The sequence below is a fragment of the Salmo salar genome, chromosome ssa01 (assembly GCF_905237065.1).
Source record: "Salmo salar chromosome ssa01, Ssal_v3.1, whole genome shotgun sequence".
NCBI lineage: Eukaryota > Metazoa > Chordata > Actinopteri > Salmoniformes > Salmonidae > Salmo > Salmo salar.
The window spans coordinates 135244403-135316491 of record NC_059442.1 but is presented as its reverse complement, the minus strand read 5'-3'; the positions used below and the strand labels follow the sequence as shown (position 1 = coordinate 135316491).

The 72089-nt window shown below is 41.9% G+C and overlaps 3 protein-coding genes and 1 pseudogene across 7 annotated transcripts in view; 2 read left to right on the top strand and 2 right to left on the bottom strand.

Annotated features, from left to right (window-relative positions):
- Window positions 1–529: 529 nt before the first annotated feature.
- LOC106565060 (SWI/SNF-related matrix-associated actin-dependent regulator of chromatin subfamily A containing DEAD/H box 1B-like) lies at window positions 530–11225 on the bottom strand (annotated as a pseudogene).
- A 2729-nt stretch (window positions 11226–13954) lies between these two features.
- Window positions 13955–45071, top strand: kcnn2 (potassium calcium-activated channel subfamily N member 2). 3 transcript variants are annotated; one of them, XM_014131534.2, is made up of 9 exons: window positions 13959–15067; window positions 16358–16453; window positions 26818–27236; window positions 27623–27764; window positions 30461–30571; window positions 30769–30896; window positions 34084–34092; window positions 37409–37478; window positions 42807–45071. In XM_014131534.2, exons 1-9 carry the CDS (start codon window positions 14306–14308, stop codon window positions 43080–43082), a joined length of 2013 nt encoding a protein of 670 aa, XP_013987009.1. In that variant the 5' UTR covers window positions 13959–14305; the 3' UTR covers window positions 43083–45071. The 3 variants fall into 3 exon arrangements, with proteins under 3 accessions (XP_013987013.1, XP_013987020.1, XP_013987009.1); XM_014131538.2 differs by lacking the exon at window positions 37409–37478 and having other exon boundaries at window positions 13955–15067; XM_014131545.2 differs by lacking the exons at window positions 34084–34092; window positions 37409–37478 and having other exon boundaries at window positions 13956–15067.
- A 791-nt stretch (window positions 45072–45862) lies between these two features.
- Window positions 45863–49499, top strand: drg1 (developmentally regulated GTP binding protein 1). The gene is made up of 9 exons (XM_014131454.2): window positions 45863–46131; window positions 46657–46780; window positions 46908–47083; window positions 47473–47542; window positions 47638–47807; window positions 47961–48091; window positions 48285–48452; window positions 48601–48723; window positions 49155–49499. Exons 1-9 carry the CDS (start codon window positions 46093–46095, stop codon window positions 49252–49254), a joined length of 1101 nt encoding a protein of 366 aa, XP_013986929.1. The 5' UTR covers window positions 45863–46092; the 3' UTR covers window positions 49255–49499.
- An 8684-nt stretch (window positions 49500–58183) lies between these two features.
- The window catches only part of LOC100380539 (StAR-related lipid transfer (START) domain containing 7), an 18841-nt gene continuing 4935 nt past the window's right edge, over window positions 58184–72089 (bottom strand). Inside the window, exons 3-9 of one of the 3 annotated variants that reach the window (XR_006757492.1) lie at window positions 68458–68507; window positions 67977–68087; window positions 62875–62957; window positions 62624–62723; window positions 62424–62508; window positions 59751–61604; window positions 58184–59676 (exon numbers count right to left, since the gene is read on the bottom strand). Coding sequence is in view for 1 of the 3 variants with exons in the window: in NM_001173824.1 (NP_001167295.1) it covers window positions 61438–61604; window positions 62424–62508; window positions 62624–62723; window positions 62875–62957; window positions 67977–68087; window positions 68458–68507 (596 nt within the window). In the remaining 2 variants the exon portion in view is untranslated. 3 annotated transcript variants of the gene reach the window in all.

Below are 72089 nucleotides of genomic sequence, written 5' to 3'. Positions count from 1 at the left end.
GGGTATGGCGGGTAACATTAGCAAAATGCTTGTGTGTAAACAGTTTCCCTCTCCTCACTGACCTTATGACAGCGGTCCTCTCCCTGCATATCATTAAAGGGGTTGCATTCGATGTCGTGCAACATGACCACATAGGCTGAGGTCATGTTGATGGCCAGGCCTCCAGCCTTCGTAGACATTAAGAACACAAAGATGTCCAGCTCTGTCTTGCACTGGCCAATCAAAATGATTCTACAAGAGGATGGGAGAATCATCCTCTTGATCCCCCCCCCACCACTGACATAAAGAGATTTCTATTAATAAGAAAAATATTACCGTTTTTGTCAATTGCTAACAGGCGTCAGACAATGCTGAAGCCACTTTTTCAAAAAACTTCAGTCTGCATTACCAACATTCATCTTGGCCAAACAGTTAATCTCAACTCCAAAACTAAGCTTGTTTGACCATAACACCGCAACAATTCTCACTCAGAAAGCATACATTGTCACTCATAACACACTGACCTAAAAAACACTAACGGAGCATTAAATAAATTAACTTTTCTCTTAAGTTTTAATGATTTTTCACATAAATCAGTATTTCATTATAGAACAAGAATAACACCTTTTCACTTTATTGACTGTACTAAAGTATATGTAACAAGTATGAATCAGAAATGCAGCAATTTGCTTCAAGATACTTTTTTTCTATATATCTTTACATATAGTCATTTACTTGTGAAAAATAAAAAGTTGAAACAAAAACAAATTCCTGAAATTCCAAGGCTGCAATAATAATGACAAAAAACAACAACATGTATAATACTGTACAGTACTGTGAGGGTTCTAGTTCTTCCTCTCTCCTGTATTTGGCCACAAGTTCTCATCAACATCACATCTTATCTGGCGAGGCATCTTGGAAAGCATCTTCTGGAATGTCTAATCCAACCCTGGCAGTCTTCAGGAGAAGTGTCTCCACACCCCGCATTCATGGCATCCAGTAAGGACATCTGGTCATGTGGATGGTGGTCATAAACCTTCCACCTTCACGCAGAGAAAAACTCCTATGGGGTTTAGGAAGGGAGAGTATGGAGGCAGGAATAGTACTGACATCCTGGGATGTGCAGCTAACCAGTCTGTGACTGCAGCAGAGTAGTGGAATGCCACATTATCCCACACAACAATGAAGGTAGGGGAGTTTCTTGCCCCTCTCTCCTCCGCTGGCACAAGTCGATTATGCAGGTCATCCAGAAAATAAATGAGCCTCTCTGTATTGTAGGGGCCAATGAGTGGTTTGTGTAACAGCACACCATCATTGGACAGTGCTGCACACATTGTGATGTTAGCTCCTTGTTGGCCTGGGACATCCACGGTTGCTCTCTGTCCAATCACATTTGTTCCCCTGGGGATTGTTTTTGCCAGGTTGAATCCAGCTCCATCCACAAAGATGAATGTATGTGCAGTTTGCCCGGCTTCCATCTCCATTACTCTCTAAAATACAGTAAATCCACAGTTTTACAGTACTTTACATTATGAATAGCTGTGTATGTACCCTGTTTGGTTATTGAACAGACATCTTACCTGGACATATTGATAACGGAGTTCTTTCACACGTTCACTGTTTCATCCTTATTTTATGTTTCTCTAGGACTCTGGCAATTGTCGTTGTGCTGACCGTATTCACATTCCCAAAAGTGATATTTTCTGCCAGCACTCTGTCCCACATTTCTAGCAGTTTTATTGTCAACAATGGCAATTTCCTGAGCATCTGATAATATTCTGCCTCTCCCTCCTGTGGGAGGCAACCCTTGGATCCTACTGAAAAACACAAAACAATCAATATATTTCAAAATGTCAGTACATGTAAAATTGTGAAAATACTGTATTGTAATATGTAGTTCAATTATCATTGAAGGATGCACATTTCACCTGTTGTTTTGCCAGAAAATTCGTACTATTGATGCAACTGTTGAACGCTGCAGATTTGGTTCCACCTTAAACCAGCCTCTCTCAGAGAGACCATGGTTTACAACATGGTCAATAATTGTGGCCCTTATCTCATCGGAGACTACTGCTCTTGGTCTTCCTCTCCTTTGTCCTCCACGCATTCTCCCTCTCCCTGCCACTCTTCTTTCCCCACCAACCTGTCTTCCTTGATCCATGTTTCCAAACTACATCATTCCGAAGCCGTTCTCTTTTGTCTGTTTGGTAATGAGACTAAAAACAGGACACGTGGGTAGGCTCTCAGCTGAAATTGCCATCAACTGTGTTTAGAATTATTAAATATTCTGCTGAGATTTTCTATGTGTTTCAATCTGGTTACTGCAGAAATGCACATTTTCCATCATTCTGTTTTGAATGTGTTTTTAACAGTTTTGGAAACACTGTGTTAGCATTTGAAAATGTGCTGCAAATATAGTTTTGCAGGTGGTGGGGTATGAATGAGAAAAGAGTTCATGGATTTCAGAGAATGTGGTCATTGAATGCATTTTGTGTGAAAACAATGAAAAATGATTCACAGATTGGTCCACATACACTTGTTTCACTGACTTTGTGAAGAGTTTTGACAATGTAACTTCAGTTGTGACCAATGCATGTTAGCAAATTTAAAAAAAATACGAATTTTTCTAAAATTGTGATTAACAGTTAATGTCCAGATTAATGTCCAGAGTCCCTGCCTGTGACCATTTTCAGTCCAAACTACTTATCAATCCATTCTTAAATGGCAAAAGCCTTTCATATTCTATTAGGGGGAAAAGTTAACAGCTCAATGAAACATAACTAATTTGATAGATTGTTTCTAAACATGTACAGCCTCTGCTATATGCACTCAATGAAAAGTATAGTAAGGTAAGTCTGGTAAAAAATGATTTGCCTTGCGAGATGTAGGGACAGAGTACAACGCCCTGATTCATCAGACAATTCTTACCTGTCAGACATGGGTGTTGACCCATCCAAACGAATGTAGCGATGCTTCACGTGCTTCAGGAACATCTCCTAGAATGTCCAGCATCATGGTGAACTGGCTGAAAAGCACCACTCTATCCCCCTGACAGAGGAACACAGTCAGTGATTAATGACTACAGGACTGGAGGGATCAGAGAGAAATGTGGTTGACTGCATGTTAGAAGAGGAAAAGCCAAGAGTGATTGTAATTGAAAGCAGGGAAGAGATGGAGTGTCTGACAAAGGTAGAGGAACGGGGAAGAAAAGGGTGACTGGTTTTATGGGGGGGGGGGAGAAGAAACCCCCAGGGAGGGAGATGGAGAAGGCTATAGCTGGTTCATTACGGGTGAGGCATACTAGTGTATAATAAAGAAGCTGTCTCCATTTGTTCAACTTCCACTTTCACTGTAGCTTTCTTACCTTGTTTTTGAGAGAGGACAGAAGCTGTGTGAGCAGGTTGCGTTTTCCTGAGTCCAGGAGCATGTCTGTGTTCAGCTGATAGCCTTGTACGGACGGGTACTGCAGACAGAGCCGGTGCAGCTCAAAGTCTGTCATGACGTCCATATCCTCCTTGATCAGCGCTGGGTCTGCGTGACGGTGGGTCGGGTCAAGGGTCAAAGCAATTAGACTGACCAAAACACACTGTAATCCCCTTAGCTTCCAGAAGCCCCATCAACAGCAGCTGCTGCAGTGGTAACAGTAGACGAAACAGCAGTAACTTTCATATTAGTGGTAGTGGAGGTAGAACTGCCAATAGCAGTTACAAACTCATTCAATAACTGTAATTCTCTTAAAACAGGTAAGTGTTCAGGTCTGACCTTGAGCATGAGTCGACTCAGCAGTCAGTTTAGTAGTGGTATAATGCTACCGGTGCAGCAGTGGATGATTGACCATCTTTTTAACTGTTTTTATTTATTTCACCTTTATTTAACCAGGTAGGCTAGTTGAGAACAAGTTCTCATTTACAACTGCGACCTGGCCAAGATAAAGCAAAGCAGTGCGACACATACAACAACACAGAGTTACACATGGAATAAACAAACATACAGTCAATAACACAATAGAAAAAGTCTATATACAGTGTGTGCAAATGAGGTAGGATAAGGGAGGTAAGGCAATGAATAGGCCATAGTGGCTAAATAATTACAATATAGCAATTAAACACTGCAGTGATAAATGTGCAGAAGATGAGTGTATTGGGCATTGGTCAGTTCTCTCTCTGAGGACACATGGGCACATGCTATGGTCTTAAATCAGTTAATCTGTGCATCTTAAAATTAAATTTGTTTTTCTTTTTAGTATTCCCTTAAGCATATTATCACTTTTCAAATGACCAAGATACCTTTATCTCATTATTCCTCTCCCTAACATACTCTCTCCATTGGTGGATCCCTACAGATTCTGCATCAAGGTGTTGTAGAGCTGCTGCTTCTTGTCACTCATGGCACAGAATGTTGGTCATACACTGCACAACTTCTAAAATCTTAACAACTTGGACGTGCTCACATTTCCTGATTTCCTTGTCCCAAATGTTTCATTCCATCCATCCTCAACCCCAGGACGTGGGTGCTCACAATACACAACGATTCCCTAGTTGATCCTGCCATGCTTTTCTCGGTTGTCACAGGGTGAAAAATGCTGATGTAAACAGTGAGCTGCTTTATTAGTGTGCAAATTCTCAGGTACAGAAACATCAAAAAGAGACAGAGGTGCAGAATATGGACTTAATAATGATAATATGAAATTATCATTTTGTTTTCTCTCATGGTAGGACACAGATCTTATATTGGTGGAGTTTGTTTTGCATGGACTGGTGGCCCAGGTGGGTGGAGATTTCACTTAAGGACCATGGTCTAAAATGCGCAAATTCAACCCATCTGGGGCACCGCGGGACATGTAAAACAAACTCACCCATTGAAAAGGAAGCAGCGTTCTCTCCACAGCTCCACTAATCTGTCTTCCGTTACCTCGGTCCACATGGTGCGTGTTGTTGTTGATTTCCTCTTCGCCATCATTGTTTTGCTCTCACATGCTGAGTGCTCATTGGCAGCAGTCCTTGCCCAAACGCGTCATAGCAGTGCTCATTCCACAAGCTGCACAACCCAAATTTCTGACATGTGAGAAAATTATCAGGACATCCAACAGGGGTCTGGAGAACGGAACAGCCATCATCATGGCGTCCTTGACCCGCTCGAACTATGCGAGTCCAGACATACTGATCCTAGCCCAAGTTCATAGGATTTCACACTGAACATGAACATTCATATAGTGTGCATCATATGATATCACAGTCCCAAATCATGCCATAACCATATCAGGTAATGAGTTTAGACCAAGCCATTCACTACCTCACTCTTGACACGTCTGAGGATGAAGGGTTTCATGATAAGTTTGGCATAAGCGATCCTCTCCATCTCAAAGCTGCTCTGCTCCTCTGAAGATTTCCGACGGGAAATAAAGATTGTTGGATGAGTCAAACTTGCTGCGTATTAAGCTGAATATTTTGGAGTGATCCCATAGCATGTGTTCTAGCCTCACCATGACAAACATGTTGGCAAGCTGTGCAGTGCTGCTGGAGAACATATTGGGCATTATGAAGTTGAGCAGTGACATGAGCTCCAGGAGGTTGTTTTGCACTGGGGTCCACGTCAGCAGCAGATGCTACTTGCCTTGAGATCAAATCAAAATCAAATCTGATTAGACTTATATAGTGCATACCATACAGCATTTTACAAAAGGTGTCAGAATACACTGCAGTGAAAATGAAGACAGTGGGGTGACTCACAGGAGATAAACAAGACATTGTTCAGGCAGGAAGAGGAACATTTTAGAGGCCAAGGTAAACACCATTAAATGATGGGCCTCCCGAGTGGTGCAGCGGTCTAAGTGACTGCAACGCAGTGCTAAAGGCATCACTACAGACCCGGGTTTGATCCCAGGCTGTGTCGCGGATATGGAAGGCAGATGGGAGGAGATAAGATCAGGTGGGAGTCGGACCATTCTAGACAATGAGAAGGCAGATACGCATGTGAACAAGAGGCCATACAAGTAGATAGATATATGACTCATCTTTGTATCTGTGCCATTATAGCATCTGTGACAGCATGGGCACACTAATAAAGCAGCTCACTGTTTACGTCAGCATTTCCCCCCCTACGACAACCGAGAAAGGCATGGCAGGATCAACTAGGGAATCATTGTGTATTGTGAGCACCCACGTCCTGGGGTTGAGGATGGATGGAATGAAACATTTGGCACAAGGAAATCAGGAAATGTGAGCACGTCCAAGTTGTTAAGATTTTAGAAGTTGAGGCTATCTCCATTTTAAAATAGTACATTTCCTTCTTCTTCATTGGCTGATTGCTCCCATACACATATTATATCTCTCTCATCAGTGCATTCGTAACAACCTAACCATTATGAAACTTCTATTCAATCAAATAAGCCTCACGTAGCAAATTAGCAATTCAATGTTTTGTTGACCAATTTCGACACTCTCCCATTGACCCCCATAAAAAATTCCTCACTTTGTGGGTTTATTTTCGTGGACAGATTTTGGGCAGAGTAAAACCTATCATTTCGCCTCTTCCTCTCTGCTGTTTCAACCAAGGTGACCAATGAAAGCCCTCCCTCCCCCGGTGCCCCCAGCAATGTACTGATGTTGATGGCCAAGAGGTGGCGGTAGAGCAGCGAAGCTCATGTTCTTCAGCTCATGTTCTTCAGCTCATGCTCGGCGTACTGAGCTTTCGGGACAGGCTGCGGTCATTGCCGATAGTCAGAGCGTAGCTGGCAGCAGACACACAGCAGCTCAAGGAGCCACACAAGGTTCCCACAAGTAGTCTGTAAGGCATGGCAACCACTTGACTACCATGAATAATGAATGAGTCACAGGTTCAGCTTACAAAGACCTTTTCAGGTTCAGTCAAACGCTGAATATATTATCATTATTGGAGTGTTAGCAAAAGCCTGGCTGGGGTGACTTACACGGCTGATGGTTTTACAAGATCTCCACTAATTCCCCTGGATATTTCCAGAGGCACTTAGGCTAAGTGTCTCGCTCAGAAGACACACAGCAGTTAGCTAACATAGTAGGATGTGAACCTGTAGTCTACTAGACTCAAGTGTACTTCTGTGTATAGTCATTCTTGCATAACCGTCATTCTTCGATTTTGGACTTACGGGAAATTATTATGTTGTAGTCGACCCGTTTGTTGAGAATATCATATCGAAGGAACCTGTGACCCTCCACAGACCCTAAACACACACAATATAAATAGGACAATCTAAACAATCTATATTTGGTAATCCTTTCACTTCTGGTGACTTAAACCAACAAGTTGAAATCTGTATAATCAAATCAATGTTAAGCCTTAACCATGATGGCTACAGTATGATGTGTCCCACCATTCAGAATGAACAGATGAGTCACTCACCACAGTCCACCAGAGAAGCAGTCTGTTAAAAACGAGGACTGGCACAATTACCGTATAACCGACGATTATGGATGAAGACCGAACTAACAGCTGACTGAAGACGGGACAGCCGGGCATTCGTGCAGTTGACTCTGTTTCCATGGTAACGTGGAATCTTTACAATGTGATGGAACTTTGTTGTTCCTTGCTTTAACAAGGAAACAGGAAAGAGATGGCCTGGATGGTCTTCCCCCAAACCCTGCCAACAGAAGACAGGAGGTGGTTCATTACAAACACTGATTTACAGAGACTGAATTGGCACAACAAAAAGAGAGCCCTGCTTCCCAATCACAATAACACAGGATTTCATCTGTTGTCATGCCATGTGTGCCGAGTCTCAGAGGAGCTGAAATAAACTGTTGGAGACTGGTCAGGAATAACAAGTCACCATTTCATCAGCAAGGATTCCACTTGGGTTGTTCTGGTGTAGCAGAGTCAGCCTATTTTGACCAATTAGGTGATAAGGCTTCAACTGGAACCTGGAGAGGTCAAAGTAACAGAAGGATGTGTGTGTGCGTTCAAAACTGCCTATGTACATCAAATCAAATCATATTTTATTGGTCACATACACGTATTTAGCAGATGTTATTGTGGGTGTAGCGAAATGCTTGTGTTTCTAGCTCCAACAGTGCAGTAATATCTAACAATTTCACAACATATACCCAATACACACAAATCTAAGTAAAGGAAGTAAGAATAGTTCTTTCCGGCTGTATGTAATAACACAAAAAATGTTCTGGGCTAACAATGTAAGGAATAATACATAAAAAAACAAAATACTGCATAGTTTACCAAGAGCTAAAAGCGAGGCAGTCCTCTCTGTCGGCGCTATTATCAATTATTTACATGTATTAGATTGTGTTTGTCTACGAAAATCATTCTACACAAATATCTGAATGTGTATGTTAGTGAGATGAGTATAAAAACAGCAGCTAAACCCACTTGCTGTTGAGGATCTCAGGCTGTTTCTAGAAGCCCTTAGCCCTCTCTACCACTTGAGTCACGTCCTGCATCATCTTGTTGGTGATGTTCTCACACTTGGTCAAGAGGCTGTGCTCCACGTCCTGTTCCCTCAGGACCGCACAACAGCCCTGCACCAGGTCAGTGGAGAGGCCGTTCCCTCCGCCGAGAACAGCCACCTGAGGGTACACACACACTTTAGACCAATTAGCAAGTAAGGCTTCAACTGAAACTTGGAGAGGTCATAGTAACATAGGGAATTCAGTAAGGAATCACGATGAAAAGAAAACTGTGTGTGGGTTCATACAGGTTTTTTGTGCCACTCACCAGATTCTCCCACTCGTTAAATAGGCGCAGCTCGACAATCCTCTGGGCCTTCTTCACAGAGCAGCCAGAGATGAGAGACAGCTCAACCGGTGATGCCTCATAGAAAAACCAGAGGATCTGGCCCTTCACATTAGACCCTGTTCCAACCTCCTGATCTTAGCCTGAGGCATCCAAGTTCATCTCCATGCCCTCAGCAGACACATCAAAGTCATCACTGGCCTCGTCCTCAGAGCTGGTGCCTGGATCTGGAATCACCTTCCTCCTTTAGTCTGCTCCTTCGATCAGCCTATTGAAGGTTTTAATTATGGTCCCATTGGTAGGCTTGTGAGGTAGTGATGGGGGATGTCCAGGGGGTTTGGCTGCCTGGCATGCTGAGGTTTAGGGGGGGAAACTAGCTGATGATGATGCCTGGGTGTCCTCTTGACTAGACCTCTCTAAGGAAGGAAAAATAATCAGTCTACAGGACCTGGGAGGGAATTTGGGCTACCTATTGCCTCAAATACTTTTTCTCAAATAAATCAAATTGATGCTATTCTTTTAACACAGGAAACTATAGGGCTACAAGACAGCAAAGGATTTAACTAGCTACCTCAAATAATGTCAATGTTTTTGTTTTGTATAAACAGGCACACATAACAGACACACACACATGCACCATGAAACACAAAACTCTCACCCATTTACATTTTAGTCATTTAGCAGACGCTCTTATCCAGAGCGACTTACAGTAGTGAATGCATACATTTTTCCCCCGTACTGGTCCCCCGTGGGAATCGAACCCACAACCCTGGCGTTGCAAACACCATGCTCTACCAAATGAGCCACACGGGACCACCCTCCTCTGAAAACTTGCACAGTGCTTATATGATTTCCTCAAAATGTCAACCATGCTCCAGAAGTGGTTCTCTAAGCTCTTGTGTGCATGCAAGAAAAGACAAATAGATACAGTTGTAAACCGAAACCACACATTTTTGTCAAAGGGATTATTAATAATTAATATGTAACTCCCACATTTCAAACAATTTTGGTTCACATTTGCCAACATTTAGGGCATTGATGAATGTGTTGTGGAACTGCAGTGACAGAGAACACAGGCACTGTAGAGAGGGATTCTACAGCCTTAGTCTGTAGAACGGGGATCTTAGTCTGCAGCTCTTCCAGCTGGGCTCTGGACCCTCGTCCTCAGAAACATCTGTTTGGTTGGACAAAAACACACTGGCGCGTGAAGTCCTAAGGCAGACAGGCCAATTAGAGTGTGAGCTCCTCCCCACGCAAGCCTACCCCTCTGTACTGGAGATGACAAATAACAAATGAACAAGCAAGGTGGCAGTATATCATCTTGGTCAGGGAAATAAACTGCTAACCTCAAGGTCAAAACTCCAGGTGGGGCACACGGCTCTTGTGCCCTTGAGTGCGGCACTTTAGCCAAATTACTTCAGTAAATCTCTAGCTCAACACAAATAACTCACACGTCAGGTGTAAACTGAATATGCACCCCCACCCTGGTTTGGGGGTGTCATGGAGGCTGGAGGAGGTATTGGACTGCAGTCAGGTGGACTCGAGGACCGGGACGATACCAATATTGCAATATTGTTTCCAACGCACAAATGTGGCACTGGATGACAACATGATGTGTGTTTCCAGCATTAGGGCTGTTTTCCTAAAGAAGTTAAATCTGCTTTGTGTTTTGTTTCCTTGCCTCGATACTAACGAGTATCGCGATACTGGTATTGTCCCGGCCCTAGTGGACTCACCACTAAATCTTCCTGGAGGGCTGGTTTCTTGCTGGAGTTGGATGCCCCACTCTCCTGGGAGCTGTTACACACCTCTAGTCTCCTCTTACGGGCTGGGTCTAAAAAAAGACATTAAGGGGGGCATATTAACACATCATGAACATCACCACACTGTCTCTAGTTTGTGTTGCTGGGAATAGAAACCCCAGAGATGAATTGTACTTAATTGCGCTTATCTCAGTTAAACTTATCTTTCATGTTCACGTTTCACTAACTCATTGAATTCCATGTCACAGAGCAGGCCACAGAACATGACACAGCAGATCCCATCCCATTCCATAGTATTGGTAGAGCATGGTGTTTGCAACGCCAGCATGGTGTGTACAACGCCAGGGTTGTGGGTTCGATTCCTAAGGGGGGCCAGTACAAAAAAACGAACAAAAAAAAAAATGCATGAAATGTATGCATTCACTACTGTAAGTCGCTCTGGATAAGAGTGTCTGCTAAATGACTAAAATGTAAATGAAAACATGAGAGCTTTGGTAAAATTGTCCTCAAAATCTTGAATAGTGTGTGTACAGTATGTGTAATGTATTTGGCATCAGATCCCCCTAATCACTTGTACATGCTTTGTGTTGAAGGTATGCTGCAGATAAGAGGGCAGATTTCCTCGGCCCTGTGTAAACCTAGAGTGGTCTACAGAATTTAGATGAGTTTGGTGACTAACTTACCTCCCAACAACATAATGGATGACCCAGATATCTCCTCATCTGATTCAGAGTCCAGTACCACACTGTTCATGCCTCTCATTGAGCCAGGCCTTGGGGGACGTTTGGCCGCTGAGGTCTCCAGGACAACAGTCTCTGCAAGTGAAAAATGTCAAAGCAAAAGACTCAACACACAAGTGCCTACTGTGAGAGCATGTTGACTGTTTTGGGAGATGCCTTATTTTGCTATATATTTGGTGTGGTCAGGGTTTATGTAAGGGTTACATTTTTCCAAACGTGTCTTGGATTACATCCCAGTAAGTGTCAATACTGGGTCTGGTATCAGGAAATACAGGGACCACCCTTGCCAACCCCAACCCCAAAATATAACTTTCTTCGATAAATGTTACGTCTATGTCAGGGTTCCCCAAATGCGGTCCTGGAGCCTCCACTGGGTGCAAGTTTAGTTTTTTGCCCTAGTACTACACAGCTGACTTAAATAACCAACTCATCATCAAGCTTCGATTATTTGAATCATCTGTGTGGTGTTAGGGCAAATACACAACCGTGTTCGCGCTAAACAAGCAATATTGTGAAATCAAACAAGCCGGCAAACATGACCGTTCGCTGTCAGCAAGAATCACAACCTACATAGCTAATGGATCTTTCACCAGACAGGATTTCAAACGTTGTTATTTTGTTTTCGATTGATGCTGATTAACTAACGTTAGCTACCTAGCTTGCATTCCGTTCATTGAGATAGAGATTACCCTGCTAATGTCGACACTAACTACTGTACGTGAATTAGTCTACCTCTGACCTACACCAGTAAGATAGCTAGCTACATGCTTGCCATCAGGCGTCCTCTTTACTGATTACATATGTAGAACATTTGCAGATAGCTAGCTACATGCTTGCCATCAGGCGTCCTCTTTACTGATTACATATGTAGAACATTTGCAGATAGCTAGCTACAACTTTGTTTCCGCTGAATTCCAAAAACAGCACGTGGTCAGACAGACCAGCCAATCAGAGACAAGTGCGCATTGCGATCTCGTGCAAAAGAAAATCCCATTTTAAAGGGATAACGCTCAGTAGGTGACACATGAATTACATGTTCTTGAGCACACTGGACAGCTCCAATAATTTCAAAGATTGAGTCACTGGTGCATAGGGGCTTTTTCTAAACTGGAGATGCCTTCTCTGACATAATTCAAAGGGGTTTGGAGTTTTATTAACCAAGTAGTGTAAAATGATCCATATAATAGTCTATTTTAACCACATCGCCTAAACAGGCTGTCAGGATTCAGATCATTCGGGATTCAGAAAATACAAGATTCAGTTTGAGAGAACAATGATGTTGGATGTTTCAAAAATACACATACAGATTCTATAATAATGTGTGGTTGCAGCAGTACCCGATACGTGTGGGTGATTGGGTTCAGGCTTTGCTTTATGGCTCCCCAGATGCTCAATCTCGAGCAGTTGCCTATATTTCCTCCAGGTGACATAACTCCTCCACTCCATTAATAACACCGCTACCAGCGAACACATCAATCTGAAGATGGAGACGGCTGCCCCCAGTCTGGCTGGAATGCAAGTCACATGGCCTGTGAATGTAACCAAGATTAACAGGCACAGACCATGTGAATGAAATTGCTATCTCCAACATCTTGAGTGGCTCAATCAGCACATCAGCTACGCATCGGCTACTATCGATTGATAAAATAATTTTAAAAAATGGTTTTGAGCGATACAAGGAAGAGTAACTGCTGCTGTAATTGTAACTCATCTGGACTAAGCAACTAGTCAACCTATCACTTTCAATGTTCAAGAGTAGGCTACAGTATTAGCCCGAGTAGCCTACACTTGATCAATTGAGAGGCTTGGTTGATGAAACAACCCACTGGGCAAAAAAAATGGTTGAATCAACATTGGTAACACGTCATTTCAACAAAACAAATATATGCGATGACTTGAAACAAGTGAAAAACTGATTGGATTTGCAAAAAGTCATCAATGTAAGGGAATTTCGTATTTTTTTTCACTCAACTTTTAACCTAAATCTAATAACATGGTGAAATGTTTGGTGATTTCACGTTGAACTCACGTTAGTCGACAACTCAACCAAATGTAAATCAAAACGAGGCTTGTGCTTATCCTATCCAAGGGGTGGGGCTACATTTCTGGGCTCCCAAACGTGTCCAAGTGCAAGTCTTGGCAGCAGTTAATTTTTCGTAGATCATGAGAGAGATAACAACACAACGTAGGCTTTAATTCGCTAAAAACACATACTGATGTTTTTCCAATGGTGCTGACGGTGCACATTTACCATCACCATTTTTTTTTATCTATAACGCGCTTTCGACGGCGGTAGCCAGTGCGGCAGCCAGTGAGCCCATTCAAACCTACCACCGCCAAAATTATTTGGTGGCCTATCAGTAGCCTAAACTACATCAAATGGACAAAACATGTTTTCATTATTATTATCTCTTACATTCGATACCAGCCTAATGTAGTGCATGCTGATAAAAGGCATAGCAGATTTTTGATCAGAAGAATATTGGATGATGGGAAAACTCCTGAACAAGATATGCTATCTTTTAGGCCATGTGTTTGTATTGCTTTACATTACGTTAGTTGTTATTTAATGACTGTAATGGATATAAGAGTGCATGTTGAATGTAATCCACGTTTTTATTGACATAGACATTGTGTACACTCTTATAAATGGATAAGTCAAAACATCACACAATATGAGTTGATTTTGTGTAAATGGTAGGCTACCCCACTGGCATTTTACAGTGAACATCAGAGTGAACATCATTGAGAGGTCCCTTGTATAGCAGTACGCCTAGGTTATGAGCATATGTAATATGCCCTCAATGATTTTTTTCCCTTATCTTGATGTTCATACTTGAACAGTCTCACTTGTAAGACATTGTTTTTCTCTACTGACATGCTACTTTCCTTGAATGAATGTTCGAAAAAATGTTGCAACCTTTTCAATGACGTCAAGACGGTTGTTTTGGTCCTGTCTATCCAATTGGAGCCATCACTTACATTCTACAGGAGCCGAAATGGGTCTAATCTTGCTCCGTAGCTGTCCTCCAGGACATACCACAACGCCCTTCAGCGGGTGTATGGTGGTACCCGACTGCTGCTTTAAACAGCAGCACTGACATGGAAACCCCTTTGCAGTTGCAGAACGATTTCCTTCAAGAGCAGCAGTTCCAGCATCACTGTAAGTACCAGCACTACTGCGGACGAGAGGAACGGCTCACTAAGGAGCGTAACCAATGCTGCACCTGCAATAACTGTACATGTGATGCAAGAAAAAGCCTAGTTTTTCGCGGGACGTCGCCGACCACTCAAGGAACTTTAAGGACGCCATCCGTAACGTATTCGAGGCAAGGTTCCCAGTTTAGCGTCTGTGAGTTCACGCCCTCCAGTCATGGTAGTTCATCCAGACATCATTACCATCAGCAGTGCCACAATCGGCAGTGGGGCAGCCCGAGCAGCAGCCACAGAGACAGTAACTCGTATAACGAAATAGCCATGAGTAGCTGCAGATACAACGGCGGCGTAATGCGACCGCTGAGCAACTTGAGCTCGTCCCGCAGAAACCTACACGAGTTTGATTCCGAATCCCAGCCTTTACAACCAATCTCAACCGCAGATGCGTCGGACACCCTAGCCTCTAAACCGGAGAACAATTCCACCACCCTAATGCCTTACGCATCGGGAGACGGAGGGGGTGGATGTAACAACAGTGGCAGTAAATCGGGTAAAAAGAAGAACCAGAACATTGGGCAAAAGCTTGGACATAGAAGGGCCTTGTTTGAGAAAAGGAAGCGTCTCAGCGACTATGCTTTGATCTTTGGGATGTTTGGGATCGTAGTTATGGTTATAGAGACTGAACTCTCATGGGGAGCCTATGGAAAGGTGCGTAACTCAAACCCGGTAGGCTGCAGGTCCATCTTGGTCAGAAGGATTCATTGGCTGGCATGTCGAGTTTACCAGGAAAAACCGCAAGTTTAATTTTAAAGAGATTTAAACCAGTAGTAGCATAGTCGACTTGTTTTCTTTACACATCAAATATTTAGACAGTGAAGACTTAACCCATAAACCATCTGATCAGCCATAACTTGCATGGCTGGTCTCTCTCTTGCAGCCTGGTCTCATAGACTAGACACAAAAATTGGTATGATATGTTACGTTTGGTGTGTTTACATAAGACAGACGGTTACATAGGGTGATCAGTCAGGGTGAATGGGTGGGCATATAAAGCGAACCTCAAGCAACCGAAAGGTTGAGCGTTTGAATCTCATCACGGACAACTTTAGCTAATTAGCAACTTTTCAACTACTTACAGCTTTTTAGCTACTTTGCAACTACTTAGCTTGTTAGCTAGCCCTAACCTTAACTCTATTAGCTAACTCCTAAACTTAACCCTCAACCATAGCCTAGCTAACGTTAGTCAACTAGCTAACCACCTAGCCAGCTAACTAGAATTCGTAACGTAACATACATTTTTCAAATTCGTAATATATTGTACATTTACAAGTTAGAAACATTGTCATATTGCAAATATGTAACATATTATGCATTTGGAAAATGTGTAACATAATGTACGTTTAGCAAATTCGTAACATATAATACGAATTGTAATTCTTAACATATCATATGAAATGAGTGATGGACATCCACAAATGAATAAATACCATACGAAACGTAACATATCATACTAAATGGACTGTCTCAGGTTTACATACCGAATAATACAAAATGCTTTGAGACCAGGTTACTCTTTGAGCCTAAGTGGGTTTACAAACTCCATTGACATAGTGACACATGATCTCTCAAGCATTAAAGGAATAGCCTTAAAGGAAAACTCCACTCAAAAACAATCTTTTGGTATTTTTTTCATTAGTCCACTGTTGATACAGTTCCAAAATGTTTTCCATGTCAGCATTCAAGTTTTCAAGATCTAGATCTTTCAAAATAAAGTGTTACAGTATGAAGTGCTTTGCTAGGTTTTACTAATATAGTGTAGCCTTGTACTATATTGAACTAGCTATGTGCAAATCCAATATGTAGGCCTACCTTACAGGAGTTTCCTGAAATGTTAATGATTCAATATATAATAGTATATTTCTATTTTGTAAGATTAGTACTGTTTGTTGCATGAATACATGTGTTGTTGCATTACTATTGTTATTTTTCTCTTTACAGGAGTCATTGTATTCATTAGCTCTAAAATGCCTGATAAGCCTTTCTACAATCATTCTTCTTGGTCTGATTATCATATACCACGCAAGGGAGATTCAGGTAACATGGTTATTTTTCATGTCATTGTCGTTCACATCCCTTGACAGGTTAGCTGTGGTTATAATAGTGTCATAATAGTGTTATTACGCATTTGCTATCCAAGTGTACCATGCTGTCAAAGTGCACAGTGAGAAAAAGTATAAAAATCTATGCACTCACTACTGTCATTCCTTGCTCTGGATAAGGGCATTTGCTAAATGACTAAAACATTTCTTATCAATATGAGTGTGAGTTTGCAGAACAATTGTATCCAAGACATCAAAACCAAATCAAATTTTATTGGTCATGTACACATATTTTGCAGATGTTATCGCAGGTTCAGCTAAATGCTTATGTTTCTAGCTCCAACATTGATGCGATAAATCAATTTAACTGACTTTACTGAGTGCAATTACTCTGAAATGAAGTGAATTATTTCCAAATTAAGTACATTTCTTCTTTAGCGGGTGACATAATCTAATTATGTGTCATTGAAAACTTAAACTGACTTATAAATATCTTAATGAGATGAGTTGCTTTATCATAACCAAAACACTATTGCTCCATTGTTTGCTCCACAAACAATGATATATCTCTCTACCTATTGCTCCAGGTTTTTCTTATCATTGGAGACTTTGTAAACAAATATCTTCAAAAAATGAATTTCTATGTTGCTCTAATGGAATGTCATTCCTTGCCCACTCTGATGGTTTATGCTTATCTAATCTGGAGAGTCTAGCTTTAAGAAGTTGTTATTCCAATGTCTACTTCAGTCTGTTATAATTTCTATTTCATTTGTAGTCTTTTAGGTATTTGTGATTCCAACAATAATTGATAACATATTAAAACACCCTAACCAGAAAGGTATTAAAACATATGAACATATGTTTTAACATATTAAAACACCCAATGAGAAAGATCATCTTATTTATTGGAGAATACTTATTCTAATTTGTTTGAGAATCAGTGGGTAGAATAGGAGCAGTAGCCAAATCAATATTTTACTATGATAGTGGCTGGCACTTGCATCTCAAGATTGGCTCCTGCATCTTCCAAACCTTCAGGGGTTAACTGGTCTGGATTGTCAGCTTCCTTGAACGGTTGAAGCACTTGGACAAACTAAATTTTATGACCTTGCGTCAGAGCATTGTTGCATTACTTAACGTTTTTTTCTTCCTGCAATTCAGCACTTATGTCTCTCTCGGTTGTAGAACCACTTAATTAAAATAATGAATGGTGCTCCCTCAGTTGTGTGGCTTGTCGAGAGGTGGACATATATTACAGTATTGTCAGGGACCTATTACGTTGCTCCACCTGAGTAGAATTGACCAGAGAAGAAATACATTTGTCTATGCCAAGCATTTTTTTTACCATGCTGAGGCTGCATTAAAAACACTCTTCTTATGCAGTCTCCTTTCTTTGAAACGGCGAGAAAACATGAAGGCTATTTACATTATTTTCAAACACCATTGTAAAACAAAGTAGATTAACCTCATGTAGCGATAAAGATTATGTGCAAGGAAAATCCTGCCATTATCAAATAAATATTACTTGTGTCAAGTCCATGAAATAATCATACTTTCTCCTTTCTCTCATGACTATATTCGGGTTCAATTTTGGACTAGAATTCATATGGTTTAGCTTGAGGGATACAGTGTATGAATAGGCCACTAGTTCATTATCTTTTGTATTGTTGAATTACAATGGCCTGTATTCTTTAGCCTCTTTGTTATATTTAGGGCTTACAAGCCCCAGAGGGATATCAATCATTGAAACAGCTCAACAGTACAATGTGCCTCCTTTTCAAATGGCCTACTGTAAACTTAGAAAATGGCCTACTGTAAACTTAGAAAATGGCCTACTGTAAAGTTTTAAAATTGACTGCGGTAAAGTTTTCAAATGGCCTTACTGTAAAATTTTCAAATTGCATACTGTAAAGTTTTCAAATGGCCTACTGTAAAGTTTTCTTTGTGAGGGATGATAGAAACGCATACTGATCAATACCATATTTTGATACATAACAAAACCATTTACATTTCCTTGGCAAAGGTTCTCTATTGCTGTCTACATAATAGAATGCAGTGTAAGCTTCCAAGAGGGTATCATTTCCAGGGTTCTCACTTAGGTTTCTGCCCTTTGGTTTCAGCCCTATGGTTTCAGCCCTTTGTGTTTGTGTTATTTAATAAACACGCTGTACATGTCATAAACTAGACTTCCTTGAGTCAACCAATTTGCTGACAACATCAAAGGGAATGGAGTATTTTGAATGACTATTACAACGATAGAAAAGCACAAATACGCTGCGGGGTTGTTATTAGAAATATCAGATTGATACGTTTTATGGCTTACATTCAGTTATTCGATTTTCATATCCTCCACAGTCTTATTCAGACAGGTATATGACTCAATATAGCAATTCTCACCTTGATTAGTGACACTCACTTAAATTCCATATCTGCTGTTATTGCTGTTTGCAGCTATATTATTACACAATACTCTCCTTAGTCAGTTGATTGTGACCCCACTCAATCGCACTTTTATTGCTACTTGCAGCTGTATCAGTAGTGGTGGTATTGGTATATATCTCTACCTAGGGAATCCTCTAACCAGGATTTCTGGAAAACCAAGGAATTTATTGAAAGTTCCCAGAATTTTCCAACCCTATCTCTACCACAGAGCGTGCACCCTATCCTGTCCTCTCAATATTGGCTGTTTTCCATCCTCATTGAGATAGATTATGCATGCACATCCATCTGTACTCACAGACGCCTGTCAAATATAGATGCATAGTTCAGACTGAAGAGAGGTGCCCACACGCTGCTCCAGCTCCTTTGAAGTGATTTACTTATCCAAACTGTACAAACAGGGAAGATTTGACTTCCACACTTTTTTGGCTGCTTAGACAATATAGGGACACACCTCTTGGTTTTAGTTTCTGTCCTCATAGTGCCGGAAATGTCCCTAGGTCAGTCTGAGGACAGCTCTTGGACATGGGGAGGCTTCAGGGACGTGTCTTCTAGATTAAAGGGATTCTTCAGGATTTTGGCAATGAAGCCCTTTATCTACTTCCCCAGAGTCAAATGCACTAATAGATACTATTTTTATGTCTCTGCATCCAGTGTGCTATGAAGGAAATTAGAGGTAGTTTTGCGAACCAATGCTAAATAGGGTAGCGCAAAGAATGGAAGTCTATGGTATCTACTAGCGTGCTAGCAGTTATCATAGACTTCCAGTCATTGCGTTGAGTTCATCTGACTCTGGGGAAGCAGATAAAGGGCTTCATTGCCAAAATCCTGACGTATCCCTTTAAGATGGCAGTGATCGGTGACATGGTGCATTAGTAGGATTTCTCTCCATCTTCCTTGTGTGATGTCTCAAAGTTCAGAGACCCTCAAGACTCCTCTATCCAATTAGAAGCCATATAATGTTTTTATATACACTCATATTCTGTATGTAAACGCCAGCAATCGGCTAACAAATGTTGTAGGGCATGCTATTTCATGTTGAAGGTATGATACCGACGTCATACTTCTTTTGGTGACAGCTAGCGATCTATAATAATTGTGTCGTTTGTTTGCTCTGCTGTCTGATCCGGTGGCGGTCGGTGACGTTTAAGATGAGGGAGGATGATTATTTTTCTTATGAGCATGGCCTTATTTCTATAACAGCATATTGGATGACTGTCATTCAAATTCTATTTACCCAGCTCAATGTAACATCAATAGGTTTAGGCTAATTCATGATATTCAAAGTTTTCCTATACCCATCATGAGGTTGCTACAACCTAGCCTATGAATGAAAGTTAACAACGTACATTACTACTGTCCAGTGTCTGTGTTTTTTTGCCCATCTTAATATTTTATTTTTATTGGCCAGTCAGAGATATGGCTTTTTCTTTGCAACTCTGCCTAGAAGGCCAGCATCCCGGAGCCGCCTCTTCACTGTTGACATTGAGACTGGTGTTTTGCGGGTACTATTTAATGAAGCTGCCAGTTGAGGACTTGTGAGGCGTCTGTTTCTCAAACTAGACACTAATGTACTTGTCCTCTTGCTCAATTGTGCACCGGGTCCTCCCACTCCTCTTTCTATTCTGGTTAGAGCCAGTTTGCACTGTTCTGTGAAGGGATTAGTACACAGCGTTGTACGAGATCTTCAGTTACTTGGCAATTTCTCGCATGGAATAGCCAAAATTTCTTAGAACAAGAATAGACTGACGAGTTTCAGAAGAAAGTGCTTTGTTTCTAGCCATTTTGAGCCTGTAATCGAACCCACAAATGCTGATGCTCCAGATACTCAACTAGTCTAAGTAAGGCCAGTTTTATTGCTTCTTTAATGAGCACAACAGTTTTCAGCTGTGCTAACATAATTGCAAAAGGGTTTTCTAATGATCAATTAGCCTTTTAAAATGATAAACTTGAATTAGCTAACACAACGTGCCATTGGAACACAGGAGTGATGGTTGCTGATAATGGGCCTCTGTACACCTATGTATTCCATTAAAAATCAGCCATTTCCAGCTACAATAGTCATTTACAACATTAACTATGTCTGCACTGTATTTCTGATCAATTTGATGTTATTTTAATGGACAAAAAATTTGCTTTTCTTTTAAAAACAAGGACATTTCTAAGTGACCCCAAACTTTTGAACGGTAGTGTAGATGCAATGGTCGAGAGAAATTTGAGTGATCAATTTCATTGACAGACATTGACACATTCAATACCTTGCACACTCTTGCCTGCATCTAGCTAAGTGTAATCATTAGTCCAATAGTTGCAAACGGGAGTTTCTATTGGACAAATTCAGATATGTTTATTCCAGCTTTGTTCCGTTTGCTTCCGTTTAAGATTTTTTTTTAAACAAAATCGGCAGAATGAATACACCCCTGATCATACGTAAACGCAGTTCACTTTCATAGCAGTCACATACAAACAGTATGATCCCTTTTATCGTTGTATAATTCCTTCTTGCATTTACGAGCTCTCCTCCTCTCACTTTTTCCCTTCGCTTGTGGACTTCATATCATAAGCGCTAACCGCTACACACAGCCTACATCGTTGTCACCATATTAGCTAACATCATAGTCAACATAGCTACTAACGTTAGAACTAGCACGTTAGTCAACCTGCTACAATCATGCAGTACAGTGTAGAGTCTGCAAGCAGTTACACCGGCGGGCTCTGGTGGCAATAAGTTAATAAAACCAAAAGCTTACCTTGACTTGGAAGAGTTCCATTGTTGGATAGCCATAGCCAGCTAGCTAACATAGCATCCCTCTCTGTTTGAGCCGGGTGTTTGAGTACGCTAAACTAGCAAGCTGCATTCGCTAGGAAAGTAAGTGAAAGTGAAAAGAAATATTACCAACGAAATATAGCTATCTCTCTCGCTCGCACTCTCTCTCGCTCTCTCGCTCTCTCACGGTCTCTTGCTTCTCCTATATTTCTGAAGAAATTAATTTGTTCAAAACTGTTCAACTATTGTCTTTCTCTCTCTTTGAGTCAACTACTCATCACATTTTATGCACTGCAGTGCTTGCTCGCTGTAGCTTATGTTTTCAGTACTAGATTCATTCTCTGATCCTTTGATTGGGTGGACAACTTATCAATTCATGCTGCAAGAGCTCTGATAGGTTGGAGGACGTCCTCTGGAAGTTATCATAATTACTGTGTAAGTCTATGGAAGGGGGTGAGAACCACAAGCCTCCTAGGTTTTGTATTGAAGTCAATGTACCCAGCCCTGTCTAGCTTAGTTTGTTCTGGATGGTGTGTGTTTGTGCTGTGTGTGTGCGTGCCTCTCTGTGCGTATTAAAGACACGGTGTTGTAACTGCAGGAGAGGCTGTGCGTTTCTCACAGGGAAATCTGTCCTCTGCCTGAGATGCCAGACTGGAGTCAGATAACCATTGCTTGCTGGTGATCTCAATGTTTTCACTGAACAAACAGGCTTTCAAGGGCACACATACTCTGCCTCTGAACAGGATGAGAATCCACATGTATTAATTGATCATGTTTGCTACCCCATGATACATTTTATGATCAGAAACATAGATGTTATATATGAGAAACGTCTCCAGCTAGAGCACTCCAAACAAAGGGAGATTTACTTATGATATTATCTTTTCATATAGATTTTTTATTTTAGTTGAATGCTACGCATTCAGTGATCACTTGATTTCAGATGCAAAATAAAATGTAACATACAGCTTGAGATTTACTCAGCAAAGTAGCCTCTTAGTGCCTCACTTTGATATCATAAATAAACCATTGCATGAATTTCTAATTGGGCTGAACCTCTCAACCTAATTCACTAATGAGATTGAGCGATTTCTTTCGCTCAGTGACAAGATATATGTTCCCATCTCCACATTACACAGACAGATTAAATATTGAGCTGGACTCCATTAGTTATATTGAGCATACTGAAACCAGTAACCAACCCAGGCAGCAACCAACACAGTGAGCTTCTATGGATACTTTAAGAAAGAAGGTCGACAGAGAGACTAAGGAATGGGATGACCTCAAGTACATCCTTAATGGTGTGGTCTGGGCAAAAATGTCCGCACTGTGGCATAGGCTCACCCCGGCTGGCGTGGGTGCAGCGTTCGCATGATGAGCAAAGGAATAGTCCCTTAATGAATAAACAGTATTTGTATCCATCAGACGACAAGCCAACCATCTGAGAGCAGCCACTGGACCGTGACAGGAGGCTATATTTGAAGAGATTGGCCTTAGTTGGAACTGGTCACTCTGGGTCTTTGTGTCTATCATTGTGCATTACAGGGGTTCTGCTTGTAGGACACCATGCGTAGCGACACTGCTCTTTCTCTCTGTTATAAAGATCATCTTCTGTGTGTGTTTGCGTTGGTGCGTGAGCATGGGTCAACAGGCCATTTTCTATGCGTCCCTCTCTGGTCCCTCTTGGGCATGCTCTTTATTAGGCTATGGATCATGGGATGGACTATTGTCGCAGCATTGAGGACCTTTTAAGCTTAGTAAGCCATAAACCCCTTCCGTCTTTTTTATTCTAGGAGGATATGAACTGGACATGTTATACGTGCGTATGATATACTGTAGAAAGAGACTTGACTGCTGTCCCTTCTTAAGCCACATGCATAATTCCAGGTTTTCCACTGCAGATGTACTGTAACTGTAAGTTACTCCCCCGCTCCCTCATAACTAGTGCTTCTGCCACTAGCATGGAATATTTTTGATGCTCAGAGGTAAAGAGCTCTTGGGTATTGTATTTCAGGTCATGAATGACCATAATTGCTTTTACAGACCAATAGGCTTTTCTTATATGACCTGGTTTTAAATGTTTAATTACACTGTTTTAAAGCAAAACACTTTCTTTTGTTACATTGAGTTGTTGTCTCAAATACAAATGAGAGCTTTCGTGCTGTGTGCAGACAATATTCTGTTTGGACTGTTTTGATGGCTTAGGTCTGTGAGTAAGATAGCTTCTGTCACATAGTGGAGTAACAGCTTGTGTTTCCATGTCTAAGTTACACTCCCTTGGAAACATTTACCAATCAAGGCTATACCAACAGAGAGCCTGGTTAGTGTTACAGCATCTCTCAGCCTAGGAGTCTGACAGATGTCAGTGCTCTCAAGGAGCTAGATGTTGTTACAGTATGTATTTAATATAGGCATCAGGCACATAGTTGTGTGCTTTAGAATTATATTTGTGGGGGAACCTTCCAATGTGGTGTTTTGATGAATGAATTGGGTAGAGATGTTGTGTGGGAGGGTTTTGTATACGTAGCTGCAATGTAGTTTGAGCTAGAATGTGGGTCGTTCGTCTTGAAATCTGTATTACTCCGTCTCTGTGTTGTTTTCTTTGTGATGCTCTATGCTGCAATGGTTTTTACGGTTGGAATTTCCGGTAGCTTTCGATGGGAAGCGTTTGGCTTGCAGGCTAGCTTTAATGGGAGTGTGACATTTGCCAGGATGTTCTAGTGGAATGTTCTTTGTGTGGCAATGGGGTGTAGGTGGCTGTAGTGTCAGTGTGCCTGTGGGATTGGAAGGCTGTAGTATGTGCAGTGCTAGCCTGGTATCAACTGATAAGCGTCAGTCTGGTATACTTTTGCAGAAAGATATGCATCACGAGAGGTGACGCATAAATCAATACATTGGATTCAAGGCAAAAAAGTCTGTGAGTGTATATGTTTGTCTGTCTGTGAGTGTATATGTTTGTCTGTCTGTGAGTGTATATGTTTGTCTGTCTGTGAGTCTTTCACCAACTTACCCATTGTAGCTGTATCACCAACTTTCTTTTACCTTGAATGGAATGTATTGACTAATGCGTCAATGCCCTTGACGCACATCTAGAGGTGGAGGTGGGAGAGAGGAGGGAGGGAGAGGAATATAAAGAGAGATGAGAGGAGGGGGAGGGAGGGAAAGAAGGAGGGAGAGAAAGAGAAGGGGGCGCATGAGAGAGGGGGTGAATAAGGGAGTGGGAAGAGAGGAAGGAGAAAGAGAGATAGGAGAGAGAGATGGAGAGAGAGAGACAGGGACATGTCTGTCTGTGAGTTTATCTGCCTGCCTGCCTGCCTGCCTGCCTGCCTGCCTGCCTGCCTGCCTGCCTGCCTGCCTGCCTGCCTGCCTGCCTGTCTGCCTGCCTGCCTGTCTGCCTGTTTGTCAGAGTTTTTCACCATTTCACCCAATGCAGCTTCATCAGCAACTTTTAAATGCAATGTATTGACTTATGGGTCATGTCTCGTGATGCATATCTGTTTTCAGGGTGTCGTAGAGCTAGAGATGTGAAATTAAAGCTTTCTTTGGTCGTGGGAAATGTATATCTATTTCATTGATTCAAGATTTAGTCATGTATTATCGCTAAATATATTATCTAGGTCATTGATGCCATTACACTTTGAGGAATGGGACAGCATTTTTTTCTCTAATGAGGATCCTAGAGTTGTACTAAATGGGGGTTCGTTGGCAGGATGTCAAGTCATAATCTGTGACTTCACTTATTTATCTCCCAAGTTTTTGTGCTCATAGAGAAATCTGAATTATTAAACGTTCTGGTGTTTTGACTGATCTGCTAACATATTTGGCTGATATGTGATAGATTTCAGACTTCTCATTTTGTTTGAGACTAATTGATCTTGAATATTTCATTTTCTTTCATTCTTATTCAGAGGTTTAGACAGTGGGGTGGACAGTAGGAGCCATGGGAAGCACATACTTTACAGGACCAATTACAAAATCTCAAACAGAACTGTTGTTTGAAAAGTCAGACCAAAGACCAAAAACAGATTTGCATAATCATGTTCCCCACACACTGGAGGGACAGATATCTCTAGACGCAGCGCCAATAATTTAAGCATCATAGGATGGCTTCAGTTAAAATGTGTTAAATTTCCCTTTATATTGAATGGCTGAGGTCACAGGGAATATTGCTCTGAAATTTGATAATGGCAACATTTTATGAAGTATCTCCCACCAGTTGTGACAGCCCGTATACAACCCATAGACCTTGAGGTGATTGAGTGCAGGAGGGAGCGGATGAGGTGAACTATCGGTATTGCGTGTCAGAGAGGGGAGTGATTTGACAACTGTAGAGAGGAAGCTAACGTTGCTCGATTTCATTTAGTCTGCAATCTATCTGGAGAGGAGTATGCCAGGTGCAAGGGAGGAAGCCATCTCTAGAGACAGAGGGTAGTAGTTTATCTGTAGATCATAAACACAGTCAGATAGATCACTTTGATTGAATTACACTGAGGGGTGTGTTTGGTCTGTCGGTAGGGGACGAGGCCAATGAGGGCATCAGTTCAGGGTGGATGGAAGCATTGAGCAATAAACTGCGGGACTGGTGGATAGCTTTAGACTGGAGTGAGAGAGATGAAAGGTGTTTATGAGGAGAAAAAGTGGAAAGGAGTGGAGGCCGATGAGGAAAGAGGAGATGAAGAGGAGGTGTACAGCACGGCTGAGTGTGGATAGAGGAGGATAGGATAGAGGAGTGTCATTAAAGGGAGTGAAATCAGTCTACATCAAAGCCCCCAGTGGAGTGGCCTACCTTCTGCTCTGTGGCCAGGCGATAAGAGACCTATGCTAATGTGGGAGGTGGCAGATGTTCTCATCAGTTTAATGCTTTGAAGTCGGAAATGTTATCCACATGCAGGAGGTCCCATAGACTTCCGTGGCAGAACAGTGTGAACAGTGTAGCGAACGCTAACAGTTAGTAATGGGAATCACTGAACGTCGATCAGTCAGAAACCTGAGTTCATTCATTTCCATTGATTGAGTGTGCTCGTAATGGTTTATGGTTTTTATCCATTTAGAATGATGCCATTGGGATTCAAATGCAAGGCTGCATTTAACCAGAGCTAGTTCAGTAACCTCCATCTGCTTCCCTCTCCCCCTCCATCCATGTTGTTATTCAGTTATTCATGGTAGACAATGCAGCAGACGACTGGAGGATAGCCATGACCTACGAGCGCATCTTCTTCATCTGCCTGGAGATCCTGGTGTGCGCCATCCACCCCATCCCAGGGAACTACACCTTCACCTGGACAGCACGCCTGGCCTTCTCCTACACCCCGTCCAAGACGGACGCGGACGTGGACATCATCCTGTCCATCCCCATGTTCTTGCGGCTGTATCTCATCGCCCGTGTCATGCTGCTCCACAGCAAGCTCTTCACAGACGCCTCGTCCCGCAGCATCGGGGCGCTCAACAAGATCAACTTCAACACACGCTTCGTCATGAAGACCCTGATGACCATCTGCCCTGGCACCGTGTTGCTGGTCTTTACCATCTCGTTGTGGATCATCGCTGCGTGGACCGTGAGGGCCTGCGAGAGGTCTGGACCTGCTGCCCTATCGCTGTCACGCTATGCTGCACAAAGCACTGCATGAAACATAAATAAGACACCATGGTTTGGTCAGGGGGAACAGGCGTTAACTCGTTGTGCATCCTATTGGAGGCTTACATCCAGATATAGTGCTCCCTCCTCACATTCCCAGCCATACCACCATTTTTGTATGCAGATCTTCTGCTTGGGAATGTCAAGGGATAGACAATTATGGCCCATAGTTTACGTCTTGTTAGGCGATAGGAGAAACTGTTTACACCTTATTTATATTGCACATGAATGAGGCATGGATGTACTGTACGTATGATGTATAAGACGTGTAAGTATTTGGCAAGCTGACTCCAGGCTGACTCTATCTATACCTTCCATTCCAGATACCATGACAACATGGACATAACCAGCAACTTCCTAGGAGCCATGTGGTTGATCTCAATTACTTTTCTAACCATTGGATATGGGGACATGGTCCCCAACACTTACTGTGGAAAAGGAGTCTGTCTCCTCACTGGTATTATGGTGAGCCCTACACTCTTACAAAAAAAGGTGATATCTAAAACCTAAAATAAATCTTCAGCTGACCCCATAGGAGAACCCTTTGAAGAACCCTTTTTGGTTCCAGGAAGAACCCTTTTGGGTTTCATGTAGAACCCTTTCCACGAGGGTTCTACAGATGTCAGATCTTAATTTGACCCCTTTCATCGCAGGAGGAAAATAATCCTGCAGCAGGAGAATTTGAATATCTGAAGAAGTAGTTAGAATCGCCGCCAGGGGGGCAGCTGGAAGCAGAACTACATTGTAGGCTACCTTATGTCGGATACGTACAGGCTACAGAGCGTTTCGTGTTAATTCTTATGTGGACTATCATAAATTAACATATTTGTAGGGGTAGATGTATTTTTCATTAGGGAAAATCTTATTTTTTTAATCAATTGTTTTATTATATGTTGAAGGCAAGCAATAGGCAGAATACGTTATGTTGGTCGCCTCAGTGCCTGTGTGAACTTGCGGTTACAGCCACTGACCGCAGCACACAAAGCCTATGCCAGAGTTAGTATGAGTCCGAATCTGGCCCACTGCCCTTTGACTCATGGATGAACGCCTATTTTTTATGAATTTATTCTGAGCGGTTACAGGGTTGATTCCTCTTGGTTACAGGGTTGATTCCTCTTGGTTACAGGGTTGAAACAGAAACAACTCAAAGGTTAAAAGTTTAGGTGTTAATTCCGAGTTGTTAAGGTTAGGGCTATGGTTTGGGGAAGGCTTAAAACGAAATTATAAAATATTACACGCCTATGGATACTCTTAGTGAACTGCCATAGAGCAGTGGTCTAAGCAGCGCACTCCGAGCCTCATGAGTGCTGGGCGATATAGCGTCCAGCCTGAGTCTACATTGGGCCCACAAGTTAATTGCATTTATTTAAATGTTTTCAAGAAGTAAAACAAATAGTCTGATAATTTACACATCAGTGTCTCAGCTCAACAAAATCACCTTTGGGTAGGCTCAAATGCATAAACATTTTCATAGATTTACGAAATTAAATATTAAAGCCACACAATACAGGCTTTCAATCCAAAGACCAGAATACATAGCCTAACTATAAAGCGTGGACGAGCATCCACACTGGAGGAAAGTGTATCGTTCTACAGTAGTGCTACATCTGTCAATCAACTGATGGCCCAAATCAGCTCATCAACTCTGACAGGGAAACACAGTAGCATATTATCCGTTTTCACATCTTTCATTATGTGACAATGATAGGCTAACGGGTAGCCTAGAGAATGTAGCCTATTGGAATATAATCAAATAAAAAGGGGCCTATTGCAGCCATCGATGGCACTAGATTATCGCCAGCTGATGTCTCGTTAAACCATCAATATGCTCTAAATTCACCTGCACAGCTGATCTCAATTGCCACCTTTATTGGTCACCTCTACTGCTGCCTGAAATATGACGTCGGTGTTACCTTAGTCCTGCTTGCAACCAAAGTAAATCGAGATATGTTCGCCCTCTGGCTGGTATTGTAATCAGAACAACTTAGTCCTTTTTAACAAACTAGGGGCAAATCATCTATTTGACAAGGATTCCGTACAATAATAATAAAGTGTTTCCTCGTTTACCACGGCAAATCTACCGTGGTAATTTACCCGACTCTTTGTATGAATGGAAACTAATGTTGGTGTAGACTGTTATTATTTTATTCGTTTCCTATTCATGTTATCCAAAAGGGTCTGGTAAGGTCATTTCTTATCAAGACCGCGGGTAAAATATACAGCGTACAACTGGTGACCGTATCAGCGTGTGCCCAGTCAAACCCTCCCCTAACCCTGGCTCCAGATAACATTGGGCCAATTGTGCGCCACCTCATGGGTCTCCCGGTCGTGGCTGGCAGCGACACAGCCCAGGCTTGAACCCGGGTCTGTAGTAACGCCTCAGGCACTGCGACACAGTGCCTTAGACCGCTGTGCCACTTGGGAGGCAATTGAAATCAATTTTGACCTTAGGCTACACTTGACACTTAGCCTAGTGGAGACCAATATCTATCTGGTGCGATCAAGCTATGTAAAACAACGGTTATTGATGTTTATGGCTGCAATTCAGATACATTTTTGTACATTTTAATGTTGCCGTAATAGGACCCTAGGCCTAGCGTTTGAGCGAGGGAGAGAGAAAATGATTTTGATAGCAAGCCCTAATCCAAATGACTCGACTGCCCCCGCATGGAGAGAAAGATAACTGCTCATTTTCAGGTACTCGCAAGGCTCAATTGAATTTCCTGATGCAGCAGGAAAATTCCCTGTGCCAAAAGAGTGATCAAGTTAAGATCCGACATCTGTACATGGAACCCAATGGGGTCCTATGGGGACAGCAGGATAACCATTTTGGAAACGTTTTTTTTCTTAGAGTTTATTGCAGAAATTATATTACATTCTCATGCCACTGCGGCTCTCTTTTTCAGTGCTGCTTATAAGGTAATTTTTTAAAATCTAGCCCTTGGGTATCTGACTTTTTTTTTAAACCTTACAATATTTATTTTTTTAAATCTCCGGTGGGGTGGCAGTGCAGATTCATGTATATTCAGAGGATATTGTTTTGAGAATCTTTTTTAAAGCATAATTTCCTAATATTATGCTTCTAAAAGTAGGTTACATCTTTTTAAACGTTCACAATAAAGTCAACCTCTGTAACAGTGTCTATTTATTGTTCCTCCCAGGGAGCTGGCTGCACAGCCTTGGTGGTGGCTGTGGTTGCAAAGAAACTGGAGTTAACCAAAGCTGAAAAACATGTTCATAATTTTATGATGGACACCCAGTTGACAAAAAGAGTAAGTAAATACTTTACTTGCATGTCGTTTTTCATTTTAAAATTTGAAAGAATAATCTCAGCTGCCCCGTTTCCCTATTGTGCGGCATTTCAGGAAGACCAAGCATGGTTGAACATGAGTACAGTATGTTTTCCATTACATTAGGAGTATTTTATTTACCATGAACGGTGTTTCTAACCCTACTCTTTGTGTGTCAGGTGAAAAACACAGCTGCAAATGTACTCAGGGAGACGTGGCTCATCTACAAGAACACCAAGCTGGTCAGGAAGATGGACCATGCCAGAGTCAGGAAGCACCAGAGGAAATTCCTCCAAGCCATTCATCAGTAGGTACCCTGCCTAAAACTCTGCTCCTGGCAGTGTGGTAAATACATATTCCACCTTGGTATCTGCAGTCTCACACTTTCTCATACATACAGTATCAAAGATCAGAATATGAACCTGAGATCTGAATTGTTTGACACCTGTAGCCCAAATCTATATTTACAATGTGGAATATTTACCGTTTTTCTTTTCTCTTGGTCATTTCACTCTATTGTTTTGTAATATTGATAAGTTGGAAGGGTGTCAGGAAGTGTTTAGTTCAAAAACGTCAGATGTGCCCTCTTAACAGCTCAGTGGTCAATACTGTGGGATATCTAAATGGCAGTTACAGAAATTATGCAGATGATATGCAAATCGAATGTATTTACTTCTCTTTTGAGAAATAATGAATTATAGAAACAGTCATGCTAAATGAGTATGCACAAACATTTCCAGAAACCCTCATAGGTCAATGATCTAACTTTAAAGTTGACTTGGTAGTAAGATCATTCTGATGCTAACTGATAAATTCTATATCATTATATAATGACGTTACAGTGTTGTTACTGTGCTACTGCAAAGTGTAGGCTATAATTGCAAAGTAGTCATTCAATCTTTTTTATTGAAAGCAATTGACTTATTAGATCAGGAGAATGTAAAATGACTGGGAGATCTTTCTCAATTGCTGATAACTTATCTGCACTTAATTACTGGTTGTCTAATCTAGTATCTTCAAAGCAACTGTAAACCATGACAGATGTGCTGGGAAGGGCCCGAACCCTTTTTACCATAACCTAAACTATTCATGATAAACTCTTGAGGACCATTTTCACTCCCCTGCCTTCTCAGCGGTGGCAGTAAAACCTCTCATCTTTCTCTCTCTCTCGCTCCCTCTTCCCTCCCCCTCTATCTCATCCTGCATCACCATGATGTAAGGAACTTCCAGTTCTATTGCGTGTCAAGATGACTGTGAGTGTCTTTGTTGTGTACCTAAAGTCTGAGTCAAATGTCATGCTGACCTCTGGGCCTACACTCTGAGTTGTTCCTTTAGCATGTATCCTTATGATTAGCCAGTTTACCTGTCAGGTAGTTTCTTAGACAGTCTACAGGGAGAATGCAAGTGCTCTCTCTAAAACCCTATTGATTTTCATGTCCTCTCCTCTTGGTGTACCGAAGCTGTCTTACAAGCCTAAGCCTACTTCTAACATTGTATTTTCCCCCCTTTAACTACGCAACTGACTATCATATCAAACGCAATGAGATATTTTTCCTCTTTTCAGATCAGATTTGGTTTACATTACTATGATGACTAGGGTCTGATTGTAATCATATGCTATGGTGAAAATGTTCTCTTGTTTGATGTATTTTCTGTGATGTGTTAACGGGTCTGTGTGGTCTCCTGTGTGGAGCTTTTCATTTGCTCATGATTCGTTTCTTCGTGCGTCGTTTACCATGATGACATTAAGAGTTTCGATTTTTGAAAGGGATTCCAGGTAGAGAGTATTGGCTGCTTCTGCTGCAACCCCCATCCGAAATGCGGCTGTTTTATAGGCTTCTGTCATAGTTGCGCAGGCAGAGTTACTATGTCCTTTATAGCTGAGTTCAGGCTATTTGTGGTAATGACAGCATATCATGTCATCCTCTTCTCTAGGATGAGCTAATAATGGGAAACCCTCAGAGCTTTGGCAGAATCTCCACAGGACCAGATTCAGTTGTAAAATGCCACTTCCACTACTTTGTTCAAGGGCATGACCATCTCACCTTTTATACAGGCTCAGTAAGCTGTATGAAGAGGGAGTGGGTCTTAGCAGAGGAGTTGGGGTTCAGAAAGCACCTCCTGGTGTGTGTTAAGTGATGCCTGTGGCCTCAGCTGCAGGGTTCAGCTCCAAGTGTGGGCTGCCTGGGAGGATGTACATACACTGTGTTATGAAGAGTCAGTGGCCACAGAGAGGGTGTGCCTGGGAGCATGCTCATCCCTCAAATGGAGCTGTATCGCATTAGTGGAAACCAAGACTGTTCTCAGGGCAGGTCTGCCAGTTTTGACTAGCAGAAGTGACTTTTCGTAGCAGATTTGGATAATTAACGTGGTAGGTTAGGAGAATGAGGTTAGGGTTAGGAAGAATGAGTTAGGGTTAGCTAAAATTGTCCCTGACGCAACTCGAACATACCTAGCTACAACCAGGCCTGTCCTGAGAACAGTCTTGGTTTGCTCAAGTGGAGTGCTGGAGAGGGGTCAGTGACCTGTCTTGAAGCAATAGTGGTGGGAAAGTATGAATAATCCCAATGCTTCCTCCTCTGGCCTGAGCCATATCAATCGCCCTGTAAGATCCTCCACCAATAGCATTTAGGGGACAGGTCCGAGGGGAGGAGGAGGTAACTTTGTCTTTTTCCATGGTCTCTGCAGTGTTCCTGGGGAAAACCAAGATAAATGTTAGCTAGAGAACGTGTCAGACTGCCACGGCTGTCTGTCTGGTCATTGGTTCGCTCAGTGAGGCTGGTCTGACAGTGCTGCATGTCTGATAAACTGGGCCGGTCTGTAGGGGAGGATTAGGACAGGACCTCGGGGAGTGGCTAGCAGGGGCCTGATCAGAATAATGTGACAGGAATATTGACGTTTTAAACCCCATGATTCCTTGGTTATCTGCTGGGAGGTAAAAAGATACTGCTGCCTCCCGAGTGACGCAGTGGTCCGCACTAGAGATCCTGGTTCGAGTCCAGGCTCTGTCGCAGCCGGCCGCGACCGGGAGACCCATGGGGTGGTGCACAATTGGCCCAGCGTAGTCCGGGTTAGGGGAGGGTTTGGCCGGCAGGGATGTTCTTGTCTCATCGCGCACTAGCAACTCCTGTGGCGGGCCGGGCGTAATGCACGCTGACACGGCTGACACGGTCTTGGCTGGGTTGTGTTTTGGAGGACGCACGGCTCTCGACCTCGGAGTTGCAGCGATGGGACAAGACTGTAACTACCAATTGAATACCACGAAATTGGGGAGAAAAAGGGGGTAAAAAAAAGATGCTGCTGATAGGGATGATGGTATTAAGTCGATGTTAGGGTTGTTATTCAAAATGGCAGCAGTGGGATTCAGGTTGCAGTACCCAGGCCTGAACTGGAGACTGATCTTGCCATCTGGATGCATTTATCTGATGTTGTAATAACTCATTTGTCAATTTTATGTTTCCTTTTTTTTCCTGTTTGTGTCGACAATGCAATAGAGCTCGAAAGTAAGTCTTCGCCTCACATGTAGCTACAGAAATGTTGTGTGCATGCAAATGAGAGCTTGCCTTTTTGACTCAGTGATGTGACAAAAAATGACACTCCTTCATTTGATAAGTGAAATTCATACCATAGCTACACATTTTGATTTCCCATCGAGTAATGATTGATCACACAATGTCACATAATGTACATTTGTCAGGAACACTATATTTCATTTGATATAGTTACACAACACCGTTAAGATTGGAATTTGTCTTTTAGATCATTACCTGAACAGCATGAGGATTAGGCCAAAATAAGTTAATATGATGAACTAGTGACTAGCCTACAAAAACTCAGCATGGTATATTTAGACAAAGCAAGACCTCTCGATCAATTCCGCCCTACTTTTCTTCTATCAAAGCCGTTACACATCTGCCAATTAAACATCAATGCTAATGTTCCCATGTATCTTCCTTTGATGAATTTCAATTATGGGTGATGGAGGGTGTTATTCTTTCCATTGTTGCATGAATTTGATATTTAATCAGAAAGCAAGCCGCTGATTAAACTCCAATGAACTGTGCTTTCATGAACCGAAGGATGACCACTAGTTCTTGAGGAGAGCCTTGCTTTAATAACTACAGAATAGAATATATCTGTCTAGGTCAGTGTTTACTCCCCCTATCAATCTGCCTTGGCTACATTAACCAGGGCTTGGGGTCATCTTTCGCCTTGTGAAACCATTGTGACGTCTGTTACAGTTGCATTCCCTCCATTTCTCTCTTGGATGACTGGTAGCAACAAAGACAGTGTCCATTATGAATGCGCCAGTAGAATTCACAGATTTATTGAACCTTTATTTATCCAGTTAGTCTCATTGAGATAAAAATCTATTTTTCAACAGCGACCTGGTATGTAGCTCATAGCTGCACCGAGCTAGCCACACTCTCCTTAGTCTAGTGTAATGGCCTTAGTTTATCACATTGGTGTGACGCATTTGTCTAGCTACACCTAGCATGATGCATGTACACAGCCAGATGTTTTACAATATGTTGGAGGAGATGAGAGGATTATTTGGCAGGCACACAGACCATCCTCTGTATAATGCAGTTTGACAGTCCCCTGGAGCCTGCACCCATCCAGGAGGCAGGGATGAGAGGCAGGAGGGAGGTTGATGTACAGAAGGAAGCGGGACAGGAAGCAGCATGCGTCCGTTAGCTTGGTAACTCAGTGCAGGTGTGAGACAGGGACACGACCTTAGAGGGGAAGGTCGGGGTAAGCCTCCGGGATCTTGTCCTGCTTTAAAGACATTGTGCTATAACTGACACAGCATGAATGCCAGTAGTCAGGCCGGGGCAGAACGGCCTGTCCATTACACTGAAGACCATTTTTGGATCAGTCTTTTCACAGCGAGGTAAACAGGGGTCATGACAAAGAGCATCCCAGAGAAAATCTATGGTGCAGCACTATTGAGATTGCCTTAAAGAATTCAAAAGGGCATTGAAAAGCTTAGTATAGCTGTTTTCCCCCTGATGAATAGCAAAGCAGATAAGCACCAATTGAAATAGCAGGACCGCACAGGAACACTGAATCACAGAAGGACATAGAATATTGAGCATGAGAGGGCAGGATGCTTTCACATTATGACCCCAGCTTCCTGCCTGCCTTGTTCATCAACACCATTTGACAGCTATTGGTCATCCAACCGTGAAATGCAGAATTCTGACAAGTCTAACATCTTTACTGCACAAACATTTTAATGTTGATTCGCTCATGTCTTTCACTCTGGTAACTTTTCTCCTTTCAATTTGCCAGATTACTTGAACAATAAAAGTGCTATTTTTGCAATAACATTGGCTAGTTGTTTTAGAATGTGCTTCTTTTGGACTATACAGCTACCCCTCACTAGCCGTTGAGGCATCGTCCTTTGCCTGTAGTGTCCTTCAGTGGCTCCTGTAGTGCCCCTTGTTGCTCTGACCTGTCATCTAGCTCCACACATTTCTGCCTTTGTATTGCAATGCCTAACAATGATGCTCCATTGCATGAGACTAGATGAATCTGGGCCTATTAGCAGAGGGTCCCTGAAGACCCCTCGTGTTCTCCTCCTTGTTCTATGGTGCTGTACACCCTCAAATTCAGTCTAATTAGAGCCGCTAACTCAAAGCCCATCTCATCAGTTTATACAATTAGTCTGAGAGCATTGGGTTTTATCTGAAAGAAAAAACTGGTCACAAGGGCTATGTTACTGTCATGCCTCCAGCTCACTGTGTGTTGGTCTCATTCTGATTTAGCATGCAAAACGGGTGGTTGCGGGGGGGGTGGTTGGGGAGAACTCTTGATATCCCGAGTACAGTTGCTGTTTTTGACTCCCCAGTGAGTGTGGGTGATAAACATTTGCTTTAGTAGCCTAATTAAACTGGAGATTTGAATTATTTAAGCCAGCTGTATGGATTAAAGCAAGTTACTAATTTCACTCTGGCTCTTGAAGAAGTGTATTTTTGTGTTTTTAACTGGTCTGCATCACCAAGACAGAAAGGCCTCATACCAGCTGGATGAGTTTCTCACTATGTAACAATGTAGCATATCACTGTTAGTAACTAGGTCATTTTACATAAGATACAGTACCAGGTGGATGTTCTCTTTGATCAATAACTGGTATGCTACATAAAGCTGCATCTTTATTGTAATCTTGATCCTTTTTATGATAACATTTTTCATATTTTATCATTAAATTATATTTTACAATGCTGTATTTATGTTGAACAATGAATTAATACCCGCTTTTGTGTAGAGTTTGGCTATCACAGCACTTTAGTTGGAATAGCTCAGATTGACAAAGTATCTTTCTATTTTGAGAATGAAAATGATCTAACTTGAATTACTTGAAGGTGGATTAAGTAATTCACAGAATCAAACAGAAACGTCTTCCAGGTGTTTGGATGAAGCTTTTAGCATGTGTATAAATGTTTGCTATGGTTAGAAAACCAGGTCCCACGACTTAGGATAGTTTATATACTGCATTAATCGTTTATTTCAGCTAAATCCCATTGCAACAGATTGTATCTACCTAGTTGAGCCCTTGTATATGTCTTTGTTTCTAGAGTTCAGGGGCTGGAGATTTACTGCAGTAATAGACACATTCTCCTCTCTGGCAGCTTCTCCACTCTGGTCTTCACTTGCATGCAGTCAATCAAACTGTCTGAAACCAATCCTGCATTCTCTACACACATCCTGTGCATGTCCTAGGAGTGAGTGTATTCCTTCTGTGTGAACAGATTTGTTAAACCCATCTTTACCGAATAGATACATTTGTTGGGTTCTGAATGGTCTTCTGTTCAGATTGAGAAGTGTTAAAATGGAGCAACGCAAGCTGAATGACCAAGCAAACTCACTAGTGGACCTTGCAAAGGTAAGCTGGACTGACAAACGTCACATATTCCAGTTTATTTTGGTTGTGAAGTTTGGTTGTGCATTTGGATTGATCTCTATCTAACCCACTTTTTGATTTGAAGGATTCCATGTGATACATGTGATATCAATGCATTGGGGGAATTAATAACACATTTTCATATAAATAAACAAAGTCTACAGGTGTCAAATAAACAGACTTTCCATATGAATGTTAAGAAGAACCAGTTGTGTAATGTCATTCAAAGAAAATAAGATGCGTTATATTTCTACTTCTTGAACTGGGTGCAGGACAGCCTGGTCCCAGATCTGTTTGTGCTCTTGCCAACTCATTGGCATGACAATGAGTGACAAGGAGTTGGCATGATAGCACATTAAACAGACTGGCTCTCAGGCTAGATGCAGGAATGTTGTTGGTGGAAACATACAGTATCTTGGTTTCAAAGATTATAGAACGATATACATACTGTTAGGGGTGGAAAATGGGGGGAAATCCCTATGGGAACCCTCCAATGTAAATTCAGTGCATTTGTACATGTCAAAATGATTAATGAAAATGAACTACATGTAAAAATGCACATTTTTGCATGTCAAAATAACTTCCCAGAGGGAACCTGGTTTCCCCAGGTTCCCTCCATTTCCACCCCTTGTTGTAGGTGAAAACCTACAGTATCTTTGTTTTAAAGATTATATAAAGGAATGCATATTATTTTATGCGATCAGGATACCCATCCTGATGGGTACGTCAAACTAATTTACCTTTAGGTTTGGTTTCCCAGACTTAGATTAAGCCTAGTCCTGGATTAAAAAGCATGGTCAAGGAGAATCTTGAAATGGCTTTTTAGTCCAGGAGTTTTCTTAATTTGTGTCTGGGAAGCCACCCCTTGATGGTATTGAACACATTGCTATCTTTCAGCAAATCTCTCTTTGGTGGTGATCTTGTGACAACAGACGTTGACACACCTTAGGGAAAGACTAGGCAGAGAGCTAGACTGACGCAACAAAACAACACAGTATACTAACCTGGAAAGGGAGACACGCTGTGAGTCTGATGTGAGGATTCAGCCAGAAACAATGACAGAGGAAGGGAGAGAGAGAACTGACATTCAAATGTCCACCACGGTCAAATTGGTTTCAGGCCACCATGCCACATAATACATTAGGTAGTTAATATCACCCTATCACAGAGTGCTATGAAGGCTCACAGTGAGTTAGGAGAGGGTTAAGATTGGGTAAGATGACTAGTACAGCCCATTCTGCCATCTTTAATCAATGTCATAAGTGGCTCTCGCCATCAGAGGGCAGCATAGCATTAATCATCACAGTACATGAGCTCCCCGTGGATAGATGGAGATGTATAATGGAACTTAAAATAACTTTGGCAGCTGCATAGCCTTTGCCAAGCTATGAGAAATCCCTCACATAGCAGTGGTTTCCCTACAGTTGTAGCAATTTTGGGCACAACATAAAGCATTTGGGGCTCCCGAGTGGCGCAGCGGTCAAAGGCACTGCATCTCAGTGCTTGAGGCGTCACAACAGACACCCTGGATCAAATCCAAGCTGTATCACAACCGGCTGTGATTGGGAGTCCCATAGGGCGGTGCACAATTGGCCCAGCGTCGTCTGGGTTTGGCTGGTGTAGGCTGTCATTGAAATAAGAGTTTGTTCTTAACTGACTTGCCTAAATAAATAAATATATTAATACAGGATACATTAATAGTGTGGTAGGCCTACAATTACAGTATCCTAAACACTTTTTTCAGCATTTGTCCTCAAACTGAATTACCATTTCATTAATGAAAATGCAGGATATTTATTTATTTTAATTTTCTACACTTTGTTTTACGGAGTCAGTTGGTAGCCATTATAATTTCAGCTACTTGGGGTTTTGGGTATAAATTGGGTCAAAGGCCTATGTATACCCACACGTCCAGTTTCCTAGACCCAGAGTCGGCTAAATCTGGGTCAGTGAAATCAGCCCACAATTACACAAGCATTTCTGTGCCTCAACTGAATATACTTACAGTTCCGGTCTACCCTTCACTGAGTACTGGTCATATTTTATTAGTGTTATATTTTAAAGATTTAATGCATTCCCAGTTTAATTTGTTTATGATGAACTGAGTCAAGAGTATGCCTCTGTTAATCTAGAGTTGAAATAGGAAGTTTACATACACTTAGGTTGGAGTCATTAAAACTCGTTTTTCAACCACTCCACAAATTTCTTGTTAACAAACTATAGTTTTGGGAAGTCGGTTAGGACATCTACTTTGTGCATGACACAAGTAATTTTTCCTACAATTGTTTACAGACAGATTATTTCACTTATAATTCACTATCACAATTCCAGTGGGTCTGAAGTTTACATACACTAAGTTGACTGTGCCTTTAAACAGCTTGGAAAATTCCAGAAAATGATGTCATGGCTTTAGAAGCTGCGGATAGGCTAATTGACATAATTTGAGTCAATTGGAGGTGTACCTGTGGATGTATTTCAAGGCCTACCTTCAAACTCAGTGCCTCTTTGCGTGACATCATGGGAAAATCAAAAGAAATCAGCCAAGACCGCAGAAAAACAATTGTAGACCTCCACAAGTCTGGTTCATCCTTGGGAGCAATTTCCAAACGCCTGAAGGTACCACGTTCATCTGTACAAACAATAGTACGCAAGTATGAACACCATGGGACCACGCAGCCGTCATACCGCTCAAGAAGGAGACGTATTCTGTCTCCTCGAGATGAGTGTACTTTGGTGTGAAAAGTGCAAATCAATCCCAGAACAACAGCAAAGGACCTTGTGAAGATGCTGGAGGAAACAGGTACAAAAGTATCTATATTCACAGTAAAACGAGTCCTATAGCGACAACCTAAAAGGCCGCTCAGCAAGGAAGAAGCCAATGCTCCAAAACCGCCATAAAAAAGCCAGACTGGTTTGCAACTGCACATGGGGACAAAGATCATACTTTTTGGAGAAATGTCCTCTGGTCTGATGAAACAAAATTAGAACTGTTTGGCCATAATGACCATTGTTATGTTTGGAGGGGAAAGGGGGAGGCTTGCAAGCCAAAGAACACCATCATGTTGTGGGGGTGCTTTGCTGCAGGAGGGACTGGTGCACTTCACAAAATAGATGGCACCATGAGGAAGGAAAAATTGTGGATATATTGAAGCAACATCTCAAAACATCAGTCAGGAAGTTAAAGCTTGTTCACAAATGGGTCTTCCAAATCGACAATGACCCCAAGCATAGTTCCAAAGTTGTGGCAAAATGGCTTAAGGACAACAAAGTCAAGGTATTGGAGTGGCCATCACAAAGCCCTGACCTCAATCCTATAGAAAATGTGTGGGCAGAATTGAAAAAGCATGTGCGAGCAAGGAGGCCTACAAACCTGACTCAGGAATGGGCCAAAATTCACCCAACTTAATGTGGGAAGCTTGTGGAAGGCTACCTGTAACGTTTGACCCAAGTTAAACAATTTAAAGGAAATACTACCAAATACTAATTGAGTTTATGTAAACTTCTGACCCACTGGGAATGTGATGAAAGAAATAAAAGCTGAAATGAATCATTCTTTCTACTATTATTCGGACATTTCACGTTCTTAAAATAAAGTGGTGATCCTAACTGACCTAAAACAGGGAACTTTTACTAGGATTAAATGTCAGGAACTGTGAAACTGAGTTTAAATGTATTTGGCTAAGGTTTATGTAAACTTCCGACTTCAACTGTATGTCTATCCACAATTCACTTCTTACAGAGCGAGGCTCAGATTGGTTTTGGCAGGGCAATAACTCTAAATGTTGCATTTTGCTGTCGCCTCAAGGTCCCATCCTTATTTTCATGAATTCAGAGTCAACCATAAAATTGGTTCCTCATTTCATGGGCAATACATCAAGATTTCCAATATAGGTTTAATCTCTCTAAGCATATACATTCTAAATTCCTTGATCATCTGTGGAAAATGATTTATTTTAAAACATCATAGGAAGTGGTTGTGGTAGTGATGCAACCTAGCGAAACGTTATCATCCCCAGTTGGAGTGTGTGGTGAATAGCTGTCAGTGTTGTTTTGGTCCTCAGTGGATCACTGTGATTCTAAACAAGCCACCCAACCCATTATTCCTGCCCCAAATGAGAAAAGGACAAGATGAATGATGGATGGCATTGGCCACAGGCTGGCAGTGATTACGTTCATAGTGAACATTAGCTCGGTACACAGCAGCCCTCACTCCCACTCTCCAGCCCCCACAGAACTGGATATCTCACTGTTTGATAACATGCCATGTCTCGAGAGGAAGAAGATCAACTTCCTGGCGCAGAAGTTTAGTAAGTGTATACAGCAGAATTTCTCTGCAAGTTATCAATTCATATTTGATTTGCTTATCTTAAGCATCCGGTTTTCCCACTGGGCACATACATCAATTCAACATCTGTTCCACGTTCGTTCAACATATTTTCATTGTGATGACGTGGACACAACGTTGATTCAACCAGTGTGTGCCCAGTGGGTTGTTTGTTGTGATGATGAACCTCTGTAAAATGTTAATTAGGCTACCCGTGTCCAGACACACTATTTGTTATATTATGTTGATCTGTCTCTGTCTACATTGACTCAGCTGTGTGTTTCTAACACTCTTTCGATCACAGTGAATAATCATTTCATTTTGGAGGGCACTTTAAGATTGTTCTCTGTCACCTAGACAGTTGTGTTGTATCCCTTTTGTCTGAGAATAGCCGTAGACTGAGTTCAGTTCTGACAGGAGTGCAAACTAATAGCCTGTAAAATCAACATCTACAGGGGACAGTTTAGTGTTGTAGTGAGGAACAGTGGCATGATTAGATACTTAGAATGATGCAACCCACGATCAAATGAATCACAAGCTGTATCTAGTCAGAAGTATTAATTTCGTGCTGTCTCTTCTCAGCTAAGGGGCAACTCCTAAGTTCAATTTAAGTAAAATTTCAACTTAGCTTTTTGACATCAATGCATGACTAAGTGAAAATTTGACTAAGTCAGGATTTGCCCCTCAAATGTCTCTCAAATGCACTGTTGCCATGTGTGTCTGTCTATGTGTATTCTTGTGATGTCTTTGTTTTGTTCTCTTCGTCGCTGCTGTCTTCACCTCTGGACAGATCGTCATTGTAAATAAGAATTTGTTCTTATTTATTGACATGCCTGTGTAAATAAAGGTTCATAAAATATGCAAAATAAGGTAAATAAAACAAATAAATAATTTTACAACTGCCTGCAACCTCTCTAGCCTTAAGCACCCCGTGCTCTGGGAGCCTCTCACCTTCTTACTCTGACTGTGTGTCCCTCCTCCTCCAGACTCAGAACATCATGTATGACCTGATCTCAGACCTGAACGAGAGAGGGGAGGACATGGAGAAGAGGATCGCCATGCTGGAGACCAAGCTGGAGACTCTGCTGGGGAACCTGCAGGCCTTGCCAGGACTCATCAGCCAGGTCATCAGCCAGCAGCACAGGGACTTCCTGGAGGTGCAGCTCCAGCCATACGACAAACACAGCCCTGAGCGCTCACAGTCTGTCTCCAGACGGAGGTCGTCCTCCACGGCACCACCCACCTCCTCCGAGAGCAGCTAGAGTCCAAGTGGAACACCTACAAAGAAGACTTTTGCCATCATATGGCCAAGTTGCATTTATTGTAAAGCCTTATGGTTTCAATAAGTGTTATCCAAATTCTGATGACAGAATGCAAGGTACCGGGACAATGGATTTTAAACTGATGCTGTTTGTTTTTTATTATCTCAAAAGATGATGTTTTCCTTGCTCTGGTGACAGGACTGTAGAAAAATATGCTTTCCTCAGTAAAAACTATTAGGCCTATCGATGGGGGCTGTGATCAGAACTATACTCCATCTCTATGCAGAGGTAGCCAGTTTTAGGACAGCAAGGTTACCGGCCGGGTGTAAAGATATGGCACTAAAATAGTGCTTCTTCTCACAGACTTTGTGCTTCCGCTGGCTTGATTCAGATGCCGTGTTCCTTAAAGCAAGCTGAGAAATCACGGGACCTGTCAATCAGCAAGCATTACAGCAATACTTTTTATTGAGGAAAAAGTATTTGATGGAGATGAATGAACTGCAGACAAAGGGCAGCACAAGAAGGCACCCACATACTGTCACTCAGAGGCACCATATGCAGCTTGAAATATGAGGAAAAAACATATCTTTTAGGTTAGAAACGGCATCAACTATAGCATTTTTTGTTGTTGTTGAGTGCCCCTGTAGAATGACTATTTTTGGGGCCACACTGCAAACAATTTAGTCCTCTTATCAAAATGAATGCATCTAAATCTGTACTTGCACTTACTTTTTAATCAATGCTCTTCAATACTGACTGACATATTATATACATTTTTGTTGCTCCTTAAAATAAGAACAATTTAGATGTTTGGGCATGGATTTATGGTCATTGCTCAATTAATAAATTGTGAATTAGTGAGGGTGACTCAAGTCAAAGCCCTCATGCTATGTACCACAAAGGGACCTCAATATCAAACTGCTAGGTTACTGAAATTAATACTTTCAATTATCATAAACACAGTTTGTTCTTTCCTCAAAATATCTCAACTCTTGTCCTGGAGGCACTTAATATTTATACTGTTTTTTGCCTCAGCTGAGCAACGCTAGTTGGTTGCAATGCAAACCAATAACTCACAAGAACTGTAACTCACTTTTAAAAGAAAATTCATATTTTTATATGTTCATGAGGATAAGCACACCTCCGCACACCTCTTACAATATGTCTTTCACACAATATTTACAAGTAAATGATGATGGAGAGATATGAACAGAATAAATGATGCAACACATTGCATTGGTCGAGATGAAATCCAGCATATTCAACATATCTCCCAGTAAACCTCCAGGACCAGGGTTAAGAAACCGTGTTGAAGGTGCCTCCCATGATCCCTACCATGATCAGGCCTGTCTTGTTTCTGAAACGATAGCTTACTTCAGAAGAGGTTCAATATATCTCTTTCAAAAACCATAGGAATATATACATTGTTAGTTCAAGAGGAATGTAATAGAAGATGATATAGCAACTTACGGTATGATCACTAACCACATATCCTTAATAATGAGTGGTGGTTATCAGATTGAGAAGTAAAATGTCAAAACCTAACTGCAAAAAAGTAATCTCTGACACATATAATTGTGAAAATATTGTATGTGCTCAAGATTATAGCATTATTATCAACAAAGCTTTGTAACTTTGTTTTGAACAGCAATAGCTTGGCCACTGGCCAGTCACAAAGGGAAATAAAGGTAACCTTCCACCATTTATGCACATTTTGGCAATATGCACCCTCCCTCCTGCAAGGTTTTCAGAAGTCAAAGGAGTGTGCCACATTCATCTGATGGGCACTTATCTAGTCAACTTTCTGCAATGACCTTGTCCAACCAACCAAAAGCTCAATCCCATCTACAGTGTTGAATGTACTGTTGTTGGTATTAGAGCTTTAAAACAATGACAGTCGATCCAGAAATTTTAGCAACATAGATACTTTTGAGATATTATGTACTGTATGCGATAGAAATATTAAACAATAAAAACTACTACTTACCAGATGCGTGTGCATTACTAATACCATCCATTTGACTGGAGGGGGGGGGGCACAGACGGAAGGAAAGAGAGAGACGGGGACGGACTGAGGGAGGGAGGGGGAGAGAGAGAGACGGGGACGGACTGAGGGAGGGAGGGGGGAGAGAGAGACGGGGACGGGCTGAGGGAGGGAGGAGGAGAGAGAGAGGGGTGGGGGGGGACAGAAGGAGGGAGGGAGGGAGACGGGGACGGACTGAGGGAGGGAGGGAAAGAGCGAACGAGAGAGAGCAAACGAGAGAGGGGGGGCGGACGGACGGAAGGAGGGAGGGAGGGAGGGAGGGAGAGGAGAGAGAGACAGGGACGGACTGAGAGAGGGAGAGATGGAGGGGGAGAGGGGGGGTGGGGGGGACGAGAGGAGGGAGGGAAGGAGAGAAAGAGACGGGGACGGACTAAGGGAGGGAGGGGGAGGGAGAGAGCGAGCGAGCGAGAGAGAGAGGGGGGCGGACAGAAGGAGGGAGGGAGGGCATGAGAGAGAGATGGGGATGGACTGAGGGAAGGAGGGGGGAGAGAGAGTGTGTTGAATTATGCAGCATCAGATACATTTAATTTATGATTTGGCAAAACCAAGCATGAATCTTGTATTTGAAATGTGTTAAATTACATAATTTCTGCAACATTTGTCATTGCTGTTGCACGAAATATGTCATATCAGCTAACTTGTTTTATTTGTATTTTTGTATTCTTATTTTTTTATGCCAGATAGCTAATAACAATCTGCAAACTACTTCATTCCAGTAGGTGGCGCCAACTACATCGCCTTTTCTGAGTTTGCCCGGTAGGCCATCGAGTTTCTTTGGTTTGCTTCCCTCTTCCTCCTCGCGAGAGCCGCCAAGACTCTGAGACCCCAGCCACAGGTTGAAAGCATGGGTGCTAGCTGTTGCTAGCTAGTCTTGTTTGATTGCGTGAGAAAACAAAAAAATTGAACAACTTTGCTATTAAACTTGTTTAATCGTTATAGTGATATCATCTAAGGACCAGCAACAAGATGAGTTTACTCGCCAAAATAGCAGAAATTGAGGCCGAGGTAAGTTCGTTAACGGTCGCGAATGCTAGCTAACGCGTTAGCTGTGAATCACGTTTTGTTTGGCCAATTGACTCGATGGCTAGCTAGTTGGCTAAATTTAACTTGGCTTATCAAGGCCTTACAATGGATTTCTCCTCTAAAAAATGAATAGAACCATAATATGATGTCAGACACCCGAGTCTGAGCATAGCTGTGTGTTATTGTGCTTTTAATGTAAGCTAGTTGGCTACTGTAAATACGCTAGCTAACGTTATGTTGTTGGCAGGGTAACTAACTAGCTATTATACACCAGTAGCATGCTAACCGGCGCCGGTACGTATAGAACCACGCCGGAGTTCACCAGCTTTGACAGATTGTAATTAACCCCGGTGTCGTGATGGCAATGTTTACTTTGTGATCAGTCGAAAGCCAGCCATCGGAACAACTTGGCTCTGGACAAGTAGGCCTAGCTAATATTATAGTTATGTCTGTTGTCGTATTGTGTGAATATGAATGATTTAAACATCCCCTGTCTGTGTTGGGTAGATGGCTCGGACTCAGAAGAACAAGGCCACGTCTAACCACTTGGGGTTGCTCAAAGCTCGTCTGGCCAAGATGAGGAGAGAACTTATCACACCAAAGGGAGGCAGTGGAGGAGGCACAGGGGAAGGCGAGTCCTGACTCGTGATCATCATATTTTGTGTCCCGCTACACAACAGTTCAGTGGAGATAAGTTGAGGTGGACAAGATCTTGTCATATTGTAATGAATACTAATGTGTCACTCTTTGTTGTATAGGTTTTGATGTGGCAAAAACAGGTGATGCCCGTATCGGGTTTGTAGGGTTCCCCTCAGTGGGCAAGTCTACTTTGCTAAGTAACCTGGCAGGGGTGTACTCTGAGGTGGCGGCCTATGAGTTCACCACCCTCACCACAGTACCAGGAGTGATCCGCTACAAGGGTGCCAAAATACAGGTACTTTATGTGCATCTTACACCTCAGCTTAAAGGGAAAATCCACTCTAAAACTATGTGGAACTTTCAAGAAGACAAGTGTCACTTCCACATCATCATGATGATGTGGAAGTGACACTTGTCTTCTTGAAAGTCCAATATCTTGAAAACTTGACTGCTGACGTGTAAAACATTTTGGGACTGTATCAACAGGGGAGTAATGAAGAAAATACCAAAATATGTATTTTGGGTGGAGTTTTCCTTTACGGCCAATAGAGGACAATCTGTACTAACAGTGATAATTGGTATTTTTGTTACTTGTAATTTTTACTTAATTTGTGGTTGTTTTTAAGTTGTTTTGCAGGAGATGTTTCAGTATTTGTATGTTTATTCCACTTTTGTGTCTCCAAGCTCCTGGATCTCCCAGGTATCATCGAGGGGGCCAAAGATGGCAAGGGTAGAGGACGACAGGTCATCGCAGGTGAGAGCCATCGGTGAACCATCAGAGCCATACACAAACATGTCACACTCACACACCTTGAAGGTAGTTTGTAACTGTGGTCTTTCTTTTCCCAGTGGCTCGAACCTGCAACCTGATCCTCATAGTGTTGGATGTTCTAAAGCCTCTGGGCCACAAGAAGCTGATTGAACACGAGCTGGAGGGCTTTGGAATCCGCCTCAACAAGAAGCCGCCCAACATCGGCTTCAAGAAGAAGGACAAAGGAGGCATCAACTTCACCGTCACAGTACGTCTGTTTTAATACAACACTTTCACGTCCAGCTCAACCTGTTCCTATTTCTCTCTCTCTTCAGTTATCTATCTCTGGAAGTAGTTTCTTCTTTTATCCCTCTCATTTGATTTCAATGAGCTTACGCTGGTGTTCTTGCTCCTTCTCCAGTGTCCACAGAGTGAGCTGGACGGTGACGCAGTGAAGAGCATCCTGGCCGAGTACAAGATCCACAACGCTGACATCACCCTGCGCAGTGACTCCACGGCTGATGACCTCATTGACGTGGTGGAGGGAAACCGGTAAGCAGCTGAGCACTTCTACAAACTCAGATGTCATTTTTTATTTCGTTTTTTAAATTCTTAATCCTCAATTAATCTATAATTGGATCCAACCTATACCCCCTAGCCAAAGTCCCGCTATACCCCATTCCAAATTAAGGTCAATGCTCCCCTACAGACCTGCTGACATAACAGTTCTGTTTAATCCCAACAGAGTGTACATCCCCTGCATTTATGTGCTCAACAAAATTGACCAGATCTCCATTGAAGAGCTGGACATAATCTACAAGGTGCCCCACTGTGTGCCCATCTCTGCCCACTCCCGCTGGAACTTTGATGACCTTCTGGAGAAGATGTGGGACTACCTGCACCTAGTGCGCATGTAAGGAAACACACTCAACCTAACAGCCCTTAGATGGGACATTGGAACCCTATATGAAATATAATTCCTATTACACACAGAACTGTTTTGTACTGCTTGGATAAATGTTGTTTTTGTGAATTAATCATTTGAATGTGTTGTCCCCCAGATACACCAAACCCAAAGGCCAGCTTCCTGACTACACATCTCCAGTTGTTCTACCTACTGAACATACTGCAGTGGAGGACTTCTGTTTGAAGATTCATAAAAGCCTCCTCAAAGAATTAAAATAGTGAGTACGAACTATACTGTTGATGAATGGCTTTTGTGCATCTTGTTGATGTTTATGAAAAGACTGGGGTACACTCCGAGTATTTAACCGATTTAAAGCCACAATCAGCAAGACGTAATGCACTTTTAAAAACGATATACTATATGTAAAAAATATATATATATATATATAATATTTATCCATTTTCTTTTATTTATTTTCAAAATTCACATGGGTACCCAATTCTGATATGTTTTCCTCTAATTGGTCTTTTGACCAATCACATCAGAGCTGATCTGATTGGTCAAAAGACCAATTAGTGAAAAAAAGAGAGTTGGGCTGCCTGTTTAAACGCAGCCTTAGCTGCCGCTGTGTCCAGCACACAGACAAATATGATTCATTGTTGCAGTTGGTTGGTATTGTTCTAACACTGCGTCTTCCTGTCTTTTCAGTGCTCTGGTGTGGGGTGCTTCAGTGAAACACAACCCCCAGAAGGTGGGAAAAGACCATGTCATGGAGGATGAGGATGTTATCCAGCTGGTGAAAAAGTAAAAAGACTTAATTTTCTCATCACAGGGAATAGTCTGCTGCTCATGAAGACCCCTCAAACATATCCACGAGAACATCTGTGTCTTGTGGTTCTCAATTTTATTTTGGAATTTGAAAAACGGAAAAGAAAAAATATGAATGTCCATGTTGCGTTTACCTCTCATTTATGCCGACATGTGATTCATTAAATCCATCGAAGAGTATTATCCTTGAATCTCAAAAATATCAAATAAACACCATAAATATGACTTCTGGGATCGTCTTTTATTTTACGTCATAAAGGTCATTGGGTTTATGCCTTGAAAGATGCACTGTAATTGGTATGTTGAACAACACTGACAAATATAACTTCATAACATTCACATTTCCCTCACAAAATCCTGCCCCACATGGGTGTGTCCTGCTCCATCTATCTGTACTTTCAATGGTGAGAGACTACCTGTGACTCGCTCAATACGGAAGTGGTCAGATGACACGGATGCTACGCTACAGGACTGTTTTGCTAGCAAAGACTGGAAAATGTTCCGGGATTCATCCAATGGCATTGAGGAATACTCCACCTCAGTCATCGGCTTCATCAATAAGTGAATCAATGACGACGTCCCCACAGTGACCGTACATACAGTTCCCAACCAGAAGCCATGGACTACTGCAACATCCGCACTGAGCTAAAGGCTAGAGCTGCCGCTTTCAAGGAGCGGGATCTTAACACGGAAGCTTATAAGAAATCCCGCTATGCCCTCAGACGAACCATCAAACACGCAAAGCGTCAATACAGGACTAAGATCAAATAGTACTAGACCGGCACTGACGCTTGTTGGATGTGGCAGGGCTTGTAAACCATTACAAACTACAAAGGGAAGCACAGCCGAGAGCTGCCCAGTGACACGAGCTTACCAGACGAGCTAAACTACTTATATGCTCGCTTCGAGGCAAATAACACTGAAATATGCATGAGAGAGCACCAGCTGTTCCGGAAGACTATGATCACGCTCTCCGTAGCCAATGTGAGTAAGATCTTTTAACAGTTAAACATTCACAAGGCCGCAGGGCCAGACGGATTACCAGGACGTGTACTGCAAGCATGCGCTGACCAACTGGCAAGTGTCTTCACTGACATTTTCAACCTCTCCCTGTCCGAGTCTGTAATATCAACATGTTTTAAGCAGACCACCGTAGGGCCCGTGCCCAAGAACACTAAGGTAACTTGCCTAAATGACTACTGACCCGTAGCACTCACATCTGTAGCCATGAAGTGCTTTGAAAGGCTGATCATGGCTCACATCAACACCATTATCCCAGAAACCCTAGACCCACTCCAATTTGCATACCGCCCTAACAGATCCACAGATGATGCAATCTCTATTGCACTCCACACTGCCCTTTCCCACCTGGACAAAAGGAATACCTAAACTCAGCAAAAAAAAGAAACGTCCCTTTTTCAGGACCCTGTCTTTCAAAGATAATTCGTAAAAACCCAAATAACTTCACAGATTTTCATTGTAAAGGGTTTAAACACTGTTTCCCATGCTTGTTCAATGAACCATAAACAATTAATGAACATGCACCTGTCGAACGGTCGTTAAGACACTAACAGCTTACAGACGGTAGGCAATTAAGGTCACATTTATAAAAACATAGGACACTTGATAGGCCTTTCTACTGACTCTGAATAACACCAAAAGAAAGATGCCCAGGGTCCCTGCTCATCTGTGTGAACGTGCCTTAGGCATGCTGCAAGGAGGCATGAGGACCGCAGATGTGGCCAGGGCAATACATTTCAATGCCCGTATTGTGAGACGCTTAAGATGGAGTTACAGGGAGACAGGACGGACACCTGATCTTCTTCGCAGTGGCAGACCATGTGTAACAACACCTGCACAGGATCGGTATATCCAAACATCACACCTGAGGGACAGGTACAGGATGGCAACAACGACTGTCCGAGTTACACCAGGAACGCACAATCCCGACATCAGTGCTCAGACTGTCCGCAATGGGCTGAGAGAGACTGGACTGAGGGCTTGTAGACCTGTTGTATGGCAGATCCTCACCAGACATCACCTGCGGTTTTGTCTCACCAGGGGTGGTGGTCAGATTCGCGTTTATCGTCAAAGGAATGAGCGTTACACCGAGGCCTGTACTCTGGAGCGGGATCGATTTGAAGGTGGAGGGTCCGTCATGGTCTGGGGCGGTGTGTCACAGCATCATCGGACTGAGCTTGTTGTCATTGCAGGCAATCTCAATGCTGTGAGTTACAGGGAAGACATCCTCCTCCCTCATGTGGTACCCTTCCTGCAGGCTCATCCTGACATGACCCTCCAGCATGACAATTCCACCAGCCATACTGCTCGTTCTGTGCGTGATTTCCTGCAAGACAGGAATGTCAGTGTTCTGCCATGCCCAGCGAAGAGCCTGGATCTCAATCCCATTGAGCAAGTCTGGGACCTGTTGGATCGGAGGGCTAGCGCCATTCCCCCCAGAAATGTCCGGGAACTTGCAGGTGCCTTTGTGGAAGAGTGAGGTAACATCTCACAGCAAGAACTGGCAAATCTGGTGCAGTCCATGAGGAGGAGATGCACTGCAGTACTTAATGCAGCTGGTGGCCACACCGGATACTGACTGTTACTTTTGATTTTGACCCCCCCCTTTGTTCAGGGACACATTACTCCATTACTGTTAGTCATATGTCTGTGGAACTTGTTCAGTTTGTCTCAGTTGTTGAATCTTGTTATGTTCATACAAATATTTACACATGTTAAGTTTGCTGAAAATAAACACAGTTGACAGTGAGAGGACATTTATTTTTATTCTGAGTTTATGTGAGAATGCTATTCATTGACTACAGCTCAGCTTTCAACACCATAGTGCCCTCAAAGCTCATCAATAAGCTAAGGACCCTGGGACTAAACACCTCCCTCTGCAACTGGATCCTGGACTTCATGACCCCAGGTGGTAAGGGTAGGTAACAACACAACCAGAAATAACTTTCGATTTTAAGGTTCATGAAAAAAGCTCAAATTGGATACATCTTTTCATCGTGTTAAATAAATTAGACCATGACCATTTCAAGTTGACCTTTCTACAAAATAAAAATGTATTTAAAAAAAATAATATTTAGGCAAGTTAGCTGGCTAACTATCCTGCTTTGTCGTATACCCCTCTGGACTACACATTACTTACCCAGAGACCGTCTCACTGTGTCCAATACAAAGGCTTTATTTGAAAGGCCTGTTGGCCACTGATTTATATGACATTAACGATACAGGCAGTCAGTCAGGCTGGCATCCCACCCCCTCTCTCCAACATGGGTGGTTATTCAGGTTAATCAGTTCATTCACTCAAGACACAGTCTGGGGACATTCTACCCCATCTGTTCAGAAACACAGATAACCCACCAGTGAATAGCATTTCATCAGATCTTGAAGCACTTTGGCATGTATACATTATCTAATGCCAATGTGTAGTAACCCAGCTGTATGAGATGGATCAGCCATTTTGTGTCAGAGCACTCTCTAGTTGCCACACGTTAGCAGTTACAAAGACAAGGATTTTTTTATTTTTTTTGCGCTTGATTAGATGGATATCATGATAGGGTCATATTGGAAATTTGCTCAGGACACTTTCAATAAAGTGCCTCCGTGTGTTAATGATCACAGAATGTTTCACAGGACAGGACACATCTGATCAAATCTGATTTCAAAATAGCTTATTATAACCAAATAAAAGATACATGTCACGTTCTAAGGAGGAGGATTTTATCTGAATCCATAAGCATGTCTGTCTATGATGTACAGCGAGTAAGGGAGGGTGGTATGGACATGGCCTAGTCAGCAAATAGTGCATTTTGAATTGATCACTGCCTTTTACTATATTGTCCAAGTAATGTCACAACTGAACACCAATATTGTCAAAGCATACATTATGGTACACAGCCTTATCGCTCACACAAAATATATAATTTTTTAATTGAAATGTTTCCACGTGTTTGGTTCTTATTTTGTGTCTTTTTTAGATAACACTAACGTGTTCACTCTAAAGTAGCATTTCAATATATTGCTTTAATTACATTTTTATAACAGGCATCCAATGACAACAGATCTAGTCAATAACACATGTATTTGCAAGAAAGTATCCTTTTCAGTTGTTCAAGTGAGGGAAAAATCTGCCACAAGGGGAAACCTAGCATTTGCCCTCAACATTTCCTGTAACAACTCTCCAATGGTATGAAGAGGACTTTATCTAGAGTGTATTCAATGTTGGAGATAGTTTTCAGTCTTTGAGACAGAATGGCCACTCTTTCTGAGAAAAGCTGCAGAGGTTTAGACAGAGCAGTGGCTGGCTGGTCATCAGCGGCATGAGCGATGCTCCTTGGGACAGTGCCCCTCCCCCACCCTTCCCCTCTGTAAATTATAGCAGCACTTTAGGTAATGAAAGAGTTGAAGACCGGCCACTAATAAAAGCCATTAAGTGAATAAAGCACTTCCCCCTCTAACGAAATTAAAGAATCTGCCCCTTTGGAGAGGGGAGGACTCTCTATTAATATTTATGAAATGCGGAACCAACCCCCCCAAACTCCCCATACCACATACAATCCCACCCTGCCCGAGTCCTTCTCGCCAGTCCACCTATCCCAGGAGAAAATCCCTAACCCCTCCTAACTTGAAGGAGGGGCTGGGGGTATGGGCTTTGGGGGTGTTGGAGAAGACGCAGTCATGACAGTCTGTCTCCAGTTGAGCAAGAGGCGAGACACCCAGCTCAGAGGAGCACCTGCTCTTCCTCACAACCCTCAACTCTACCCCACCAAGCTGGACGTCCCACCATCGGCTCTGGGGCAGGAAGGATGGAGACTGAGGGTCTCCATGGACAGACCAGGTTGGAGGGAGTGACTTTCCAGTGACACCAGTTGGAGTGCTTCAAAGACGGCTAAGGTATAATGGACATGTGAGGTATAACGGGTAATGTATATTGAAATTCTGAACGTTCTAGTGTTTCGATGTTTTATATTTGCCTAATTGTCTTGAGATCCTCTGACAGCTTCCATGACCCTTGGTCCACAGTACCCCTGGGTTTACAGCTATTTTCTGTAGTCTTGCCTTCAGTGGAAGAGGACAAAGATGATGGTTCATCCAAGTCCTGTGGACGAAGAGAGACAAATTAAACTTTCTCCCGTCTAATATACAGTGTATTCTATAAATTGTGAAGTTTATAGTTTCGAAAAATATAGCTTAGTTTGAAAGACCTTAGTTTAGGACACTCAGAGAAATTCAAATTGTTAAAACAGCATGTGTGAAATCATATATCCATGCATAAAAACCATGACACCATCCCACCAACCATAATACCATCGCGCCACCTTTGTCCACCTGAAACAATCAAATACTCAGATGGACAGCTCTGTCTTTGCAGTGCAGTTTTCCCTGAACATGTCAACCTTCCATAGTCCATTTTTTCCCTTCTAGTCTGTTACCAAAACCCCACTGCTCATCGATCTATACACAAGTTGTCACACTCTTCCATGCATGCATATCTTTTCTCATTTCATCACACAAAGTGGTTCAGTTGTCGGAGCTTAACTTGATTATCACTGAAACCCTTCCCATTTCAATAAGATATCCCAGGGGATATAGTAAAGAATGGAGGTAACAATATTTCCAAAGCCGCTGATGGGGCTGTCCTCACAGATCTTTTAGAGAAATCATCCGTTTTTCATCTGTGGAGGGCATTATTACATACTGACTGACCGCTGAGTTCAGTGACCGATAACCAGGTTTGAGCTGTCATGTCAAAAGTGGTTGAGTCTCAGGTCTGATGAGATGGCAAATGTCTACAGATGGACACTGGTGATATGGCTGGCTGTATCTGCTGTTCCCGAGCTGTTCCATCTTTGTCCTTGGACATTGAGACTATTCTTTGTCCATTAGCTGGAGGACCTAAGAGCTGGAGATATTGATGTACTTTAACAAGATAACCATCATTCCACCAAACTCTGTTTTCATTGATTCCCCATAACGTAGTAGTAATTTCATTAACAAACTCTTCCTGTTGTTCTGTTTTGATTCATATTATGTCGATTTAAAAAAAAATCTGAGTTAAACGGTGAAAATGTATGTGTTTTAGGTATCCTATGGGGTGGGGTACGAGGGATGGGAGGGCGGGGTTTGTCGCAGTCTATGCGCAGGAAGGGCGGTGCCCGCTTTCACTGCAGTGAGTGTGACCTATGACTAATCCTTTTTTTGTAATTTTCTTGATGTCCCTAGCCACACTGTATTACGAACACTGCCCCTATCTCAAAAGTGTGTAAGTCGGTGTCATTTGGGTCCATCACTCCCCAGGTCTGCAACCCTCCCTGATGCCAATGGACATCCACCACTTCTCCTCCTGGGCTATCAATGCCGTAGAGCTGTGGTGTTGTCCTCGGAATACAAACAGAGTTGTTGGAAGACCAAAGCATCAAGAAATAGCATATTCTGGTGGCGGATTGTTCCTTTCATGATTTTAGAGCGGATTACAATATTCACTCATGATGGACTGACTGGCTCCAGTCATGCATTTTTCTATCAAAGTGATCAAAATGTACTTTTTACAGGATTCTACTTTTTTAGCTCTACCATCCCACCTTTAATTGACCAGATTGAACCTGGTCCCACATAACCTCAGATGGCTGTACATCTCTGCCCAGGACCCCATTGTGCTTGATCTAACCATGCAGTACTTCTTCTGTCCATGGTGGTGCCAAGCACTTTGGAGTCTTGTGAGCACTCTCCGCACTACATGCTTAACTGGATGTAAAAAATAATCCTACATCTTTATCCATAGTTATGACAGAGTTTTGTCCAATTCGGATTCTCACCATTCTTCTCTGAGGTGTGCCCTCGTTCACCCCTCCTCAAGGACTTAAAGGGGTTGGATTGGTATAGACAGTGTATGTAGATGGACTTTCAGTACAATATTTCTTACACCCATCCTATGCGTTTTAATACTTGAGGGTGTACGAGTACATACTTTAAAGAGGAGGAGAATTAGGCTCCATTGATGCACTAGTCTAGTGTGAGGTCAAAAGTCACAACTGCACATTTTCCATTGGGTAAGATCTGAAGCCATTTTTGATTTGAAGGACAATTTTTTAACCCCTTATATTCTGACAAGTACGTTGTTTCTGTGGGTCCAAATAAATTAAACAAAAAGACTGTGTGAATCTCTGAAATTGAAATGAATGTGTCAGTGTTAAATTGACAAGGATTGGACAGGACAAAAGGAGAGAGACTTATTGAATTATTGTGAATAAAGCAGTTTTGTGGTTTCCTACAAGCTGGCTGCAGCGTGGCAGATTTATGGCCACAATCAATTAGCGCAAGTGTCTCCACATTTGACTAAGGCACTTAATCTCCACCAGTAGGTCAGACTTTACAGTATCAAAGTACTCAAGACTGTGGACATATTGGCTCTGAAAACCATACTGCTGAGACATTAATTTACCATGTCATTTGGCACAATGTTACTTATGCCAACAAGTTTTCAATCCCAGAGATAATGGGCATATAGACTGATATCACGTGTATACTCGGCTTTCTTTTTATCCAGTTTTCTGGTCTGAATTTACAATGGAGGGTATTTTATGCAGTCTCTGTGTGGTGTGAAAGGAATTACCTTAAGATAACATTCGCTAATTTGAATAAACTCTCAAAAACATTGTCAGCCTCTGATTTTAATGTTCAAAGAAGTTTTATCCAAAGGTACACGTTCTTCAGACTTTTATGGTTCATTTGTATCATAAAATGCTTTATGATTTGTATCAACTGGGTTTGTCAACCAGATGATTCAGTCTAAGCACAAATAAAACATCCGATGTCATCATATATGGAAGCAATGAGGAAATGGCTTCCCCCCTCTAAAACAGAACTGACCATGTTCCCGCTCAGTCAGAGAACGTTTTATTTACCCACTTATCTCTGTCATGCCATAAAAACCAAACCTTGCTTTCTTTGTCTAGGAAAAATTATCTTGTAAACCAATGTGATCCGAATGCGTGTTGCCGTTTGAATACAGGCTGTGCCCTCTTCAGTAGGTCACGGATGCCATACATTATCATACTGCACATTTCCAGTGGATGGTGTGGTTTGACATTTCTACCGTTTCACATCCTGGACCTGCTTCAGCCATCGGTTGTCTACATATAACACTGTATAGGAGTTTAGGCAAAGATTTCATAGGAGAACGTCAGAGTGGGGCGGGCGGCAAAGATTTAAATGTCCATAACAATTGTTCATTTTGGCAGAGAAGTACATTTGTGTCCTGAAAAGATTTAGGTATCGGGCTAACACAGATCTGGCCACTGGGGGTACGTGGCACCCATCTTACAAAAGAAGGTTTAACGGAATAAATAAAACACATTCAGGAAGGAGCAGCTTGGCATTGCAGGAGAAACAGCACACGACTGACAAATGACTCCTAGGTAAAATTGTTATGTGGGCCCTAAAGGGACAGGATATGCTGATTTTTTAAATGTTATTTAACTAGTTAAAGTTAAGAACAAATTCTTATTTACAATGACAGCCTTCCCCGGCCAAACCCTAACGACGCTGCCAATTATGCGCAGCCCTATGGGACTCCCAATCACGGCCGGTTGTGATACAACCTGAAATCGAACCAGGGTCTGTAGTGACGCCTCTAGCACTGAGATGCAGTGCCTTAGCCCGCTGCAGAGCCTTAGCTAACGAGTGGTGCAGCGGTCTGAGGAAGACAATGGCACTGCACTAGCTAAAGCATGCGAGCAAGATGATATGTTGTAAAACCTTTTTATAATACATTAGTATTTCACTACTTGTTAACATTGCATTTCAATAAGCATTTAACACATTATATAGCATTTCTAAAGGCTTTTTCATCAAAGTTATTATAGTGTAGCCAAAGATTAAGGCAAAATACAATATACTTCAAATGGATTTATTGAATCTGATTAGTTGCTCCATTTCAACATGGAATCATACAATGACGACTTCTTTCCTGGTTTCATAGATTTTTGTTTTCTTCTCAATTTCTTTCACACAATTTCTAAAGAATCAACTTCTGGAAATCATATCCAAGGTGTTCAACTGCATGTTGAAAAAGAGATTTAGTTTATAGAACACACCACTGTGACCTACGGGAGGTGACATAGTTGTCTAGAAAGAAAAAGTGATAGCACACCAGAAAGTGGTACAATCACAAGGTGGACATTCCCAAAACATTGCATACAGTAGTATTTCAATATAGAAACCAAAGTTTCTTATGTTCAGCATACAGTAGCTCTACAACTGACCATCTCAAAACAAAAGCTCAATTAGAGGCAATTTCCTCTCACAACATTTCAAACATTTATATACTGCTAACTGAACAGTTTTTTCCCCCAAACAGAAAACAAGTGTGTTTATCAAAGGTAAAAGTAGGAAAACGATCTTCATACTTGATGAGAGTAAGTTACTTTAAAGGGATGGTTCCGGATTTTGGCAATAAGGCCATTTATCTACTTCCCCAGAGCCAGATGAACTTGTGGATACCATTTTTATGTATCCGTGTCCAGTATGAAGGAAGTTAGTTTGCTAGCAAATGCTAACGCTAACTAGCGTCAGCACAATGACTGGAAGTCTATGGGTATCTGAAAGCATGTTAGTAGATACCCATAGACTTCCAGCCATTGTGGGACCCCAAGGAATTAAACAAAATTACCCATACCATAGTTCAATAGCATCCTTTTAATCAGTGGTGTAAAGTACTTAAGTAAAAATATTTTAAAGTACTAAAGTAGTTTTTTGGGGTCTGTACTTTAACATTTATATTTTCCAACTTTTACTTCACTACATTCCTAAAGACAATAATGTACTTCTTACCCCATACATTTTCCCTGACACCCAAAAGAACTCGTTACATTTTGAATGCTTAGCAGAACAGGAAAATGGTCCAATTCAAGCACTTATCAAGAGGTCATCCTACTTCTGATCTGGCGGACTCACTAAACACATGCTTATTTTGTAAACAATGTCAGAGTGTTGGAATGTGCCCCTGGCTATCCGTAAATTAAAACAAGAAAATGGTGTCGCCTGGGTTGCTTAATATAATTCATTTGAAATGATTAATTCTTTCACTTTTGATATTTAAGTATATTTAAGAAATTACATTTACTTTTCATACTGAAGTATTTTAAAAAACCAAATACTTTTACTCAAGTAGTATTTTACTGGGTGACTTTCACTTGAGTCATTTTCTATTAAGGTATTTTTACTCAAGTATGACAATTTGGTACTTTTTCCACCACTGTTTTTAATGCACTTTTACATTTCTAACTCAGTAATGGTGAACTACCAACAATCTGTTTCATGTACTGTAGTCACGCATGTACTGTATACTGGAAGCATAAATTCATGAAAGTCACTGAAAAAAAAATACCTGTTTTAACCAATATCAGCAACACAGACAAAAAATACCTGTTTTAACCAATATCAGCAACAGACAAAAAATACCTGTTTTAACCAATATCAGCAACACAGACAAAAAATACCTGTTTTAACCAATATCAGCAACACAGACAAAAAATGAATATCACACAGAAACCGGTGTTAATTCCAATTGTACCAGATTGTCAGGCTGTAAATAGAGAATTCACATGTGTTTATCTATCCCACAGAGCACACATTCATGCCCCTTGGTCCACCAGAAGGAACTAGCTAATATATCAGACTGAAAAAAAACCCACATTAAATATATTAGACATATACACACAAGGATGCAAAGGGAACATGATGTTACTACACACGTGCCTTCCAAAGCTCATCAGTAATAGAAAAAGTGTTGCACTACTGTAAGTAAGGCTACTTTCACTGTGAAGGTACAGTAACAGCTGAGCAAACAAACATCTTCCTCTGTAGTGCAAACTATCAAGCAGTCTGTCCTAATAATGCCTGTTCCATTACTTTGAACTTTGTACTCAGGACAAAGTACAGTTATTCAGTCACAGTCATGGGGGCAGCAGGTAGCCTAGCAGTTAAGAGTGTAGGACCAATAATCAAAACGTTGCTGGTTCAAATCCCAGGGCAGACTAGGTTAAAAACATCTGTCCATGTGCCCTTGAGCAAGTCATTTAACCCTCATTGTTCCTGTAAGTCACTCAAGATAATGTAAATATCCATTCCATTGGAAAGCAGATAGTTAGGTGACAAGAACACACATGCTTATTTTTTTATAGAATTTTTGGATCAGGGCATAAAACATGGACGAGTGGAGGGGAACTGCAATGCAAGTAAAACAAAAACCAGCAAGAACACTTTCCCATAGAGGATTTTGCGGTTGCCATAAGACACCTTGGACAGGAAGACACTGGTAATCTTCAGAAGGCTGTTAGAAGTGACCTGGCAGTTTAAAACACAGACAAGATGTGACAGACAAAGAAGTGAGAAACCTCAGTTCTGCAGACAAAAACGTCACTAATCCCATAACGTGAAAAAGAGACCACTAGAGCCCTTAAATTCACTCATCTGTGGAAGTCAATGTGCCAAGGCATTCAGCTACAAAGCATGTTCCTTGAGTTCCTGGTATCACATCGTGTTTATTTATAGATGTTCTTCTTTCTCAGTTGTATAAACAAACTATGCATGCATGCATGTAGCTAAGCCTTTACAGCGAGCTATTTCAGTGCGGATATGACCAAATAAGGAACACAAACAAGGTGGCTGGAAGAAACTACTAGACATGGTGGATGACGTGAGAAACAATGCTTTGGCAACATCTCTATAGGGGAAATGTTTTTGGTGCAGTCTCGCTAGTTGGTGTAGCAGCTAGTTAACAAAAGGAGGCATGATGGACACCTCTCCCCTCAGGATGTTGGCTGTCTAGCACTATTGTTTCAAGGCAGAAAGCTCCAATGGCAATTCTCCTGGCAGAAAAAGAGAAGTCTTTCCTCCAAAGTGTTCAAAGGCTCTTGTTGGTACAATTTAAGCTTCTCATGACAATTATGTTATCAATATGGCTGTGACCATTATAACCACTCAAATAGCAACAGTATAGCACGAGTACAGCATATCTTCAACGTATGTATATTCCAGCTTCATTTGATATCCCATCACCCCTTGTCCAAAAGCTTGTGTTTTGAAGCTCGTTGAATGCGAGCAGGTGCAGGTTACTCTCCCCAACCCTGCTTAAAAAAAATGTCCCTTAGGCGTAGATCTGCCCAGGGCGCGTGTTGTCCCCAAGCCGGTCCTGGCTGGGCTGGTGCTTGGTGTCCTTGGACTTCACGGCGCTGGCATAATCATAGATCCCTACCTCCAGGTTCTTAGCCTTCAGGGCTGCAGTATGCAGTTTCTCCAGAAAGTCAGGCATACCTATGAGTGAGGAGGACAAAAGCTGATGACCAGGATAACATACAACCACAGGGCAAACCACAGTCATGGCAGTGGAGACTGCTGACCTCAAAAGACCTACTTTTTTCCTTTTAAAGGGTTTGATTGAATACTCTAACCTAAGGTGACTCTCCATCCAGATAAAAGTAAATCAGACCAAGAAGCAAAGCAGTGAGCTACAATACCAGCAGATCAAGTTGTGGGTCATGCTGAAGAATCAGCCAATAACTGTAGCCCAGCTACCGCAGCAAAAAAAAAAAGAATCTCTCTCCCATTGAGTTAGGTCAATATAATAACATATAATATAATAACACCTGAAACCCCACCTCTTTAAGGAATACCTAGGATAGGATAAAGTAATCCTTCTAACCCCCCCCCCCTAAAAGATTTAGATGCACTATTGTAAAGTGGTTGTTCCACTGGATATCATAAGGTGAATGCACCATTTTGTAAGTCGCTCTGGATAAGAGCGTCTGCTAAATGACTTAAATGTAAATGTAAATAATAGTTTTGCATAGTCAGTGGCTGCATTTGATGGAAAGATCGCTGGGAATTGATGGTTCCTTTTGTGTCCTACTGCCCTTCAGTGAAGCACTTCTGCTGTGTCGCTTCAGAGAAATATCTGACTCCATGTACGTACATTTACTATGAACAGATGGCTGTCCTTTTGAATAAGGAGGGCTGTTCCTGTAAATATCCCATACATCTTTTGTTTGATATTCTAACAATTACTACATCCAGTTTACACTTGGGGATAATCATTAAGCTCAGTGAAGAGAAACCAGGAGTATGAGGGCTCACCACTGGACACCATCCAGCTCACACAGTAGCGGGGAAAGGCGGTCTGAGGGTCGTCGCTGTAGGTCAGAAGGTAGTTAAAGCCATTCTGTGGGTCAGGACGACATGACAAGGTCAGATACTGTAATCTAACATGCACACAATAAGCATACGTCACTATAGGGTAAGATTATCTGTTGTCTTATGATAGCCTCTCTATTCACCTCATCAAAGGACTTGTGAGGGCGAATGACCATCTTGGACTGGTATGAGTGGACTCTGACATAGTCCTGAGTTTCTGGGACTCCAGGATGCTGAACTGCTCTAAATGACCAAAAAAGGGAGAAAAAGGGAGAAGAGAGAGTAAATAAAAAATAAAAAAAGATTCCAAGCATCTGAGTGGAAAAAAAAGTGATACAAAATTACCTCACATTTGTATTTAAATAGAACTATTTTACATAAAGTCAACCCTCACCTGGAGATCAGGACCATCAGATTATTCTCCACATCAACATTGTAGCGACGCACATAAACATAGTCCCTCGAGTACATGGGATACTGTGGGAAGATAATCCAACACATCAAAAATACAATATAAAATGTAGGATACAACTACACGTTGCCATCTGTGACCTACGACACAGCCCTTATTCAGGGAAACCTCGCTTCTGCTTCATAAAATACAATACTGCAGAAGTTCCCAAGCTAGGGGTCATGACCCCATGTGGGGGGGGTCGCCTGATATGTAAATGCATTCACGGGAGAATTTCCAAAATCATGAGGAAAAAAAATGTACACAATACCAGTCAAAATTTTGGACACGCCTACTCATTCAAGGGTTTTTCTTTATTTTTACTATTTTCTACATTGTAGAATAATAGTGAAGATGTCAAAAATATGAAATGACACATGGAATCATGTAGCAACCAAAAAAGTGTTATAAAATAAATGTTGATTTGTCTATTTGAGATTCTTCAAAGTAGCCACCCTTTGCCTTGATGACAGCTTAGTACAGTCTTGGCATTCTTTCAACCAGCTTCATGTGGTAGTCACCTGGAATGCATTTCAATTAACAGGTGTGCCTTGTTAATAGTACATTTTTGGAATTTCTTCCCTTCTTAACCTGTTATGGCTAGGGGGCAGTATTTTCACGGCTGGATAAAAAACGTACCCGATTTAATCTGATTATTACTCCTGCCCAGAAACTAGAATATGCATATAATTATTAGCTTTGGATAGAAAACACTCCAAAGTTTCTAAAACTGTTTGAATGGTGTCTGTGAGTATAACAGAACTCATTTGGCAGGCCAAAACCTGAGAAGATTCTGTACAGGAAGTACCCTGTCTGACCATTTCTTGGCCTTCTTTGTCATCTCTATCCATTACAAAGGATCTCTGCGGTTACGTGACACTTCCTACGGCTTCCATGGGCGCTCAGAGCCCGGGAAAAAGCTGAATGACGTAATTCAAAGCCCTGGCTGAAACACACGAGCGCTTTTGCTAAGTGGTCTATCAGAGGACAAAGGGCTTAGGCGCGTGCACTGGCCGCCCCCGTCTTTCTTTTTTCCCCTCTATTTACCGAAACGCAGATTCCCGGTCGGAATATTATCGCTTTTTTACGAGAAAAATGGCATAAAAATTGATTTTAAACAGCGGTTGACATGCTTCGAAGTACGGTAATGAAATATTTAGAAATCTTTTGTCACTTAATGCGCCATGCGCACGACCCTTATTTACCATTCGGATAGTGTCTAGAACGCACGAACAAAACGCCGCTATTTGGATATAACGATGGATTATTTTGGACCAAACCAACATTTGTTATTGAAGTAGAAGTCCTGGGAGTGCATTCTGACGAAGAACATCAAAGGTAATCAAACTTTTCTAATAGTAAATCTGATTTTGGTGAGTGCTAAACTTGGTGGGTGTCTAAATAGCTAGCCCTGTGATGCCGGGCTATCTACTGAGAATATTGTAAAATGTGCTTTCACCGAAAAGCTATTTTAAAATCGGACATCGAGTGCATAGATGAGTTCTGTATCTATAATTCTTAAAATAATTATGTTTTTTGTGAACGTTTATCGTGAGTAATTTAGTAAATTCACCGGAGGTTTGCGGGGGGTATGCTAGTTCTGAACATCACATGCTAATGTAAAAAAGCTGGTTTTTGATATAAATATGAACTTGATTGAACAAAACATGCATGCATTGTATAACATAATGTCCTAGGGTTGTCATCTGATGAAGATCATCAAAGGTTAGTGCTGCATTTAGCTGTGGTTTTGTTTTTTGTGACATTATATGCTAGCTTGAAAAATGGGTGTGATTATTTCTGGCTGGATACTCTGCTGACATAATCTAATGTTTTGCTTTCGCTGTAAAGCCTTTTTGAAATCGGACAGTGTGGTTAGATTAACGAGAGTCTTGTCTTTAAAATGCTGTAAAATAGTCATATGTTTGAAAAATGGAAGTTTTCGGATTTTAGAGGAATTTGTATTTCGCGCCACGCCCATCATTGGATATTGGTGCAGGTGTTCCGCTAGCGGAACATCTAGATGTAAGAGGTTAATGCATTTGAGCCAAGCAGTTGTGTTGTGACAAAGTAGGGGTGGTGTGCAGAAGATTGTCTAACCAAATAGGGCTAAGTCCATATTATTGCAAGAACAGCTCAAATAAGCAAAGAGAAACGTCATTCCATCATTACTTTAACTTCTCTAGGGTATGTGGGACTGTAGCGTCCCACCTTGCCAACAGCCAGTGAAATAGCAGAGCGCCAAATTCAAAACAACAAAAATCTCAATTCAAATTTCTCACACATACAAGTATTATACACCATTTTAAAGATAATCTTCTCAATAAACCAACCACACTGTCCGATTTCAAAAAGGCTTTACGGCGAAAGCATAGCATTAGATTATGTTAGGACAGCACCTAGACAAGAAAAACCACACAGCCATTTTCCAAGCAAGGAGAGGCGTCACAAAAACCAGAAATACAGCTAAAATGAATCACTAACCTTTGATGATCTTCATCAGATGGCACTCATAGGACTTCATGTTACACAATACATGTATGTTTTGCTCGATAAAGTTCATATTTATATCCAAAAAAACCATTTTATATTGCCGTGTAATGTTCAGAAATGTTTTGCCTCCCAAAACTTCCGGTGAATGAGCACATCAATTTACAGAAATACTCATCATAAACGTTGATAAAATATTCAACTGTCATTCAAAGAATTATAGATACACTTCTCCTTAATGCAACCGCTGTGTCAGATTTCAAAAAAGCTTTACAGCGAAAGCACACTTTGCAATAATCCGAGTACGGCGCTCAGTCACAAAACCAAACCCGCCATTTTGTGGAGTCAACAAAACTCAGAAATAGCATTATAAATATTCACTTACCTTTGATGATCTTCATCGGAATGCACTCCCAGGAATCCCAGTTCCACCTTAAATGTTCATTTGTTTCGATAAAGTCCATCCTTTATGTCCAAATACCTCCTTTTTGTTCGCGCGTTCAGTCGAGTAATCCAAATCCACTGTGCTCGCGCAGTTAATTCAGACGAATTGTCAAAAAAGTTATATTACAGTTCGTAGAAACATGTGAAACGATGTATAGAATCAGTCTTTAGGATGTTCTTATCATAAATCTTCCATAATATTCCAACCGGACGAAGCATGAAACAACGTTCTAAAGACTGTTGACATCTAGTGGAAGCCGTAGGAAGTGCAAAACAACCCCACAGACACTGTATATTGGATAGGAAATCACTTGAAAAACTACAAACCTCAGATTTCCACACTTCCTGGTTGGATTTTTTCTGGGTTTTGCCTGCCATATGAGTTCTGTTATACTCACAGACATCATTCAAACAGTTTTAGAAACTTCAGAGTGTTTTCTATCTTACTAATAATATGCATATCTTAGCTTCTGGGACTGAGTAGCAGGTAGTTTACTCTGGGCACCTTCTTCATCCGGACGTCAAAATACTGCCCCCTACCCAAGAGAGGTTAAGACATGAAGTCATTCCGGAAAATTTCAAAAACTTGAAAAGTTTCTTCAAGTGCAGTCGAAAAAAACATCAAGCGCTATGATGAAACTAGCTCTCATGAGGATCGCAACAGGAAAGGAAGACCCAGAATAACATCTGCTGCAGAGGATACGTTCATTAGAGTTAACTGCACCTCAGAAATTGCAGCCCAAATAATGCTTCACAGAGTTCAAGTAACAGACATCACGACAAACTGATCAGAGGAGACAATGAATCAGGCTTTCACGGTCAATTTGCTGCAAAGAAACAACTACTAAAGGACACCAATCATAAGAAGAGTCTTGCTTGGGCCAAGAAACACAAACAATGTACATTAGACCGGTGGAAATCTGTCCTTTGGTCTGATGAGTCTAAATTTGAGATTTTGGGTTCAAACTGCTGTGTCTTTGTGAGACGCAGAGTAGGTGAACGAATGATCTCCGCATGTGTAGTTCCCAGCGTGAAGCATGGAGGAGGAGGTGTGATGGTACTTTGCTGGTGACACAGATTTTTCTGCAGCGATATGTCATCCCATCTGGTTTGCGTTTAGTGGGACTATCATTTGTTTTCAACAGGACAACGACCCAACACACCTCCAGCATGTGTGAGGCCTATTTGACCAAGGAGAGTGATGAGTGCTGCATCAGATGACCTGGCCTCCACAATCACCCCGACCTCAACCCAATTGAGATGGTTTGGGATGAGTTGGACCGCAGAGTGAAGGAAAAGCAGCCAACAAGTGCTCAGCATATGTGCGAACTGAACATTAATGCCATGTTCAAAACAACTGGGAACGGTCATCTAATTCCAACTCGCAAACTTGGGCCTCTTTCTAGAGCTCTGACCTAAAGATCACTGACGTCATGATTTGACCTCGTATTTTTCAAAGTTCCCAGTTGTCGTGAAAGCACCATAAAACTCCTGGTAGCCTACCCTTCACCAGCTCTGTGTGAAACTGGATTCAGTGCTCTCTTTTGCATTAAAACCAAATATCAATCCAGGCTGGATGTGACAGCAGAGATGCGCACTGTCAAGCACCTCCCTGACTTTGAGAAGCTCAGGCGCGACGTGCATCTAGCCACACCCATCTCATTAGTGGTGGTGAGATAGGAGACATTATGTCAGACTAATTTGCTATTGACTGTAATAGCCCCACGTAAAAAAAATATATGATGGTAAGTTGACAGTACAATCAGAAATACTGTTAGAATGTTTTTCAATTGACTGCCATAGCCCCAAATAAAAAGTAAACATTGGCTGTTAATTAGATTTATTTTACTTTGGTGGAGATCACGAGACTTTTTAGATATCAAAATGGGGTCGTGGGACAAAATAGTTTGGGAACTCCTGCTAGCAAGTATCTGTAATAATCAAATTGAGAGCATCATGAGCAAGGCAAGAACATGAAGCACTCACAACAGTCTACAAATGTTACTTTGTAACATCAGAGAGAACCCACTGAGGCATATCACAAGTGCATGACTTTGATGATAAGCATGAGTTCTGCATTTCTAGTGTGTGAGTTGGCAGGGGAAACTTACAGGGAAACGTGTGGCCCAGTGCACAACCTCTGAGCCTGTGTTGACGTCCCGGTCCACCACCTCCAGCTTGAGAACCAGAGCATCCCATGTCTTCCTGTACACCGTGTCCAACTGGGGCAAAGGGCAGAGCATGAGACAAGAGAGGAGCAGAGGCGTAATATAGCACGCACATACAACACCTAGAGCTACATACTTGCACAAAAACCTTACACTCCAAGCGCAGTTGGGTAAATAGACAACAAGAGCTAAATATGGACATAGACACTCAAACGCAAGAGGAGCGTATGAACATACAGGGAATCTGGTGCTGAATCTACACACAAGTCACTTGTACAGGTGACACCACACATTTTACTACAGAATACATTTCTTGAAGGGTTCATTAAAAGCACGAAGTTTCCTCTTGCACACAAATGTGTTTTTTTGCATTAAATTAATTTAGCAATTTAGACAGTTAGCATAAAGGAAACTAGCTTAGTACCTGGACATTGAAGAACTGTCGGGGGGTGACGTCGTTATAAGAACCCAAAACTGAAAAGATGAGAGGGAAAAGGGTCTTAATGATGACACCAGGGATGTCCGACAAAATAAAAATCTTCATCGACCATGAGACGTCGGTTCTTTCAAAAAAATCGACTGGTCGAAATTTTCAAACGTGTATTCTTCCATATATAGACACATCCTACGTGTTTTAATCAAATCAACTACAGTGTAGTCGGAAAGTATTCAGACCACCTGACTTTTTCCATATTTCATTATGTTACAGGCTTATTCTAAAATTGATTAAAGTTGTTTTTTCCCACCCTCATCACACACAATACCCAATAATGACAAAGCAAAAACAGGCTTTGAAATTTTTGCAAATGTAGAAAAAAAATACAACATTTAAAATATCACATTTACATAAGTATTCAGACCCTTTACTCAGTACTTTGTTGAAGAACCTTTGGCAGCGATTACAGCCTTGAGTCTTCTTGGGTATGACACTACAAGCTTGGCACTCCTGTATTTGAGGAGTGTGCCCCATTCTTCTCTGCAGATCCTCTCAAGCTCTGTCAGGTTGGATGGGGAGTGTTGCTGCACATCTATTTTGGGGTCTCTCGACCGGGTTCAAGTCTGGTCTTTGGCTGGCCCACTCAAGGACATTCAGTGACTTGTCCTGAAGCCACTCCTGCATTTTGGTGTGTGCTTAGGGTCCTGTTGGAATGTGAACCTTTGCCCCAGTCTGAGGTCCTGAGCACCCTGGAGCAGGTTTTCATCAAGGATCTCTCTGTACTTTGCTCTGTTCATCTTTCCCTTGATCCTGACTAGTCTCCCAGTCCCTGCCGCTGAAAAACATCCCCACAGCATGATGCTGCCACCACAATGCTTCACCTTAGGGATGGTGCCAGGTTTCCTCCTGACGTGATGCTTGGCATTCAGGCCAAAGAGTTGAATCTTGGTTTCATCAGACCAGAGAATCTTGTTTATCATGGTCTGAGAGTCCTTTAGGTGCCTTTTGGCAAACTCCAAGCGGCTGTCATGTGCCTTTTACTGAGGAGTGGCTTCCATCTGGCCAAACTACCATAGAAGCTTGATTGGTGGAGTGCTGCAGAGATGGGAGAATCTTCCAGAAGGACAACCAACTCCACAGAAAAACTCGGGAGCTCTGTCAGAGTGACAGTCAGGTTCTTGTTCACCTCCCTGACAAAGGCCCTTCTCCTCCGATTGCTCAGTTTGGCCGGGCAGCCAGCTCTAGGAAGAGTCTTGGTGGTTACAAACTTCTTCCATTTTAGAAAGATGGAGGCCACTGTTCTTGGGGACCTTCAATGCTGCAGAAATGTTTTTGGTACCCTTCCCCTGATCTGTGCCTTGACACAACCCTGTCTCGGACCTCTACGAACAATTCCTTTGACTTCATGGCTTGTTTTTTCCTCTGGCACGCACTGTCAACTGTAGGACCTTATATAAACAGGTGTTTGTCGTTCCAAATCATGTCTAATCAATGAAGTTATTTTACTGAAATCCCTAATTTGTTTAGTTAAAACATTCCCTATTCCCTCAACCCTTGCTCTCTTTCCATGACACATGTATGCATTGCATGCACGAGACCAATAGGGCCTGACCTACAGCATATCATAATCACATCAATGAATTTGTTATATCAAACTTTGAACACTAAGTTAAAGACTGGAGGTATTGCTTGCCTGAGATAGAATACCTCATGATAAGCTGTAGACCACACTAGCTATATTATTCGTAGCCGTCTATTTACCACAACAAACCGATGCTGGCACTAAGACCGCACTCAACGAGCTGTATAATGCCATAAGCAAACAAGAAAATTCTCATCCAGAAGCGGCACTATTAGTGGCTGGGAACTTTGATGCAGGCAAACTTAAATCCATTTTACCTAATTTCAACCAGCATGCCACATATGGAAAAAAAAAAATCACTAATAAACTCTAGACCACCTTTCCTCCACACACAGACACACATACAAAGCTCTCCCTTGCCCTCCATTTGGCAAATCTGACCATAAATCTATCCTCCTGATTCCGGCTTACAAGCAAAAACTAAAGCAGGAAGTACCTGTGACTTGCTCAATACGGAAGTGGTAAGATGACGCGGATGCTACACTACAGGAATGTTTTGCTAGCACAGACTAGAATATGTTCCCGGGATTCATCCGGGGATGGACATTAGACCGGTGAAAATGAGTCCCAATTTGAGATTTTTGCTTCCAACCTCCATGTTTTTGTGAGACGCAGAGTAGGTGAACGGATGATCTCCGCATGCGTGGTTCCCACTGTGAAGCATGGAGGTGGTGTAATGGTGCTTCGCTGGTGACACTGTCAGTGATTTCTTATTTTTTTTTGTATTCAAGGCACACTTAACCAGCATGGCTACCTCATCATTCTGCAAGCCGAAGAACACCATCCCAACTAGAGGTCGACCGATTAATCGGACTGGCCGATTAATTAGGGCCGATTTCAAGTGTTCATGACAATCGGTAATCAGCATTTTTGGACACCGATCATGGCCGATTACATTGCACTCCACGAGGAGACTGCATGGCAGGCTGACTACCTGTTATGCGAGTGCAGCAAGGAGCCAAGGTAAGGTGCTAGCTAGCATTAAACGTATCTTATAAAAAACAATCAATCTTAACATAATCACTAGTTAACTACATATGGTTGATGATATTACTAGTTTATCTAGCTTGTCCTGCGTTGCATATAATCGATACGGTGCCTAATTTATCATTGAATCATAGCCTACTTCGCCAAACGGGTGATTTAACAAGCGCATTCACAAAAAAAAGCACTGTCGTTGCACCAATGTGTACCTAACCATAAACATCAACGCCTTAAAATCAATACACAAGTATATATTTTTAAACCTGCATATTTAGTTAATATTGCCTGCTAACATGAATTTCTTTTAACTAGGGAAATTGTGTCACTTCTCTTGCGTTCTGTGCAACAGAGTCAGGGTATATGCAGCAGTTTGGGCCGCCTGGCTCGTTGCGAACTGTGTGAAGACTATTTCTTCCTAACAAAGACAGCCAACTTCGCCAAACGGGGGATGATTTAACAAAAGCGCATTTGAGAAAAAAGCACAATCGTTACACGAATGTACCTAAACACCAATGCCTTTCTTAAAATCAATACACAGAAGTATATTTTTTAAACCTGCATATTTAGTTAAAAGAAATCTAGGTTAGCAGGCAATATTAAACTAGGGAAATTGTGTCACTTCTCTTGCGTTCATTGCACGCAGAGTCAGGGTATATGCAACATTTTGGGCCGCCTGGCTCGATGCAAACTAATGTGCCAGAATTTTACGTAATTATGAAATAACATTGAAGGTTGTGCAATGTAACAGGAATATTTAGACTTATGATGCCACCCGTTACGGAACGTTTCTGTATTTCACTGAAAGAATAAACGTTTTGTTTTCGAAATTATAGTTTCCGGATTTTACCATATTAATGACCTAAGGCTCGTATTTCTGTGTGTTACTATATTATAATTAAGTCTATGATTTGATAGAGCAGTCTGAGCGGTGGTAAGCAGCAACAGGCTTGTAAGCATTCATTCAAACAGCACTTTACTGCGTTTGCCAGCAGCT

Excerpts from the sequence above, each read along its gene's own strand:
- drg1 (XM_014131454.2), top strand. The coding sequence starts at position 46,093 with ATGAGTTTACTCGCCAAAATAGCAGAAATTGAGGCCGAG. Across the intron at positions 46,132-46,656 it reads TAGCAGAAATTGAGGCCGAG|ATGGCTCGGACTCAGAAGAA; the intron begins GTAAGTTCGTTA and ends TGTGTTGGGTAG. Across the intron at positions 47,808-47,960 it reads GCATCAACTTCACCGTCACA|TGTCCACAGAGTGAGCTGGA; the intron begins GTACGTCTGTTT and ends CTCCTTCTCCAG.
- kcnn2 (XM_014131534.2), top strand. The coding sequence starts at position 14,306 with ATGGAAACCCCTTTGCAGTTGCAGAACGATTTCCTTCAAGAGCAGCAG. Across the intron at positions 27,237-27,622 it reads ACCGTGAGGGCCTGCGAGAG|ATACCATGACAACATGGACA; the intron begins GTCTGGACCTGC and ends CTTCCATTCCAG. Across the intron at positions 30,572-30,768 it reads ACACCCAGTTGACAAAAAGA|GTGAAAAACACAGCTGCAAA; the intron begins GTAAGTAAATAC and ends TTTGTGTGTCAG.